Genomic DNA, 69513 nt, shown 5'->3' on the forward strand with positions numbered 1-69513 from the left:
TACTCCAAGACGTCTGCCGCAGTGCCGCTGAGCCCCAGTGCTGCTGCACCCAATACCACCGAAGAAGAAGGAGCCTTCATGCCTTGTAAGAGTCCACATTAGATCAGTTTCATTAGAAACTGGTTCTGATGATCCAGTTTGAACAATAAAAACCATCTTCAGTCTGTTTGGTTTCAGGAACTTTAGCAGAGTGAGACCTCTCTGTGCTTCTCTCCTCTCAGGTGAAGATCTTTGTGGGCGTGTGTCCGAGCGCCTGTCCAGCCTCAGAGCGCGCTCAGAGGAGCCGCCGCCCCCCAGCGAGAGCAGCGCCTCCCGCAGGGCGGAGCTGGAGGGCCTGGGAGGCTCCGCCCAGGTGGCCCGGGCCCGGCTGGCTGAGGAGCGTCAGGTGCACTTTCACTTCCTGTTTCACGTGTTCTGACTGGCTGATGATGATCATGTGACCTGAAGGTGTCGCCGTGTCCAGCAGAACCGGTTCCTCCGGCAGCAGAGCAGCATCGACGTGGAGACGCAGGCTCGCCGCCTGGAGAAGATCCCGATGACCCCGCTGGGCGCCGGGGGCGCCGCCGACGCCTGGGACCAGCTGCAGCCGAGCGCCGCCGCGCTGCGGATCAAAGACCTGGACTTCTCCGACCTGCTGGACGAGGAGGACATCGACGTCTTGGACATGGACGCCTTCGACTCCACCTCCTCCTCCCGCCTCTCTGGCCTCCCTCCTCCTCCTCCTCCCCCCCCAGGCATGTCTGTACCGCCTCCTCCTCCCCCACCTCCTCCCCTGGGAGGTGTAGCTCCTCCCCCTCCCCCACCTCCTCCCCTGGGAGGTGTAGCTCCGCCCCCTCCCCCCCTCCCCCCCCCATCCTCGGCGTCGCCGCAGAAGAGGAAGAAGAAGACGGTGAAGCTGTTCTGGAAGGAGCTGAAGCAGGCCGACGGGCCTCAGAAGTGTCGCTTCGGTCGGGGGACGGTGTGGGCGTCGCTGGACAAGGTTTCCGTGGACACCAGCCGCCTCGAACACCTGTTTGAGTCCAAAGCCAAGGAGCTGCCTGTTGCTAAGGTAACCAGCCCCCCCCTTCCCCTCTGGAGCCCAAAGTCTCGTCTGTCAGGCTGCAAACAAAAACCTTCAAATCAGCGATCTGCAGCTGTCAGTCAACATTAGTCACATTAAGGGGCGGGGCTTAGGTTTGGATTGATCAGAGGCGTCCTGCAGACACATTAAGGGGCGGGGCTTAGGTTTGGATTGATCAGAGGCGTCCTGCAGACACATTAAGGGGCGGGGCTTAGGTTTGGATTGATCAGAGGCGCCCTGCAGACACATTAAGGGGCGGGGCCTGGTTCTGTTGGATCGGAGCGAACTCTAACTTCACTTGTTTTGGTTCTGTGCAGAAAGGACCTGAGATTAAAAAGTCTGAGATTCTGGTTCTGGACCCCAAGAGGAGCAACGCCATCAACATCGGTATGACCGTCCTGCCAGCCGTCCATGTCATCAAGACCGCCATCCTCAACTTTGACGAGTTCGCCATCAGCAAGGAGGGCATCGAGGTACGGGCCACTTCCTGTCTGAGCAGTGAGTCTCATCAGTGCAGATGACCCCCCCATAACCCCCCTGTGTCCCGAGCAGAAGATCCTGACCATGACCCCCACTGAGGAGGAGAAGCAGAAGATCCAGGAGGCCCAGCTGGCCAATCCTGACGTCCCCCTGGGCACAGCGGAGCAGTTCCTGTTCAGCCTGGCCTCCATCAACGCCCTGACCCCCCGCCTGCAGCTGTGGGCCTTCAAACTGAACTACGAGGCTCTGGAGAAGGTAAACACGCCGACCGCAGTCCGGCCTGTAGGTGCATCAGTGTTCCTGCAGCTGGGACGTCCAGGGGATCGTCTCCGGTCAGATGAAACGGGTCTGAACCAGAACCTGTTGGCTGATCCGATCAGACAGACGTAGTTTAATAGAAAAGTACCAGCTGGAATAAGATGTCAAATCTGTTCTTTTTTACACTTTAACGTCACAAATACAAAAAGTGAAAACAGAACAAAGTTTCAGCAGCTGATAGAATAAAGACCCGGTCAGTCGGGTGGTCAACCTCTGAGTACACCAGCTGACCTTTACAGTTCTGTGGCACTGACCTTTACAGCCGTGGCACTGACCTTTACAGCCGTGGCACTGACCTTTACAGCCGTGGCGCTGACCTTTACAGCCGTGGACCTGACCTTTACAGCCGTGGAACTGACCTTTACAGCCGTGGAACTGACCTTTACAGCCGTGGCACTGACCTTTACAGCCGTGGCACTGACCTTTACAGCCGTGGAACTGACCTTTACAGCCGTGGAACTGACCTTTACAGCCGTGGCACTGACCTTTACAGCCGTGGCACTGACCTTTACAGCCGTGGAACTGACCTTTACAGCCGTGGCGCTGACCTTTACAGCCGTGGCACTGACCTTTACAGCCGTGGAACTGACCTTTACAGCCGTGGAACTGACCTTTACAGCCGTGGCACTGACCTTTACAGCCGTGGCACTGACCTTTACAGCCGTGGCGCTGACCTTTACAGCTCTGTGGCGCTGACCTTTACAGCCGTGGAACTGACCTTTACAGCCGTGGCGCTGACCTTTACAGCTCTGTGGCGCTGACCTTTACAGCCGTGGCGCTGACCTTTACAGCCGTGGAACTGACCTTTACAGCCGTGGAACTGACCTTTACAGCCGTGGCACTGACCTTTACAGCCGTGGAACTGACCTTTACAGCCGTGGAACTGACCTTTACAGCCGTGGAACTGACTTTACAGCCGTGGCACTGACCTTTACAGCCGTGGAACTGACCTTTACAGCCGTGGCACTGACCTTTACAGCCGTGGAACTGACCTTTACAGCCGTGGAACTGACCTTTACAGCCGTGGAACTGACCTTTACAGCCGTGGAACTGACCTTTACAGCCGTGGAACTGACCTTTACAGCCGTGGCACTGACCTTTACAGCCGTGGAACTGACCTTTACAGCCGTGGCACTGACCTTTACAGCCGTGGAACTGACCTTTACAGCCGTGGAACTGACCTTTACAGCCGTGGAGCTGACCTTTACAGCCGTGGCGCTGACCTTTACAGCCGTGGAACTGACCTTTACAGCCGTGGAACTGACCTTTACAGCCGTGGCACTGACCTTTACAGCCGTGGCCCTGACCTTTACAGCTTTGTTTAACGCCATGTGTCGCCCCCTGCAGGAGATCGCAGAGCCGCTGTTTGACCTGAAGCTGGGCATGGAGCAGCTGGCATCCAATCAGACATTCAGGAGGATCCTGGCAATGCTGCTCGCCATCGGAAACTTCCTCAACAGCTCCAACGTGAGAACGCACACACAAACACGAACAGGTGAACTTAGGAGGTGACGTGATGATCATCTGAAACATGTTCTGTGAGGTTTCAACCAGCCGCCAGAACCTGGGTCACACTAAACTGGACCGAAGGTTCCTGAACAGCCACAGAAGTGTTTATGAGGCAGATTCTGGGTCCAATGTGTCTCTCTGCTCAGGTTCCTTCAGCTTCTGGAAGCTTCGGGCTGGAAAATAACGTCCTGATTTATTTCATCAAATTTTATTTCAGCACCGAGACTTCTTTGATTATTACTCCTGAAAGCCACTTCCTGTTCTAGTGAAAGTCACTTCCTGTTCTCGTGAAAGTCACTTCCTGTTCTCGTGAAAGCCACTTCCTGTTCTCGTGAAAGCCACTTCCTGTTCTAGTGAAAGCCACTTCCTGTTCTCGTGACAGTCACTTCCTGTTCTAGTGAAAGCCACTTCCTGTTCTAGTGAAAGCCACTTCCTGTTCTAGTGAAAGCCACTTCCTGTTCTAGTGAAAGCCACTTCCTGTTCTAGTGAAAGTCACTTCCTGTTCTCGTGAAAGTCACTTCCTGTTCTCCTGAAAGCCACTTCCTGTTCTAGTGAATGTCACTTCCTGTTCTCGTGCACACACCTGCTCGGTTCTGTTCTGGCAACATTCACAGAAAACCTTCTAAAATAAGAATAAAGAAGTAAAGAAAAGTTGAATCCACAGAACAGAGGTCAGTGTCAGAGTGACTCCAGCATGGCGGCGAGTCACTCTGAAGGTCACCTGGCGTGTTGTTCTGCGCTGATGGCGCTTTGATGGCGCTTCTGTGGGATCTCATGTGGAACAGCTGCAGCAGGACGGAGCTCAGTTCATGGGTCGTTTCTGAGGTAAAGCCACAGAAGGACCAATCAGACGCCTCCCTGACGGCTGTGGCGCTGGATAAGAATCTCAGGCGTGCACAGCTCAGTTTGTTGCTGCTTCAAACAGATTAGAGATGGCGCTCCGGCTGTAATCTGTAATCTGTCTCCAGGCCAAAGGCTTCGAGCTGAGCTACCTGGAGAAGGTGGTGGAGGTGAAGGACACGGTGCACCGCCAGTCGCTGCTGCACCACACCTGCAGCCTGGTGGTGGAGAACTCGTCCGACTCCTCCGACGTGTACTCGGAGATCCCCGCCATCACGCGCTCCGCCAAAGTACGTCTCCACGCACGCCGCTGTGAGCGCCGCTGTGGGGCGAGGAGGTGCTAACCGGCCGAGCTTTCTGGGTTTTCCATCAGGTGGACTTTGAGCTGCTGTCGGAGAACCTGGTCCAGCTGGAGAGGCGCTGCAAAGCATCATGGGACAACCTGAAAGAGGTGGCCAAACATGAGACCAAAGCGGTGCTGAAGAACAAGATGACGGAGTTCCTGAAGGACTGCACGCAGCGGATCATCATCCTGAAGGTGGTCCACAGGAGGGTCATCAACAGGTGACACGTGCACACACACACACACACACGTGCACTGAGGACCGGACGCTCACGCCGCCTCCTCCTGCAGGTTCCACTCCTTCCTGCTGTTCCTGGGTCAGCCGTCCTCCTCGGTCCGGGACATGAAGGTCACCAGCTTCTGCCGGATCATCAGCGAGTTCGCTCTGGAGTACCGAACCACCCGGGAGCGGGTCCTCACCCTCAAACGCAAACGGGCCGCTCACCGCGAGCGCACCAAGACCCGAGGAAAGATGATCACCGAGGTAACGTCTGCTCGGAGGGGTCAGAGGTCACGGCTCAGGGGCTCCTGCCTGGTTCTGCTCACTGGGCCCGACCCACCGGGGGTCCGGGGGGCGGGGCTTTACCTGATGTTTCCCTTGGTGCTGAACCCAGTTCTCTTCTCTCCTCCCTGCAGACGGAGAGGTTTTCAGGCGCCGTGCCTCGCCAGGACAGCCCCTCCCCCGTTTCCACGGCAGCAGAGGCGGGGTCGGACCAGGAGGAGGAGCATGAGAACATGAAGAACCTTCTGATCAGCAGCAGCCTGAGCGTGGAGCCGAGGGGCCTCAGGCGCTCCAGAGCCGTCCGCAGTAAGAACCCCAGAACAGCGAGCCGGGCCGCACGGTTCTGCTCAGTCCAAACTGAGACATGACAGCGTCCAAAGTGGGTTTAGTGAGACTCGGATCGTCTGACCACAGGTTATGGGCCGAGCCTCAGATCCAGAACAGGGAAAACTGATCAGAACACAGGGAAACTGATCAGAACACAGAGAAAACTGATCAGAACACAGAGAAAACTGATCAGAACAGAGAGAAAACTGATCAGAACACAGGGAAAACTGATCAGAACACAGAGAAAACTGATCAGAACACAGGGAAAACTGATCAGAACACAGAAAACTGATCAGAAAACTGATCAGAACACAGGGAAAACTGATCAGAACACAGAGAAAACTGATCAGAACACAGAGAAAACTGATCAGAACACAGAGAAAACTGATCAGAACACAGGAAAAACTGATCAGAACACAGAAAACTGATCAGAAAACTGATCAGAACACAGAGAAAACTGATCAGAACACAGGGAAAACTGATCAGAACACAGAGAAAACTGATCAGAACACAGGGAAAACTGATCAGAACACAGGAAAAACTGATCAGAACACAGAGAAAACTGATCAGAACACAGGGAAAACTGATCAGAACACAGGAAAAACTGATCAGAACACAGGAAAAACTGATCAGAACACAGAGAAAACTGATCAGAACACAGGGAAAACTGATCAGAACACAGGGAAAACTGATCAGAACAGAGAGAAAACTGATCAGAACACAGGGAAAACTGATCAGAACACAGGGAAAACTGACCAGAACACAGGGAAAACTGATCAGAACACAGGGAAAACTGATCAGAACACAGGGAAAACTGATCAGAACACAGGGAAAACTGATCAGAACACAGGGAAAACTGATCAGAACACAGAGAAAACTGATCAGAACACAGAGAAAACTGATCAGAACACAGAGGAAACTGATCAGAACACAGGGAAAACTGATCAGAACACAGAAAAAACTGATCAGAACACAGGAAAAACTGATCAGAACACAGGGAAAACTGATCAGAACACAGAGAAAACTGACCAGAACACAGAGAAAACTGATCAGAACAGAGAGAAAACTGATCAGAACACAGGGAAAACTGATCAGAACACAGAGAAAACTGATCAGAACACAGAGAAAACTGATCAGAACACACTGCTTCAGAGTCATTTTTAGGTTCTGCTTCAGAGTTCTGGCCCAGAGTTCTGACCCAGAGTTCTGACCCAGAGTTCTGGCCCACAGTTCTGACCCAGACTCCTGGCCCAGAGTTCTGACCCAGAGTTCTGACCCAGAGTTCTGGGTCAGCCTCATATCAGCAGCTGGTCACACAAACCTCCTCAGACTAAGACTTTGTTTGAAGTCCAAGTTCAGGTTCCCTTTCAGTAGATACTGGACCTGGTCCCAGCTGATGCTCTGGTCCTTTGTGGTTCTGATGTTCTGCTTCTGGTTTTCAGGTCTCGGCAGGGTGAGTCCATCTCAGCTGTCTGTGGCCAGAGAGGACGGAACCAGCCCTCAGGACGACCCCACAGACGAGATCATGGACCGCCTGGTGAAGTCCGTCACCCAGAACCCATCCGACAGACCGTCCAGTCCCAAGACCCGCAAGCGGTCCCGCCTCAACAGGAAGTCGTGTGAGTAGAGTTCTGGTCGGGTTCTTCATCAGGAGACCAACACGCTGCTTCATCCAATCACGGAGCTGAAAATGCAGTCGGGTGGATCCTGACCCAGCTGGGATGTGGGTCTGAAACTCCAGATGTTCAGTAAATCTGCTCCAGAAACAGCTGCAGATGGATCTGATCCAGTTGAAGGTTCTGTCAGATATCAGAGATAATATAGAATATTATCAGAGTTTGGAAGTGAAAAATAAAGATAAAGATCCTTTCCTGAGTCTTTGGAGGATCCAGATCCAGCCAGGATCTGTCGGACCGGGCCCTGAAGGTTCTGACCTTTTCTGAACTGAAGCCCGTGTGTCTCGCTGAGAGGTTCCTGAGGTTCTGACCTTGGTGGTTCCGCTGCGTTGAAGCTCTCGGACTCTGAATGGAGACATAACAGCAGCTCTGTGTCCAAAACAGTCTGATATCAGCTTCATCTCTGCTGATAACCGTCTGTTTGGAGCCGGGCCGGGCCTCACAGAACAGCCAGCAGACCCACAAGGTCAGACAGAACCTCTGAGGTCAGACAGAACCTCTGAGGTCAGGCAGAACCTCTGAGGTCAGACAGAACCTCTGAGGTCAGAGAGAACCTGTGAGGTCAGACAGAACCTCTGAGGTCAGGCAGAACCTCTGAGGTCAGGCAGAACCTCTGAGGTCAGACAGAACCTCTGAGGTCAGACAGAACCTGTGAGGTCAGGCAGAACCTGTGAGGTCAGGCAGAACCTCTGAGCTCAGAGAGAACCTCTGAGGTCAGACAGAACCAGATTAACCAAAGACCTCTAAGGTCACCTCTGAGTGGACCTTCCATGTGGGAGATCTGGGTTTCCAGTAGGGTCCTTAGGCAAGACCCCCTTTACCCTACCTGCCTACCTGTAAGTCTTTGGATAAAAGCGTCTGATAAATGCAGAAACATAAACAGGCAGAACCTCTGAGCTCAGACAGAACCGGACTGACAGAACCGGCAGTCCAGCTGTGAGATTCTGTGCCCATGAAGTTGGACTCTGCTGAAAGCTGCAGACTCGGGTCCACGACCCACTTTCTGGTCAGTTGAAGGTGAATTAAAGGCGTTGTTCTGCCGCCTGATTCCAGGCAGAAGTTCTGCTTCAGTTAAACCCGGTTTTAAAACCGAGCCACGAGACATTTAAAGACTTTTATAGACTCTGAAACAGATGTTTGATTTGTTCTGACTCTGAACATCTGGACTCTGTTAAATAAAGGTTCTAACTGATTACCAGAACTTTCTCACATTATGTTATTAATCCTTTATTAATCCTTTATTAATCCTTTATTAATGCTTTATTAATGCTTTATTAATACTTTTCTTAATACTTTCTTAATAATTTATTAATCCTTTATTAATGCTTTATTAATACTTTATTAATACTTTATTAATACTTTATTAATGCTTTATTAATGCTTTATTAATCCTTTATTAATGCTTTATTAATACTTTATTAATGCTTTATTAATACTTTATTAATCCTTTATTATGCTTTATTAATGCTTTATTAATACTTTATTAATCCTTTATTAATGCTTTATTAATGCTTTATTAATGCTTTATTAATGCTTTATTAATGCTTTATTAATGCTTTATTAATACTTTATTAATCCTTTATTAATCCTTTATTAATCCTTTATTAATCATTTATTAATCCTTTATTAATGCTTTATTAATGCTTTATTAATGCTTTATTAATGCTTTATTAATGCTTTATTAACGGTAATAACGTGAAGCCTGACCTGTCCTCTGATGTGTTGCAGTGAGGCGGACTCTGAAGAGCGGCCTCAGTCTGGACGTGGTTCAGGCTCTCGGACTCAACAGCAACAAGTCGGGAGACAAAGTCTGAGCAGGACCAGAACTGACGGATCCTTCTCAGAACTATTGATCCAGAGCAGCTGGGAGGCTGCAGCACTCGGTGGGATCCGGTTTCCTGCTTCCTGCACCTTGTACTGATCTGAGAGCTGCTGGTGGAGGACGCTGAAGCATTAACCAGCAGCTCCAACCCGGCGTGTTCCCGGGACCAGAACCGGGACCAGAACCAGGACCTTTAAACACGCTGCAGCGGGTCTCAGAGGCTTCAAGCTTTTTATCATCAGCCGCTAACTTCAGACTCATTTGGGACAGTTTAAACATCTGATTTTAACAGCAAACGCACAGTTCAGGATGTAAAAGGACGACGGCCTCAGACTCAAACCTGCATGTTGCTGCCTTCTCCAGATTTATTCATTAAGCCTTTATTTGGTTCCTGAAGATCAGAACCTTAGAAACAAGCTCCTGTGGAAACCAACCTGTTCTGTTACTGCCATTCTGATTGGTCACAGCTCCTCTTTCTCACTTTGGTTCATTTGTTTTTCCTTTTTCTCACTTTGGTTCATTTGTTTTTCCCTTTTCTCACTTTGGTTCATTTGTTTTTCCTTTTTCTCACTTTGGTTCATTTGTTTTTCCTTTTTCTCACTTTGGTTCATTTGTTTTTCCTTTTTCTCACTTTGGTTCATTTGTTTTTCCTTTTTCTCACTTTGGTTCATTTGTTTTTCCTTTTTCTCACTTTGGTTCATTTGTTTTTCCCTTTTCTCACTTTGGTTCATTTGTTTTTCCTTTTTCTCACTTTGGTTCATTTGTTTTTCCTTTTTCTCACTTTGGTTCATTTGTTTTTCCTTTTTCTCACTTTGGTTCATTTGTTTTTCCTTTTTCTCACTTTGGTTCATTTGTTTTTCCTTTTTCTCTCTTTGGTTAATTTGTTTTTCCCTTTTCTCACTTTGGTTCATTTGTTTTTCCCTTTTCTCACTTTGGTTCATTTGTTTTTCCCTTTTCTCACTTTGGTTCATTTGTTTTTCCTTTTTCTCACTTTGGTTAATTTGTTTTTCCTTTTTCTCACTTTGGTTCATTTCAAGCAGCAGTTTCCTGGTTATGTTTAGGAAAAAGGTTGAAGTTTGTTTTTAAAATACCAACTTATAACTCTGCATTAAATATAGTGACACAGGAAGGTGTGCAGATGTGTTTAAAAACGGGCTGAAAACTCCCAGAAAACTTTTTATTTCTCACAAAATACCCAGCACCCACCTCACAGCACGTTTTTAGGGATAAATATTCAGAAAAAGCACGGTGGATGAGCAGGAGGAGGAGGTGCAGGAGCAGGAGGAGGAGCCACATGGCGTATAAAACAGTTTGGACATCCAAAAACAAATTAAAGTTCCTGTCATGAAGAAACAGTTTGACAGTCGACATAATCCTGTAAAACCAAGCAGACATAATGCGTTCATGTTAGCTTAGCACCGAGCCAGGCTAACTGTTTCCCCCGTTTTCAGTCTTTATGCTAAGCTAAGCTAAGCTAACTGGCTGAGGCTTTCCTGAACAGACGAGCGTTTCACTGCATCTCGTATTCATTTTTTCTTTTTCTTGCTGTTGAACAAACGAGTCTGAAGTTAAAAGTAAGATTAAAAAGTTTCATAAATTCAGATTGTTGCAGAACTAAAGCTCAGAATAATGTTTATTCAGGTTTATCTTTAAGTTAATTAGTTCAGCTGGAGGTGGTTTACCTGTTTGCACCAGAAGAATTTATTAATATCAGATCATTAGTTATGGTTTGGTGGTGAAGGTTCAGTGTCCCGCAGGCTTCATTTAGTCGGTGTTGATCCAGAGGTGAAAGGTCATGTGATCTGAGGCTCCGGCTCTGCTCTCAGGCGTGTTTTCTGACCCACAGACGAGCTCACAGGTGAAGCAGCTGAAGCACACCTGGTGGCAGCTGAAGCACACCTGGTGGCAGGTGAAGCACACCTGGTGGCAGCTGAAGCACACCTGGTGGCAGCTGAAGCACACCTGGTGTCAGCTGAAGCACACCTGGTGGCAGCTGAAGCACACCTGGTGTCAGCTGAAGCACACCTGGTGGCAGCTGAAGCACACCTGGTGGCAGCTGAAGCACACCTGGTGGCAGCTGAAGCACACCTGGTGGCAGCTGAAGCACACCTGGTGGCAGCTGAAGCACACCTGGTGGCAGCTGAAGCACACCTGGTGGCAGGTGAAGCACACCTGGTGGCAGGTGAAGCACACCTGGTGGCAGCTGAAGCACACCTGGTGGCAGCTGAAGCACACCTGGTGGCAGCTGAAGCAGCTGTCGCACCGAGCGGCTGCTCTGAGCCTCTGATCTGAGCCTCTGATCGCATCCTGGAGCAGTTTGGAGGCCCGTGTTAATATAGCTGCACGGTACCAAATCAGACCCATCGCCTGCCACCAGGTGTTGTTTCTCCCTCCTGCCGGTCGCAGGTCCGTTTGAGGTCCTCAGCTTTCAGATTCTGCTTTAACTTGAAGAGCAACACAAACATTTAATGGAAGATTGAAAGTGTGTTTCTGATATTATTAATAAAGGGTTTGAATAAAAGAGAAATTGATCCATTTTTCCTTCATGTAAAATGAATAAAATTTCTCATTCAGATGTTCTGAATCTCGTTCCTTTGCTGAAGCTGGATAGTAGTGGTATGAATGCCACCTTCCATGTGGGAGACCTGATGAAAGGTATTACCTCCAGTAGGGTCCTTAGGTAAGACCCCCTTACCCTACCTGTACGTCTTTGGATAAAAGTGTCTGCTAAATGCATAAACATGAACAAGCTGTGGCAGAATGTTCTGGATGTTCCTGCTCCCACCGACAGCTTTCAGGAACAGAGGAGATGTGAGACCCGGTGAATTCTGGGTCCCTGCTCACAGAACCAGACGCTCCGAACACCTGAACCGCCGTGTTTCTGAGGAGCAGCGGCTCCACCACGAGCTCCGAGTGTCCGGGTCCAGCCGCCCTGCAGAGGAAGCTGATGTCAGACGTCTCATCTTCTCAGTCTGATTAAATAGAAAGTGCTTCATAGATCTGAGGGCCCTGCGGCACCTCGGCTGGTTTCAGAGGCCCTGCTGAGCACCAGTGACTGAGCCAACCTCAGAAACATGTAGCCCGGAGACAGAACCTCCGCCTGCAGGCCCGTCCGGGCTTCATGATGTTCCATCAGAGCCCAGAGAAGAAGAAACATTCACAAGAACACAAACGGTCCATAAAGAGTCAGACATCCGAGTTAAAAAGCACCAAACTCCATGTCCTGGATCTCTTTGGACAAGCAAAGCGAAATAACACATTTATTTAGGCCTGGTGTGGGCAGCAGGCCCATCCAGGCCCGTCCAGGCGTCCCAGCCTCAGCCTCTGAACGATGCTCTGCAGCTGAGCCTCAGGTGGAGAGCTCAGCTGTTCTGTTCTGGAGGCTGAAGACTAAAGCAGACCAAGACTCTGCAGTCGGGCTGGAAGTTCTGATCTGAATGAATGTTCAAACTTCCTGCTGCTGGGAAGCACTTTGGAACCTCGTTTCATGAGGATGAAGAACAGAAAGGAGGTTCTGATGATGAGGTGGAGCAGAACTTTACTGATTCTCTGATGACGGATCAGATGTAAAAGCTGAACAGTTTGACTCTGATTCTGTGGGACGAAAGCTTCAGTTTCCTTTTAATCATTAAAGAAAAGCAGCTAAAAGTCAAACGCTTGAAATGTAAATTGAAGCTATTTTTTGGTCTGTTTACAGCAGATTATCAGCTCATATCTGTAAAAATACAAAGTCTGAAATAAGTAGAAGCAATAAAAACAGCTTCTAAAAGAAGAAGATGGCCACTTCCTAAAGCTTCCTGAAAGTTGAGTAGATCTCCTCAGTGGAGGTGAAACAGCAGCAGAGCGGGACTGGATCAGATCCTCTGGATCAGATCCTCTGGATCAGATCCTCTGGATCAGATCCTCTGGATCAGCCTGAAAGAGGCTCAGAGGCATCATCCATCACCTTAACTCTTTTACTACCTGAGGCACATCTTACTGATTCTATCCTCCCAGAACCTGGCGGGCCAGGATCAGCTGCTGCTGCAGGAATTAGACCCCACCATTAAGCCTGACTGGAATCTGACGTCAGGCGGTGTGGCGTTGATGTGTGACGTCACATCTGATCAGCGGCTCCTTCACCTGCAGCAGCTCCGTCTCTTTAAAGGCGGACTGGGCGGGTCACGTGCGGCTCCGGTGTCTCCTCCTCCGCGTCGTACCGGAACCTGTGTGAGTGCGTGCGTGCGTGTGTGAGTGCGTGTGTTGATGGTGTCGGCTGCTCGCGCTGCTCCGCGTCCTCCCCGTGTCTCGGTGTGTATATAAAGGCCGGCGGGATGTCAGAGCGCTGAGCTCCGCGGACATGATGCTGCCGCTCGGTCTGCTGCTGCTGCTGCTGCCGGCCGCCGCCGCCGACCTGCCGGGGACCCGCGCTCCGCCGCTCCGGGGGTCGCGGCTCAGTTTCTCCTTGCCGGTCCCCGCCTCTCCCTCCGCCCCGCCGCTCCTCCTCCCGCAGAAACCCGGCGTGGAACACGGGGCGCCCGGTGTGGCCTTGGCCCAGTCCGCAGCGGAGGAACCGGCCGGTCCCGGAGAAGAGGAAGAAGGAGGGGAGCATCATCACGGCGGCGGGTACCGGGTGGTCCAGTGGGAGTGGAGCTACGTCCAGACCCCCTACATCATCGCCATCTGGCTCCTGGTGGCCAGCGTGGCCAAGATCTGTAAGTGTGCCTCCGTGCGTGTGCGTGTGCGTGTGCGTGTGAGGGCCCCCGGCCGGTCTGGGTGCTGGAAAGTTTGAGCTGTCAGGGCCAGAGGAGCCCCGGGTGGAAGGCTGCTGTTGGATGATGATAATAAGGAAGAAGCGCAGGTTTGAACTCGTTTTTCTGCTCAGACTCAGATTCATTTATGTCGGGAAAAGATAAATAATTTATTTCTGTAACAACTGAAGCATAAAAACAAGTTTTAAAAGTAAGTTGCACCTGAGCAGGTTTTAATTTGAGTTTGATACAGATTCTCCAGAGCATGTCTCCTTCTTCTCCTCCTGAGAAGCAGTCAGGAAGTCATTTAAACTGATTGTTACAGTAACTGATGCAGTCTGTATGAAGGGTTCAGTGTTGGAGGATGTCTCAGTGATGAGTAGAGGGCAGTGAAAGTTAGTCATGAAAATCCCTTCATTCAATTCAACCAATCAGATGCAGACCTGCAGTTATCTGAGAGTTTATTCCACATAAAAAACAAAACTTCTCCAGGTTTGGTTCTAACTCTGAGAGCAGAAAGCAAACCTGTTCCTGCAGGTTCAGAAACCAGCAGAAGGTCTGAGATGGAACCAGTTAAAGCTTCAGAAACCAGTTAAAGCTTCAGAAACCAGTTAAAGCTTCAGAAACCAGTTAAAGCTTCAGAAACCAGTTAAAGCTGCAGAAACCAGTTAAAGCTTCAGGAACCAGTTAAAGCTTCAGGAACCAGTTAAAGCTTCAGAAACCAGTTAAAGCTTCAGAAACCAGTTAAAGCTTCAGAAACCAGTTAAAGCTTCAGAAACCAGCAGAAGGTCTGAGATGAAACCAGTTAAAGCTTCAGAAACCAGTTAAAGCTTCAGAAACCAGTTAAAGCTTCAGAAACCAGTTAAAGCTTCAGAAACCAGTTAAAGCTTCAGAAACCAGTTAAAGCTTTAAAGACCAGCAGCAGGGTTTAAACCAGCAGGAAGCAGAGGCCTCAGGATGGAGGATCTGATCCACTTCTCTGCTCTCAGAGGACTGAATCAGCTGATCATCTTTTAGACACTCCAGGAAATAGTCTGTTCCAGGTCTGCTGCAGATTAATGCCTGGAGCTGACACATCAGTCCTTTAATCCTGGAAATATTCTCCAGGTGGCAGTCGGCTGACTTCAGAACTGAGCCGATCTGGCTGCTGGAGTCCAGCTCTGAGTCCATAGTAACAGATTTCTGGCCTGGTTTGTGGTTTGAAACGTTCTTCTTTGGCTCAGAGGACAACGAGCAGCATTCTGATCTCTGGGTGATGAAATGTGTGCACGTGTGCGCTGTTTGTGTCACTGTGGAACTATATTTTGTTGCTTTGCACAATCTGAGCAGGTTGAGATGTTCAGATTAGTTTAAAACCATCCATAAAAGCTGCTGGAACTGAAGTTCTGAACTAAATTTGCATGTTTTCATGAGCATCTTTAATGGTTATCTGTCAGAGGTGATAAAACCCAAACACTGCAGCTGAGACACCTTTAATAGATTTAAACTGACCTGACTTTAAACTCTGAAGCGTTCAGTTGAAGCTGGACTCCTTGTGTCTCCTCCACGCTCAACAGAAAACTCCTGAGTTAAATCACTTGTTCCAACTTCTACCGAAGCCCATCTGGACACAGATGTGTGAGAATCAGTTTTTCTGTTGCACAGGAAGGTTTATCAGGAAATACAGACAGCAGAAGGATGCAGTGATGAGCCGTTATTACAGGGAACGTCACATGATGCTGGTCTGTCCAATGAAAGTGAACGTACAGACCTTTGATGTTATAGGTGCCCCCCCCCCCCCCCCCCCCACACACACACACACACACAGACAGACAGACATCATCTGTCTCATAAATCATGAGGAAGGAAACCATCAAAGACAAACAGCCGTCTGTTTCCATCATGATTCATTTACACCGATCACACAGCTCTGCTACATAAGCCAGGCACAGCGACTCCAGGCCCCAGGGGCCCCCCAGGCTCCCAGGGGCCCAGACCCTCAGACCCCAGACCCTCAGGCCCCAGACCCCCCCAGGCCTGAGGGCCCAGGCCCCCAGCTCCCAGGGGCCCCGATCTTCCGTATATCATTCATGTGGTCACACAGTCTGAGGCAGTATATTAAAAACCTCCTTCAGCTTGAATCTGTCAGAAGGAACAACGAGACAAACCGAAACAGTCTTTTCAGTTTAATCGCTCAACATGTTCCTGTTATTGATTATTTAAAAGACACACGTGCACACACACGTGCACTCACACACGTGCACTCACACGTGCACTCACACGTGCACACACACTGCTGCACGCCTGTAATCACAGTGACTTTGCTAACATTCATGCTCGAACTCTGTCACGGTGACAAGAAGCTGCGCACGTACGAAGCGTTTGTATGCACGTGCACACGCTGCTTCATACGTGCACACGCTGCTTCATACGTGCACAGGCTGCTTCATACGTGCGCACGCTGCTTCATACGTGCACAGGCTGCTTCATACGTGCACAGGCTGCTTCATACGTGCGCACGCTGCTTCATACGTGCGCACGCTGCTTCATACGTGCGCACGCTGCTTCATACGTGCGCACGCTGCTTCATACGTGCACAGGCTGCTTCATACGTGCGCACGCTGCTTCATACGTGCACAGGCTGCTTCATACGTGCGCACGCTGCTTCATACGTGCACAGTCTGCACGAAACGGCGCACGCACAACAAAATAATCACACGTGCACACGTTGCTGCGTATCTCTCTGGTTGTTTTCACAGCGATATCACCTCATACACACGTGCACACACGTGCACACGCACACGTGCACGCACACACGCAGCTGAACCTCCCACACACCAGACGGACGTCAGGGACAGAAACACTGAGAACGTTCAGCTGCTCAACATGAAGCTCAACATGAGTCCAGATGGTTCTGAGAGAATCTCCTGAGCTGCAGAACTCTGAAACCCAGAAAACTCAGCGCCCAGTTTATCTGGATTCACACGTGCACACACACACACACTCACACACACAGACACAAACGCTCACACAGCAGATTCATCCACAGCTGAAAATAGTTCCTCACAAACACTGTGAAGCCACAGAAGAAGTTGAGTTTTAAAGTGTTCTGACCTCCTTTTCATTTCGCTTTGAGGTGTTTTTACGCTTTCTGCAGGAACCAAAAGGCTCAGAGCTGAGTGGAGGCAGGACTCAGAAGCTCTAACACCATGTTTTCCAGCCCAGCTCCATTAGCTTTAAGCCATGGATCCATCAGTCTGCGTTTCACCTTCATTCACGTGCACATTTCCTCTAACTGCTTCAGTATTGAACCATTTCGTGCTCGGTACAAGGAAAGCTGATGTGAGCTAAGAACTCCTCTTCATCACAGAACCTGATCTCGCAGCAGAACACGGAGCCTCACTGGTCCAAAGATGAACTTTCACAGTAAAAACAGTCGGTTTACGCCTCAGTGTGGAAGTAAATGTAAGTTTACTCAGTCTGTAACAGCGCAGAACTTCAGCTTTCTCCCACATGGTGATAGTTTGGAGTCAGGAGGAATGAGGAAGCAGACTGGAGCGCTAATTAACCTGAATCCATTTCATAGACCCGTCCCACAGTCCCTTCTCTGTAATCTATATGTTCATTAAGACTAATGTCACATGGTGGATCCTGCTCATTTATGACTGGCTCTCATATATCAGAGATAATACAGAATATAACTTTATTATCAGAGTTTGGAAGTGAAAATAAAGATAAAAAGGTTCTGTCACAGGCTGCTCATCCTGTCCTCATATTTATGAATCAGTTAGAACGACTGGAGGAAAACGATGGAGCGTCGTTTCCTAAAGGAGATCATTAAGGAAGCGTAGGAACCCAAAACATCAGGAGTTCAGTTCATGCTCCAGTCCAACCTTAACAGGTCCTGGTTAGTTTTTATATGTGTTTATTTCACATTCTGAGAATCTGGCAGCTGTGTACAGTCTGTGTTCGGCCCCCTGGTGGAAGCCTCTGGTTTATTATCAGTTCAGCAGCCTCCAGGATAAACATCACAAAGAGTTTCAAACAAAAAGCTGGAACATAAAAACCAAAGTTCAAAAGCTGAGTTTTTAGCTGCTTTTTAGTCCACAGAAATGATGTCATGACCTCGGGCCCTGATCTCATGACCTCGGGCCCTGATCTCATGACCTCAGGCCTGATCTCATGACCTCGGGCCCTGATCTCATGACCTCAGGCCTGATCTCATGACCTCGGGCCCTGATCTCATGACCTCAGGCCTGATCTCATGACCTCGGGCCCTGATCTCATGACCTCGGGCTCTGATCTCATGACCTCGGGCCCTGATCTCATGACCTCAGGCCTGATCTCATGACCTCAGGCCTGATCTCATGACCTCAGGCCTGATCTCATGACCTCAGGCCTGATCTCATGACCTCTGGCCCTGATCTCATGACCTCAGGCCTGATCTCATGACCTCGGGCCCTGATCACATGACCTCGGGCCCTGATCACATGACCTCGGGCTCTGATCTCATGACCTCAGGCCTGATCTCATGACCTCGGGCCCTGATCACATGACCTCGGGCCCTGATCTCATGACCCTGATCTCATGACCTCGGGCCCTGATCTCATGACCTCGGGCCCTGATCTCATGACCTCGGGCTCTGATCTCATGACCTCGGGCCCTGATCTCATGACCTCGGGCCCTGATCTCATGACCTCAGGCCTGATCACATGACCTCGGGCCCTGATCACATGACCTCGGGCCCTGATCACATGACCTCAGGCCTGATCTCATGACCTCGGGCCCTGATCACATGACCTCGGGCCCTGATCACATGACCTCGGGCCCTGATCTCATGACCTCGGGCCCTGATCTCATGACCTCGGGCCCTGATCTCATGACCTCGGGCCCTGATCTCATGTACAGTCGGATAGTGAAGCTCCAGTTTACAACAGAAAGCCATCTGAGGGCAGCCAGTGAGAAAGCCAACATTTCCCTTAGACCGGGGACCCTATCAGGAGATGGTCTGAACCAGACAGAGCGTCAGCAGCGCTCAGCTCAGCTTTAAAACACAAAAACACAGTTAATATGAGAAAAGATGTGATGCTTGACGTTGAATTCTGCAGATTATTCCACATTAAACCCATCACAGAGATAAACATGTTGAGCTTAGTTTTTACCCGTATCTGAGGATTTAACTTCACATGATACATGTTACTAACTATGTGTTTCATCCCCTGAAGGGATGCAGAGACTCTCCAGAACACCTGCATCACCTGCTGGGTGGATGCAGCACTTTGCTGACTGAGGCCAGAAAGAGACGCTTTATTTAGGCCTGTTTAGAATTTATTTTTAAAGTTCTAATTCTTTACAGTAGTTGCAACGCACTGTTTTTCTTCTTCTTCTTCTTCTTTAAACTAAAAAAGCTATTTATCTCAGATTGAGGCAGGTAGAGCAGACATACAACACAAGACATTCAACGTCTAATAAAATAAGAATAATAAGATGAAATAAGTAGTAAATTAATATAAGATATTATAATATTCTTCTGCTTGTAGAAAGATCCGGATATTCGTACAGTTCTGTTGTTTTTCTCATTTTTATTTCTGATTTGTTTTTATCTGAATCTATCAGATGTTCTGGAAGAAACCCAAACTGTATCTGATGAGTGTTGCTGTTCATTCTCTTTTTAACAGAATTTGACTTATTTTTGCTGCTCTTTTAGTCTCTAATTCAGTTTTATTCATTTTCTTTCACTGTTTTACAGACTAACTGTTTCTCTCCAGCATAGATGAAACGTTTTCTTCATTTTATCCTTTTGTTTTTCGGCCTCTTTTTCTTCTCGGTTATGAATCACAAACAGCAGTTTGTTAGAGGAAAATGTGAAGAAGATTTCTGCAGAATTGTCTGTAAAAAGGCAGGATGCTACGATGTTATTGTCCAGCAGCAGAATGACTCATCAGCAGCTCCGTCTGCCTGTGACTCGTCTTCTTATGACTCATAAATGATGGCTTCCCAGCCGTGTGTGTGAGGCCAGACACACAAAAACACATTCAGAGTGACTACAATGGAAGACCTGATTAGAAAAAATGTGACATGTACCTGAAAGACGTATCGGCCAATCACAGAGGAGCTGCTGTTTCTGTGCTCATGGTCATTTGAAACCGCAGAGGTCAGATGTTTCCAGAAAGGACCAATCAGAGACAGGCAGGCGGCAGCCAATCAGATGAACCTGAGTATCAGAGAAGAAAAGATGGAGGCAGTGAGAGAAAGATGAATAAAGATAAAAAGGCTGTGGAAGATGAAAAGAAAGACTCAGGTTTCCGTCCTAACTGTGTTTCTGCAGTGTTCCACTTCTCCAAGCGGTTCACCACCGTGGTTCCAGAGAGCTGCATGCTGATCCTATTGGGTCTGGTTCTGGGCGGGGTCGTCCTCATAGCCAATAAGAAGCAGCTGTACCAGCTGGAGCCCGCCCTCTTCTTCCTCTTCCTGTTGCCGACTATCGTGGGCGACGCCGGCTACTTCATGCCGGCTCGCCTCTTCTTCGACAACCTGGGAGCGATCCTGACCTACGCTGTGGTGGGAACGCTGTGGAACGCCTTCTGCACCGGGTTCTGCCTGTACGCCGCCAAACTTCTGGGTGTCATAGGTCAGTGACGGGGGTCAGGGGTCGGTGACGGGGGTCAGGGGTCAGTGATGGGGGTCAGAGGTCAGTGATGGGGGTCAGAGGTCAGTGAGAGGGGTCAAAGGTCAGTGATGGGGGCCAGAGGTCAGTGACGGGGGTCAGGGGTCAGTGGTGGGGTCAGAGGTCAGTGATGTCAGACAGAGGTCAGTGAGAGGGGTCAAAGGTCAGTGATGGGGGTCAGAGGTCAGTGATAGGGGCCAGAGGTCAGTGACGGGGGTCAGGGGTCGGTGATGGGGGTCAGAGGTCAGTGATGGGGGTCAGAGGTCAGTGATGGCGGTCAGAGGTCAGTGATGGGGGGTCATGGGTCGGTGACGGGGGTCAGAGGTCAGTGATGTCAGACAGAGGTCAGTGGTGGGGGTCAGAGGTCAGTACTTACTCTACTTAACTCCACACCATCTTCCTCGGACCTGAGTCAGTTCCAGATGTTCTCTCTCCTGAATGTTGAGGGGAGATTCTCTTTCGTGTAGCTGGGTCAGAGGTCAGTGAGAGGGACCAGAGGTCAGTGATGGGGGTCAGAGGTCAGTGATGGGGGTCAGAGGTTAGTGATGGGGTCAGAGGTCAGTGATGTTACTGAGGTTAGTGATGGGGGTCAGAGGTTAGTGATGGGGTCAGAGGTCAGTGATGTTACAGAGGTTAGTGATGGGGGTCAGAGGTCAGTGATGTTACAGAGGTTAGTGATGGGGTCAGAGGTCAGTGATGTTACAGAGGTTAGTGATGGGGGTCAGAGGTCAGTGATGTTACAGAGGTTAGTGATGGGGGTCAGAGGTCAGTGATGTTACAGAGGTTAGTGATGGGGGTCAGAGGTCAGTGATGTTACAGAGGTTAGTGATGGGGGTCAGAGGTCAGTGATGTTACTGAGGTTAGTGATGGGGGTCAGAGGTCAGTGATGGGGTCAGAGGTCAGTGATGGGGGTCAGAGGTCAGTGAGAGGGGTCAGAGGTCAGTGATGTCAGACAGAGGTCAGTGATGGGGGTCAGAGGTTAGTGATGGGGTCAGAGGTCAGTGATGGGGGTCAGAGGTCAGTGATGTTACTGAGGTTAGTGATGGGGGTCAGAGGTTAGTGATGGGGTCAGAGGTCAGTGATGTTACAGAGGTTAGTGATGGGGGTCAGAGGTCAGTGATGTTACAGAGGTTAGTGATGGGGTCAGAGGTCAGTGATGTTACAGAGGTTAGTGATGGGGGTCAGAGGTCAGTGATGTTACAGAGGTTAGTGATGGGGGTCAGAGGTCAGTGATGTTACAGAGGTTAGTGATGGGGGTCAGAGGTCAGTGATGTTACAGAGGTTAGTGATGGGGGTCAGAGGTCAGTGATGTTACTGAGGTTAGTGATGGGGGTCAGAGGTCAGTGATGTTACTGAGGTTAGTGATGGGGGTCAGAGGTCAGTGATGGGGTCAGAGGTCAGTGATGGGGGTCAGAGGTCAGTGATGGGGGTCAGAGGTCAGTGATGTTACAGAGGTTAGTGATGGGGGTCAGAGGTCAGTGATGTTACAGAGGTTAGTGATGGGGGTCAGAGGTCAGTGATGTTACAGAGGTTAGTGATGGGGTCAGAGGTCAGTGATGGGGGTCAGAGGTCAGTGATGGGGGTCAGAGGTCAGTGATGTTACAGAGGTTAGTGATGGGGGTCAGAGGTCAGTGATGTTACTGAGGTTAGTGATGGGGGTCAGAGGTCAGTGATGTTACAGAGGTTAGTGATGGGGTCAGAGGTCAGTGATGGGGGTCAGAGGTCAGTGATGTTACAGAGGTTACTGCTCAGAGGTCAGTTAGTTGTTTAGGAAGGAGCCCAGTCCTGTGGGGACCTGTCAGGGATCCTGGACTGAGCTCAGTCACATGTGGACAGTACTGGCTTCAGATCCCGTCTCTGTGTGTTTCTGTTTGTGCAGATGAGCGGGTGCAGGCCGACCTGATGGACTTCCTGCTGTTCGGCGCCCTGATCTCGGCCGTCGACCCTGTGGCGGTGCTGGCTGTGTTTGAGGAGGTCCACGTGAATGAGATGCTCTTCATCATCGTGTTTGGGGAGTCTCTGCTCAATGATGCCGTCACTGTGGTGAGCGCCTGGAGGCAGCTTCATCTGTGGAGCTGCCCTCTGATTCCTTCATTTAGCAGAAACTCTGGTGTCAGCATTAAGAATCTGTTTAAAGGACAGAGTAGAACCGGGCCAGAGGTCCAGAGTCGGAGTGTCGGAGGGGTTCTCTGATCTTAGAGAGCAGGCAGTGGAGTGAGCTGCTGAAAGCTGCTGATTCAGCATGATTAGACCTGAGCTGCATTCAGGCTTCGGTCTCACACTCCAGAACTGCTCCGAGTCCAGCTGACCTTCAGGATGTGGGGTCGTGTCGGAGGTTTCCACAGCAGCTGGTCCTCACTTTACTGCCAGTCCCTCAGATTTCAGACCACTTCTCAGAGAAATTCAGAGCTTTACTTACTTTATGTACTGGAAGAACATAACATTCAGTCAAAGTTTTATACTTCTGAGGCCTCATCTCAATCCGTACAAACAGCACGCCGCTTAAGGCACTTTTAAGGCTCATTTATACGTATTTTAAGCTTTTGGTGTGTCATTTTACGCCGTTCAAAGCACACGTTGAAGGGCTCGGTGTGGTGGAGGGTCTCATCGCACCGTCTGAGCGACTCGGCGAGCAGAAACTACGCCTTTTCGCCTTTTCATGGGACCCGGCCGCTGTTTCAGCTGAGAAATTTGAATGAAAGTGAGCAGGAAGCGTCTTTGTTTGAGTGGCGGGACGCTTCCTGGACGAGCCGCTGCAGACTTCGAGGAGCTTTCAGTGACTCAGCAAAAACTGGAGGCCTCGTGCACGCTCACCTGCACACACACACACACACACACACACACACACACACACACACACACACACACACACACACACACACACACACACACACACACACACACACACAGCAGAGCAGGAACACACTTCATGGAAAGACACACGCCTTGTCATGTTGGGTATAGTGTTGTGTTGCTATAGCAACAGAGAGGCTTACAACGTCAATAATGTCCACAGCTCAGCGTGGGCTGAGTGTGAACTTTGATTGCACTTGTTATGTTTGTAGTATTATGTGACAGCAGCAGTAAGAGGTTTAGTATCAGTCGTAGAAAGTGTAGTGGGGGCGTCTGTGGTGCTGGGTCAGCGGTTTGGACTCTGGTTCTGAAGAGGTTCTGCTGACTGATCACACAGCAGCAGAATACAGAGCTGGATGTGCCGAGCGGCGAAGCTGCAGAACGCGTCGCAGTGACTGAGAGGGAAGAAGACGGACAGTAGAACCGGCGCAACGTGTTGAGTTTGAGAAAGCTGACATTAATCAGCTGAGAGCAGATTAACTGCTGCTGAGTAATCCTCCGCAGCACTCGGAATATGAGCTAATCCCACCGAGAAGTGGAAAAAACCAAAGTGTGGGAATACCGAAGGCGTGACCTCGGATCCGCGGCCCGAGACCTAAATAACTTCCTCTGAGCTGCATGCTAATGTTTCCAGTCGGTTTCCTTAAAGGTTTCCAGAAAAAGTCTCAACGTCTGAAACCTGACGGCACGTTTAAGGCAAAAGGACTTTATCTGAGCCAGGAAGAATGAAAACTGAGAAATATTAGCTTTTAATCTGCTGAAAGTGAGCAAGGAGCAGCCAGAAACTGCCTCTTACAGTCCTGAGAGTCTCACTGAAAGTGCAGCTCAAACTGGGCGTCTTTTTCAGCTTCTTTGTTTTTGTGCTGCTCGTTTCAGCCACAGGAGGGTGGAGCTGGCCATCAGACCCCAGAGAACCAATCTGAGGCGTTCAGAGCGTTTAACATTATCTATCTCTGCACTTTATCTTTCTGCTCTTCCTTCTATGCCTGCACCCTATCTCTACTCTGTCCCCTCTGACAGAGTCGGACTCCTGGGTTCCTTCTATGGAGCTTATTGTTAGCTTATTGTTAGCTTTTTATTAGCTTATTGTTAGCTTTTTATAAAGCTGTTATATCTTCATTTGTAAGTCGCTTTGGATAAAAACAGCTGATAAATACAGAAACAGAAACAGACATAAATTAAACCATTTAAAAACTGATGGGACCACATCCTACGTTATTCAAGTCCTGATGTGTGTCTTTTATAAGACTTATAATGTTCTCATGGATCATCTGATGGATGCTTGGATAGTTCTTTATTTTTTCAGGACAATCAAAGCAAAAACACACAAATCTGTGAGCTTGGCAGCTTTAAATTAGTCTTTAAATTCATTAAAAAGCTGTTCCTCTTCAGGTTACATCCACCATCAGTCCGTAGAGCTGTTTAAACCTGCAGATTACCACCTGTTCCCAGGTGGGAGTTCACTTCATCAGAACCACATGACTGCAACAGTTGCAGGAACAAGTCCACATCTGTCTGGGCCCGAGCCCGATCCTTCGGTTCCAGATGTTTCTCTGCTGTGTTCAGAGTGATTTTCTCTGTGTTTCTCCACTGGACGCAGGTTTTTCTGAGCTCTCTGCCTGTCTGCCTGCTGCAGGTTCTGTATAAAGTCCACATCTGTCTGGGCCTAAAACCCGATCCTTCGGTTCCAGATGTTTCTCTGCTGTGTTCAGAGTGATTTTCACTGTGTTTCTCCACTGGACGCAGGTTTTTCTGAGCTCTCTGCCTGTCTGCCTGCTGCAGGTTCTGTATAAAGTCCACATCTGTCTGGGCCTAAAACCCGATCCTTCGGTTCCAGATGTTTCTCTGCTGTGTTCAGAGTGATTTTCACTGTGTTTCTCCACTGGACGCAGGTTTTTCTGAGCTCTCTGCCTGTCTGCCTGCTGCAGGTTCTGTATAAAGTCCACATCTGTCTGGGCCTAAAACCCGATCCTTCGGTTCCAGATGTTTCTCTGCTGTGTTCAGAGTGATTTTCACTGTGTTTCTCCACTGGACGCAGGTTTTTCTGAGCTCTCTGCCTGTCTGCCTGCTGCAGGTTCTGTATAAAGTCCACATCTGTCTGGGCCTAAAACCCGATCCTTCGGTTCCAGATGTTTCTCTGCTGTGTTCAGAGTGATTTTCACTGTGTTTCTCCACTGGACGCAGGTTTTTCTGAGCTCTCTGCCTGTCTGCCTGCTGCAGGTTCTGTATAAAGTCCACATCTGTCTGGGCCCGAGCCCGATCCTTCGGTTCCAGATGTTTCTCTGCTGTGTTCAGAGTGATTTTCTCTGTGTTTCTCCACTGGACGCAGGTTTTTCTGAGCTCTCTGCCTGTCTGCCTGCTGCAGGTTCTGTATAAAGTCCACATCTGTCTGGGCCTGAAACCCGATCCTTCGGTTCCAGATGTTTCTCTGCTGTGTTCAGAGTGATTTTCTCTGTGTTTCTCCACTGGACGCAGGTTTTTCTGAGCTCTCTGCCTGTCTGCCTGCTGCAGGTTCTGTATAAAGTCCACATCTGTCTGGGCCTAAAACCCCATCCTTCGGTTCCAGATGTTTCTCTGTTGCGTTCAGAGTGATTTTCTCTGTGTTTCTCCACTGAATTTTAAACAGGACGCAGGTTTTTCTGAGCTCTCTGCCTGTCTGCCTGCTGCAGGTTCTGTATAAAGTCCACATCTGTCTGGGCCCGAGCCCGATCCTTCGGTTCCAGATGTTTCTCTGCTGTGTTCAGAGTGATTTTCACTGTGTTTCTCCACTGGACGCAGGTTTTTCTGAGCTCTCTGCCTGTCTGCCTGCTGCAGGTTCTGTATAAAGTCCACATCTGTCTGGGCCCGAGCCCGGTCCTTCGGTTCCAGATGTTTCTCTGTTGTGTTCAGAGTGATTTTCACTGTGTTTCTCCACTGGACGCAGGTTTTTCTGAGCTCTCTGCCTGTCTGCCTGCTGCAGGTTCTGTATAAAGTCCACATCTGTCTGGGCCTAAAACCCCATCCTTCGGTTCCAGATGTTTCTCTGCTGTGTTCAGAGTGATTTTCTCTGTGTTTCTCCACTGGACGCAGGTTTTTCTGAGCTCTCTGCCTCTCTGCCTGCTGCAGGTTCTGTATAAAGTCCACATCTGTCTGGGCCCGAGCCCGATCCTTCGGTTCCAGATGTTTCTCTGTTGTGTTCAGAGTGATTTTCTCTGTGTTTCTCCACTGGACGCAGGTTTTTCTGAGCTCTCTGCCTGTCTGCCTGCTGCAGGTTCTGTATAAAGTCTACATCTCCTTCGTGGAGGTGGGACCAGAGAACGTCCAGACAGCCGATTACTTCAAAGGCGTGGGTGAGTCCACACCCACAGCACACCTGAGGCGAAGGTGAGCTCAGCCACTCACTGCTCTCCCTCCCCCTCTGCAGCCTCCTTCCTTATCGTCAGCATCGGCGGGACTCTGGTGGGTCTGATCTTCGCCGTCATCCTCGGCTTCATCACTCGTTTCACCAAGAAGGTCCGCATCATCGAGCCGCTCTTCGTCTTCCTGCTGGTCTACCTGGCCTACCTGACCGCCGAGCTCTTCTCGCTGTCGGCCATCCTGTCGTAAGTCCGTCCGCTTTGAGCCGGCTGCATCCATGTTTACCGTGTCTGTCTGAAGCTCCTCCTCCTTTCTTTACTCTCAGAATGACCTTCTGTGGCATCGGAGCCAATAAATATGTGGAGGCCAACATCTCCCAGAAGTCTCGGACCACCGTCAAGTACACCATGAAGACGCTGGCCAGCATCGCCGAGACCATCATCTTCATCTTCCTCGGGATCTCAGCCGTGGACAAGTCCAAGTGGGCCTGGGACACGGGCCTGGTGTCCTGCACCCTCGTCTTCATCTTCGTCTTCAGAGCGATGGGTCAGTGGCTCCTCCTCCTTCTGCGGTGAACTTCACCCAGAAGCTCTGAGCTGAGGGCAGGGAGGCAGACGGTGGCATTTCAGCTGCTGAAAAGGTCACAGACTGAGAAATCAGACGTTTAACCTTCCAGCGGCTGCCTGCTCCTCGCTGCTCACGGCAGATCTGATTGGCTGTCAGCCTCAGCAGCATAAAACGTGTCCAGAATTCAGATTTTAGAGCTTTGTGAGAAGCGAGACAGATTTTGTGTGTCAGTAGAACCTCTGTTACCTGTTCTCAGGTGTGGTTGGTCAGACCTGGGTTCTGAACCGCTTCCGCCTCGTCCCATTGGACAAGATCGACCAGGTGGTGATGTCGTACGGCGGCCTGCGGGGGGCGGTGGCGTTTGCTCTGGTGGTGCTGCTGGACGGCGAGAAGGTCAAAGCCAAGGATTACTTTGTGGCCACGACCATCGTGGTCGTCTTCTTCACCGTCATGTTCCAGGTAGAAGTGTCGCCGCCTCCTTCTGTCTCTGTGGAACAAACAGAACATCTGGCTGCCACGTGCACTCAGAGCAGAGTGCACGTGGCCAGATGTTACGCTGTGTGGACGGCTGGCTGCAGCATGAAGCTAACTGTGGGAACACGCAGCTGAAGCTGTTCTTCTTCTTCTTCTCCTTCCAGGGTCTGACCATCAAACCGCTGGTGAACTGGCTCAAAGTTCCTCGCTCCACCAACAGGAAGCCGACCATCAACGAGGAGATCCACGAAAGGGTGACCCTTCTTCTTCTTCTTCTCTTATCTGTTATCGGACACACTTCACCCCCCCACACCTTCCTGCGAGGTGGGAGGAGCTTAACACAATGAGAACATTTTAAGCTGCAGCACGCTCATTATTTCTGTCAGAAGAGCTTTGAATGTGCTGCAGCTTAACGTTAATAAGCAGAAGCAAAGCTTTTTCACAGCTGATTGTTTTTGGTGTCACTTTAAGGTCCTCCTGTGATGTCATAACTCCTCCTTCATGTGTTCTTTAGGCAGGTTCAGGTCGACTAATCTTAGATGAGAGAAATGTCCTCTGAGCAGGTTGTTGAGGGTCGAACTTCTCGTCTCGTGCATTTTAAGCAGAGATCGGATCAAATCCGACACATTAAACCAGCCTCTTCCTCTCCAGGCCTTCGACCACATCCTGACCGCAGTGGAGGACATCGCAGGACTGCAGGGGTATCACCACTGGAGAGACAAGTGAGTGCCACAGCGCCACCACAAGGTTACGGCGGCACCAGAACCCATCAGGGACGCTGCTGTCTGTGTCTGAGTGCAGGTGGGAGCAGTTCGATAAGAACTACCTGAGCAAGCTGCTGCTGAGGAAGTCCGTGTACAGGAAGAGCGAGCTGTGGGAGGCCTACCAGAAGATCAACATCCGGGACGCCATCAGTGTCATCGACCAGGTAGGAGCAGCCGCCGACTGGAACCAGATGTGGAGCAGATGTGGACCGCCGGTACCGTTTATCACAGTTAGGACGCAACCAGGCGGGCTTCAGAGGTTAAATGGTTTTCAAAGAGAAGGTCGAACAGTACGGCAGGTTCAGAGAAACTTTATTCAACCAGAACACTGACAAATTAACTTTATTCAACCAGAACACTGACAAATTAACTTTATTCAACCAGAACACTGACAAATTAACTTTATTCAACCAGAACGCTGACAAATTAACTTTATTCAACCAGAACGCTGACAAATTAACTTTATTCAACCAGAACGCTGACAAATTAACTTTATTCAACCAGAACGCTGACAAATTAACTTTATTCAAACAGAACACTGACAAATTAACTTTATTCAACCAGAACGCTGACAAATAAACTTTATTCAACCAGAACGCTGACAAATTAACTTTATTCAACCAGAACGCTGACAAATTAACTTTATTCAACCAGAACGCTGACAAATTAACTTTATTCAACCAGAACACTGACAAATAAACTTTATTCAACCAGAACACTGACAAATTAACTTTATTCAACCAGAACGCTGACAAATTAACTTTATTCAACCAGAACGCTGACAAATTAACTTTATTCAACCAGAACGCTGACAAATTAACTTTATTCAACCAGAACACTGACAAATAAACTTTATTCAACCAGAACACTGACAAATTAACTTTATTCAACCAGAACGCTGACAAATAAACTTTATTCAACCATAACACTGACAAATAAACTTTATTCAACCAGAACACTGACAAATTAACTTTATTCAACTAGAACACTGACACAGAACCTCTCTCTGAATGACCTGAAGCAGAACCAGCACAGAACAGGAAGTCTTTGCTCCAAAATACTTCTGTGAGATCTTTATAACCTTCAAAATCACCTGAATCTGAAGAGGCTGCTTTCACCAAACTCATTTAATTATTTTAAACATATTAAGCCTCCTCCAGCTCCTCTCACATCCGAAGCCAAAGTCTCTGAGATGCCACATTTTACAGGGTCACTGTCTGTAAGGCCACGGCTGGATTTCTCTGAGATTTCCCATCATGCACCTGGTGAGCAGCTTTTAGCCACAGCTGCACGTTTCAGTGCCGGTGAAACATCGAAGGAACACTCGAGCTGTTTCCATAGAGCAGTTAGCTGCTCCTCCTCCTGTTCGGTCCAACTGAACCGTACGTTTCTCTGCCTCATCGCCTCATCGCCATGGTTACCGTCAGCCTCAGCTTCACGTCACAGGAGCGCGCCGCAACTCTCTGAGAGTCTTTAAACTTTAAAATCACTTGAAACATCGGTTAGTGTGTGGCCGAATATCAAGACTGTTTATTTTGAGGTTAAAGGAACAGATAATATGATTAACATTTATACAGAAAGGCAGTTTAGGGCGTCAACATGTAAGGGAACAGCTTAAAACGTCATTTATGGGAACAGAAATCAGTTCAGAGGTGCTGGATAAACGTGGAAAACAGAAATGATTGGAGGAGCTTTATTAACTCCCAGCAGAGTCCAGCAGAGGGCAGCATCATGACTTCAGAGACTTTAAAGCAGAAAACTTTCCTCCTTCAGACCCCCTGCAGCTGTCTGTGGACACCATGAAAAGCTGCTGAGCTCAGCCGGTTAAAACAATAAAATGCTGTTCGGCAGCAGAGAAGAAGAAGCTAACGGCTCCATCAATCTGTGAGGCTTCATCTGATCAAAAGCTGCAGAAAAGTCAGTAAATAAAAGGATCTTTTAGGTGTTTACACACTCAGGTCCAGCCTGACTTCAGTTAAGATCTTTAAGACGTTTTGGATCAGGTTTGACCCTCTGACCTTTAACCTTTTGTGCAGGGCGGGAACGTCCTGACCTCAGCCAGACTGTCTCTGCCCTCCATGGCGAGCCGAGCCTCCTTCCCTGAAGTCACCAACGTCACCAACTACCTGTGAGTCACACGGCTGCACAAACTGTTCCAGATGAGTTGTTTCTGATTGAACTGATCAGAAACCGATCAGCACCTGTCAGTGTGTTAAATGCCTGCTGATGCAGGAACTGAAACTCTGTGGAAGCAGAAGTCTTCACAGCAGCTGTCGGTGTTTTTAGGCGTGAGAACGGCAGCGGCGTGTGCCTGGACCTCCAGGTGATCGATAACGTCCCCGGAGCCAAAGTGGAGGAGGACACCGAGACGCACCACGTCCTCGCTGGAAACCTGTACAAGCCCAGGAGACGGGTAATTCTGCGCCATGCAGGGGGGGCGGGGTCCTAAAGAAGGTTTAGGGGGGTTACAGAGTCTGTAGGAGACCTCAGGGACACTTTGGAGCTGAAGAAGCTGTAATGTAAGAAGTCGGGATGGAGGTTCCAGGAGTTTAGTGGACACCTGGGGACACCTGGGGCTTCTGGGGACACCTGGGGACAGAGGACTGATTGTTTTTGGGGACTGATTGTTAACACCTGGGGCTTCTGGGGACACCTGGGGACACTTAGGGACACCTGGGGCTTCTGGGGACACCTGGGGACACTTGGGGACACCTGGGATGAGACGTGTTTGAGCTGTCTTCTCCTGCTCTGATCTCCTGTGTTCGTGTTCAGTATCAGTCGCAGTACAGCCGTCACTTCATGCCTCTGGGAGAGAAGGAGCGGCAGGACCGGGAGGTGTTTCAGAGGAACATGAGGAGCCGCATGGAGACGTTCAAATCCACCCGATACAAGCGACACAAGAAGGAGCGCAGCCTGAAGAAGGCAAGAGGCATTCGCAGCATTCGCAGCACGCACACACCTGTGCACCTTTCAGCTCGTTTCAGCCTCTGAGCGAAGCATCGACTTTTACAGAGTCGTGGCCGGATGTGGTTTTAGTGAATGTGGGAAAATCAGATGAAGGTTCTGAACATGCAGCTTACCTGTAGCTCTACCTGTTAGTTTCATGTCCACATTAGAGACGTACGGAAGCTGTGAAGGGCCAAACACAGACTCCAGATTTACTGTTTGTTCCTCTAAGGGCCACATTTAGAAAAGAAGAGTTAATGTTCAACACCCCCTCTTTTTTCATGTTTCACTGCGATGTCGGTCAAAGGTCACATCATCTCTCTCACACGTTTAGCTCAAAGGCGACAGGTTAGACAGTCGCACAGCTCTGAGCTTACAGCAGGAACTCTGTCAGGGAGGATTGAGCTGCTAACCTTATTCTGTCCGTCATCCAACAGCGCCGAGGGTCCGACGTCAAGGAGGACGGCGGTGACAAACCCAGGCGCAACGTCAGCTGGCAGGACAAAGGTAACGCAAACAAATGTAGCTGCAGGTCAGGGCCTAAATCCATCAGTGCTGCACCAGCTGGGGCCCCGAGCAGCTTCAGGGGCCCCCAACAAACACTGGTCCCCAAAGCTCTGATCTGATCAGCTGGAGAACATGAATGTTAATGAAGCTGCCGTCGGTTAGCTTAGCTTAAAGAGCTGTAACACCTTCTGTGTGTCAGATCCGGTGGTCGTTCCTGTGGAGCCCGACGGGGACAAAGCTGACCATTCGGACCCAGAGAAGGAGGAAGACGTTGGGATCACCTTCACCGCTCGCAAGGTGGAGCCACCAAAGGAACGACCGAAATCAGGTAAAGACAGAAGCTGGGCATCTCCGATGAATGAGACGAGCAGGTCAGAACCAAACTGTGAGATGGTCAGAGCTGTGTGGTTCCCTGACTGTGACGTAACACCAGGCCAGAGATACCTGCTGAGAGAGAGAAACACAAGTTAATGACAGCAATGATGTCATCTGTACATGGAGGGAGGAGAGGTGCATCATGGGAGCTCCCCCAGCAGGCTGGGCCTGTAGCAGCAGAACTATGGGATGTTTCAGGCTCACCTGAGCCATCCCTAACTATAAGCTTTATCAGAAAGGAAAGTTTCAGCCTGATCTTAAAGGTAGAGAGGGTGTCTGCTTCCTGAAGCCAAACTGGCAGCTGGTTCCACAGAGAGGGGCCTGATAACTGAAGGCTCTGCCTCCCATTCTGCTTTTAGGGGCCTGATAACTGAAGGCTCTGCCTCCCATTCTGCTTTTAGGGGCCTGATAACTGAAGGCTCTGCCTCCCATTCTGCTTTTAGGGGCCTGATAACCGAAGGCTCTGCCTCCCATTCTGCTTTTAGGGGCCTGATAACTGAAGGCTCTGCCTCCCATTCTGCTTTTAGGGGCCTGATAACTGAAGGCTCTGCCTCCCAGTCTGCTTTTAGGGGCCTGATAACTGAAGGCTCTGCCTCCCATTCTGCTTTTAGGGGCCTGATAACTGAAGGCTCTGTCTCCCATTCTGCTTTTAGGGGCCTGATAACTGAAGGCTCTGCCTCCCATTCTGCTTTTAGGGGCCTGATAACTGAAGGCTCTGCCTCCCATTCTGCTTTTAGGGGCCTGATAACTGAAGGCTCTGCCTCCCATTCTGCTTTTAGGGGCCTGATAACTGAAGGCTCTGCCTCCCATTCTGCTTTTAGGGGCCTGATAACTGAAGGCTCTGCCTCCCATTCTGCTTTTAGGGGCCTGATAACTGAAGGCTCTGCCTCCCATTCTGCTTTTAGGGGCCTGATAACTGAAGGCTCTGCCTCCCATTCTGCTTTTAGGGGCCTGATAACCGAAGGCTCTGCCTCCCATTCTGCTTTTAGGGGCCTGATAACTGAAGGCTCTGCCTCCCATTCTGCTTTTAGGGGCCTGATAACTGAAGGCTCTGCCTCCCAGTCTGATTTTAGGGGCCTGATAACTGAAGGCTCTGCCTCCCATTCTGCTTTTAGAAACTCTGGGAACCACAAGGAAACCTGCAGCCTGAGAGCAAAGTGCTCTGTTGGGGAAATATCCAACTGTGAGATCTTTAAGATGTGATGGAGCTCGGTCATTAAGAGCTTTATATGTGAGGAGAAGAATCTTAAATTCTATCCTGAATCTAACAGGGAGCCAATGAAGAGAAGCTAAAACTGGAGAAACATGATCTCTGCTGTTAGATCTCATCAGAACTCTGGCTGCAGGGTTTTGGATCAGCTGGAGGCTTTTCAGAGAATCTGTGGGACAGAACAATAATAAGGAATTACAGTAGTTCAGTCCTGAAGGAACAGATGCATGGAGCAGGTTTTTACTGTTTTACTGTGTTTGCTCGTGCACTTTCCACTCCAAGGCTCCACAAATAGATGCACAGGCTCCTTTTTCAGATTAGATGTACTCTGCTGGGGTGAGGTAGCCACGACACAGCGTCTCCACCCCCAGAGGTTCTGCTCCTGCTTCCTTATCAGCTCTGACAGGCAGAGACAGTTTCCAGTGGTCAGAACCAGCCTACTTCAGGGAGCTGGATGCTCAGATTTAAGGTGAAACACTGCAGCCTAAACTAGAGTTTGCAAAAAAAAAAGAATCCTCAGATACTAATGACTGCAAACTGCTGATTAGGATTTAATCTGCAGCAGTATCGATGCCAACGTCTTTGCCTCCTCCAGTCGATAGACAGATCCTCCCCTCACAGCTGTTCTCTGAGCTGCTGCCAATCAGCTGTTTCTGTCCATGACCTTCACACCATGTAGTCACAGTCTGAGATCGTTTTATCTTTTAAAACACCAGAAGGGAGCAAGAATCTGGCTGTGAGAGACCGGAGAGTCTAACTGATTATACCTGCTGGGGTCTTCATCCACCTGGCTGTCAGGTAGCAGCTTGAGCTCCTTATTCTCACCGTAGCTGGGATGGATGAGCAGGCAGCTATTTCCTCCTCCAACAGGAAGCAGTCAAACAGAACAAAGATCTCACAGAGAGAGGAGACTGTTTCAGTTCCAGTGTCACTGCGACTCAGTCATACACCTGATCTGCAGCAGGAGTCACCTGGAGTCACCTGATCTGCAGCAGGAGTCACCTGGAGTCACCTGAACTGCAGCAGGAGTCACCTGATCTGCAGCAGGAGTCACCTGGAGTCACTTGAACTGCAGCAGGAGTCACCTGGAGTCACCTGAACTGCAGCAGGAGTCACCTGATCTGCAGCAGGAGTCACCTGGAGTCACCTGAACTGCAGCAGGAGTCACCTGGAGTCACCTGAACTGCAGCAGGAGTCACCTGATCTGCAGCAGGAGTCACCTGGAGTCACTTGAACTGCAGCAGGAGTCACCTGGAGTCACCTGAACTGCAGCAGGAGTCACCTGGAGTCACCTGAACTGCAGCAGGAGTCACCTGGAGTCACCTGATCTGCAGCAGGAGTCACCTGGAGTCACCTGAACTGCAGCAGGAGTCACCTGGAGTCACCTGATCTGCAGCAGGAGTCACCTGGAGTCACCTGAACTGCAGCAGGAGTCACCTGATCTGCAGCAGGAGTCACCTGGAGTCACCTGATATGCAGCAGGAGTCACCTGAACTGCAGCAGGAGTCACCTGAACTGCAGCAGGAGTCACCTGGAGTCACCTGAACTGCAGCAGGAGTCACCTGGAGTCACCTGAACTGCAGCAGGAGTCACCTGAACAGCAGCAGGAGTCACCTGATCTGCAGCAGGAGTCACCTGGAGTCACCTGATCTGCAGCAGGAGTCACCTGATCTGCAGCAGGAGTCACCTGAACTGCAGCAGGAGTCACCTGGAGTCACCTGATCTGCAGCAGGAGTCACCTGATCTGCAGCAGGAGTCACCTGGAGTCACTTGAACTGCAGCAGGAGTCACCTGAACTGCAGCAGGAGTCACCTGATCTGCAGCAGGAGTCACCTGGAGTCACCTGATCTGCAGCAGGAGTCACCTGATCTGCAGCAGGAGTCACCTGGAGTCACTTGAACTGCAGCAGGAGTCACCTGAACTGCAGCAGGAGTCACCTGATCTGCAGCAGGAGTCACCTGAACTGCAGCAGGAGTCACCTGGAGTCACCTGATCTGCAGCAGGAGTCACCTGATCAGTCAGCAGGAGGGACTGAAAGGAAGAAAACTCCCTACATTTTATTCTAATTATTGATGAAACCAGAGTCTGACCCTGAGCAGCGGCTCGGAGACTCTGAGCTGTTTATTCCACCTTCATTAGATATGATAAATGTTTGGTTAGGGACAGATTTAATGACCCAACCTACCACCGTATGTCAGGAATTAGACGGCCCCCACGGTGATAATTACACATATAAAGGAGCGTATGATCTGACTGTCCTGATGTCTCCTCTTTCAGTCCCAGCAGCTCTGGAAGGCTGCCACAGTCCACCGGCCGCCCCCACCTCGCCCCCCAGTGAGGACAGCCACCTGCCGTGGAAGGGCAGCGTGGGCTCCCCCCCGCCCTGCGTGTCTGTGGAGGCCACAAAGATCATCCCAGTGGACCTGCAGCAGGCCTGGAACCAGAGCATCTCCTCCCTGGAGAGCATCTCCTCCCCCCCCGCCCCCTCAGAGGCCGTCCACCCCCGCGTCAGCGCCCTCTGCAGGCTGGGAGGACCCCGCCCCGCCTCCTACACCCCACCGGGCAGCGCGCTGGGCAGCACCACCTCCATTGGCCCCCCGGTGCTGCAGGGCTCGTTCTGCTTTCCGGAGAAGAAGAAGACTGTGGAGGAGGAGCAGGAGGAGGACGGCGGGCTGGCGCAGGAGCTGCAGCCCCTCATGTCGTCCCTGAGGCCCCCCGGGTCGCTGCCACCGCCACCGCCGCCCCCGCCCGGCTCTGGAAGGAGGAGGAACCCCTGCGTGTACCTGAGGAGCCTGGTGACGGCGCCGCCTCCTGGCAGCGGTGAGCCGCACAGCCGGGGCCCCACCCAGCTGTAACCACTGGTCCCAGAGCAGCGTCGCGCAGGCAGAGCGGACTGCGCCGGAAACACGGATCACACACACCGACCAATAGGAAACCAGCTCGCCCTCTCACTGCTCCGCCTCCTCATCAGAGCGCCGCTCTGCTGCATCATGTGACCAGACGTCCAATCACTGCCACTCGTTACATCACCAGCTTTCAGATAAAGGTACAGACGCCTGATGTCCACAGGCCGCCATGATGTCATCACCACCTCGTGTAGCGTTAGACTGAACGTCAAACCTTCGGGCTCAGACCAGCAGCATGGCGGCGCCGCTCTACGCCGTCTGACTTCCTGTCTGCTCGCCACACAAACTTCCTGCCTTTAAAGGCAGTTTCAGTCACATTTTACAGCGAATGAACGGAATCGACCATAAATCCACACGAGATTTCCTTATTTCATGTAAAACCTGTGGCTCAGATCTGCAGACGGGACCGAGCAGGAGATCAATAACTCTGATCGATTACTTCAGCCTGAAACGTTTCTCTGGGAGTTAAAATCTGTCCTGATCGGTTCCTGCTGTAGTCGGCTGGTTTCATCAGCAGCAGGACGTAAGGGGACTACTTTCAGCCGCGGATTGATCCGGAAGCAGGTGGGCGGAGGCCTGCACACCTTTACCTGCTGGTCTGAGTCCGAATGACAGAAGTTTAAAGTGAATCTGGGAAAAAAAGGCCTCAAACAGCCAGAATTACAAGTAAAACTATGTAAATGGCTAAATAAATCCATTTATGTGATGATAAATTCTACTAAAACTAAAGAGAAATTCATTTATCCTCAAATAAAATGTGAAATAAATGATTTTTCTGCTTTAATTTTAAACTTTATTGCTTATTTTTGTGTTAATGCTTTTTTAATTGGAATTTCTTTCTTTTTTGTTGATTCGTTATTTCTGTATTTCATATTAATACTTTTATTTACTCCAGATGATTTATTTTATTCATAGTATTTCCTTCCTTAAAACACTCTAAAATGAATGTTCTTTCATTTACAGCAGAAAATATTATTTATTTCACTATCTGTTGACTTGTTTTTTAATTAAAGTAGCATTTATCATCATATAAACCTTTTAATTGAGCTATTTCTGTCTTTATTTCTGAGCTGTGACCTTCAGCTGAGCATCTCTGGGCTGCTTCACTTCGTCTTTACAGTCAAATCCGTGTCAAACGGGCAATAAAACTCGAATCATTCAAATCATTTCTCACAATAATCCTCCAGTAGGAGTTCTGTTTCATTACAACAGAACACAACCAAAACTACTGGCTAAAGCATTAAAGTTAGCAGGGGGCCCAGCAGTACTCCAGCCAGCAGGGGGCGGCCTCCAGCCTGCAGAGGCGGCCTCCAGCCTGCAGTGGCTGGTCTCCAGCCAGCAGGGGGCGGCCTCCAGCCAGCAGGGGGCGGCCTCCAGCCTGCAGAGGCGGCCTCCAGCCAGCAGAGGCGGCCTCCAGCCTGCAGTGGCTGGTCTCCAGCCAGCAGAGGCGGCCTCCAGCCTGCAGTGGCTGGTCTCCAGCCAGCAGGGGGCGGCCTCCAGCCAGCAGGGGGCGGCCTCCAGCCTGCAGAGGCGGCCTCCAGCCAGCAGGGGGCGGCCTCCAGCCTGCAGTGGCAGCCTCCACCCAGCAGGGGGCGGCCTCCAGCCTGCAGAGGCGGCCTCCAGCCAGCAGGGGGCGACATCCAGGCTGCAGAGGTGGCCTCCAGCCAGCAGGGGGCGGCCTCCAGCCTGGGTGGAGGCTCTCACCTGTAGCCTCATGTCTGCTTTTTCTCTGCCGTGTGTATTTATTCTGACAAAGCTGCTCATTTAAAATCCGAACATGTACTTCAGAGTAGTTTATTTTAAATGACCAAAGTGTGTTCAGACAGATTTCTACAGAGTGTCAGACTATAGCTGCCTTACTGACCCTGTTGTGTCTGTGAGTGTTGATGAAGACCGTCCACCAGTTTTAGTCGTCAGTGTTTTTGTTTTGCCAAAGAATGTGTTTGCCTTAAGCTGCTTTCACTCCCTCAGCTGTCAGTGTGATCACAGCTGCTGCAGCTTCAGAAAACTCAAGTTCAACCGGCTCTGCATCATTTACTGAGGAAAGCACTCTGTTCATGTCACATGGGAAAGGAAAGGTTGTTGTTCCTGGAGAGCTTTCAGGCTCTTTATTTCCAACGTCAAACTGAAGCAGAGAATCAGAGTCAGGGAGGCTTCAGGAATAGTTCTCCAGGCTTCTTGAAGGACATCCCAAAGCTCTTCTTTGGATGTGGGCTGCCTTTTGTTCCGTTCTCTGTCAGATGATCCCACACTGCTTCAATAATGTTGAGGTCCGGGCTCTGGGGAGGATTCATCCCTCCATAAGACCTGTTGCCACTGATTTTCAGTCCACTTCTTGTGTCATTTGGCACAGCTCAGCCTTTTCTCCCTGTTTCCCTTCCTTAAGAACGGCTTCTTGACAGCCACCCTTCCATGGAGACCATTTCTGATGAGGCTTGGGCCAACAGTAGATGGATCAGCTGAAGGTCCAGATGCATCTCTCAGGTCCTGTCAGGTCACAGCTGGATTTTTTCCTCTTTCTTAAGGACATCACTTTCAGATCCTGTTCATCTGCTGCAGATAGTTTTTTAGGCCTGACACTTCTTCTTTTGTCCTCCACTTGTCCAGTTTCCTCAAATGTTTTAAGGACACACTGCACACCATGCTGAGATATGCCAAGTTTTCAGCTAACAGCTCTTTGGGAATCACCTTGTTGCTGCAGAAATCCTATTTTCTGTCTGTCAAACTGTGTTTTCTTTGCTGTTTTTCATAGATGCAGCTAAAGAAATGGGAACAAATCATGTGTCTATTGATCAGGACACTTTGAAGGTTACAGGAAAGGCAGATAGAAATGAAGACTTTGGATCCAGGAAATTATCTGGAAAACTTTAAAAAAAAGAATAAAATCTGTTAAACTGGAGCTTCATCCATCAGCTGAAGTCAGATTCTGCCCTTCAGCAGAAGCTTTTATAGCTTTTAAGGCGGGGATCAGACGACCTTCTCAGCCCCAGAACTCAAACCTCACACACGTTTTATTAAACTCGATTCCAGATTAGCTTTTTGTTTCTCTTGAAAAGGATCCTTTCAGATTCTCCCGTGTGACATGAACGCAGCCCAAAGCCGGCAGTGCGACTCGGTCAGGAGAAGCAGGCCGTTGGTTCTCAGCTGTGATCAGGCTGCAGCAACAGAAACATGCTGCTGCTTGTAGCCTTCATTCAGCCTCATGTGAACAGACGCAGGAATGTGCTGCGCAGCATCGAGTTACCTGTGATTCAGGCCGTTGTGTGGAAAATCAAACATATCTATCTTTGTGCCAAATGTCTGTTAGCGTCTGACTCAGAGACTTAATAAATGTTTGGAGTGTTTTCTGAATGAAGCAGCCGCCTCTGTGCCTCTTTACTTTGCCTTTTCTCTCTAAGGGAGAAACCTTCTTCTTTTAGCTTCACTGCATTAATCTGGAAGCTGTAGTTAGAGTTAGAGTTAATAATAATAATCTACATTACATTTAGAGTTAATAATCTCATCCAGAACCAAGCAGGTGGAAGATGAAACCAGTGTTTTGGAGCCTTTTCCGGCTTTTTTTTCATCTTTAATCAGATGATAGTTTCACATTAAGGAAAGTGATTCATCCTCCAGTTTCACCAGGAGATAACTTTCATGGAGCTGTTTAATGAGCACATTGCACAATGTTTTCCTTCAGGCTGACTGCTCATATTTCTTCTTTTTAGATTATTCTGTTCTGTGATGAACAAAAGAAATCATTCATGAATGGAAGATCTCTCACTGATGAAGTGTTGCAGCCTGATGCTACAATCATTTAAGTGCTTCTGTAATAATCTGCACTCAGTATCCCATCATGACAAAGTGTCGTTGCAAAGTGTTTGAATACTTATGTGAAGTTTCAGGTTTATTTGAATAAATTCACAAAAATTATGATGAAAAATGTAAACAAAAAGCGAATCCTGTGGGTCTGAATCCTTTCTGGAGCGACTGTATGAAGTTCATCTTAAAAGAATGAAACTGCAGCAAAACAGGTTCTTTAATTTTTACATTTCAAGAATAAAGTAAAACAACTCATTTTTCATTGCCTTTTTTATGCACAGTCTCTGTAAATGAGTTATAATCAAACTGTGTTTATGAGCTTCTGGAGAGTTCTGACCAGTTTCACATCTCTTTGACTTCATCTAGTTACTCCACTTTAATTTGAAAGTATTAAACTTTATTCTTCACTTCACACTTTAACAGCTGATGTCTCTGTTCTTGAACTCTTGGTTCAGTTCATATTATTCTACCTTTTCACATCCTCAGTGATGAACAGCTTCAGCTTTGATCCGGATGCTCAGTCAGACTGTACCGCCGCAGGGTGCCTGCAGGGGGCGCTGAGCGGCGCTTTCACCAAGGCCGTGACTCTGCCGTTATCCAGAGTAAAAGCAGAACTTTGGACAGACGCGTGCGCGCAGGTGAAGGGTGTGCGTGTGGTTACACATGTGGAGATAAAGGTGAGGCGAAAGTGAATAAAAGACGTCTTAAACATTGAGGTGAACGTCAGAGAGGTCAAAGTGCGCGGCTGAGGATAAGCTACACATGTTAGCATCATGCTAACGGGAAAGAGCAGGTAGTCTCAGAGCCGACAGGTGGGACACGACCAGCTAACGTCTGTTTCAGGTGAGTTTGTGTTTGAATGCGCATATTATCAGTTAGCTTAACCGGTGCTGACCTTTCAGCTAGCTGAACTGCCGTTTCTGTGTCACGTGATATTTTGGCGGTTTTGATGGCGGTTCCTGTGTGTAGCCTGATGCTAACGGTTGTTGACAAGCTAGCAGTTTATAGCCGGTTTGGATCATTCTGACCTGCTGTGGTTAGCTTCAGACAGCTGTTGGTGAAAGGTTTCACTGGTACCGCCGAGCGTGTTCGGGACCATCTGAACTTATTTTATTGGTCCTGAAGTGGTCTGAACCAACATAACCAGGAAATGTTCTGGGGCCTCGTGTACAAAGGGCGCGTGCGCACCTTTTCAGTCAACCAACAGGTGTATGAAAGGTGTATAAATGACTGGAAATGTGCGGTGCCTCGCGCCAGCTTCAGGGCTGGAGTAGCACTTTTCTACAGCCGACGATACTTCGACCTGATGTTGGGAAACTGTTATGATAAATAAATGTGAACACAATTTGTCCACAGACTGAGTGATGTGCACGTCTGAGACACGTGAACAATTAACACTGATGAACAATTACACAACAAGTAGTTCCGACCAAGCAATCTGATTGGTCAAGAAGAAATTTAGAAGTTCACAAATGACAGCGGGCCTGACTCATGACCTAAAATATCGCTCCCCAAGTCTGTATCCATCTCCATGGCAACACTGTGTCCATCTCCATGGCAACATTGTATCCATCTCCATGGCGACATTGTAGCCATCTCCATGGTGACATTGTATCTATCTCCATGGCAACATTGTATCCATTTCCATGGCGACATTGTGTTCATCTCCATGGCGACATTGTATCCATCTCCATGGCGACATTGTAGCCATCTCCATGGCGACATTGTAGCCATCTCCATGGCGACATTGTAGCCATCTCCATGGCGACATTGTAGCCATCTCCATGGTGACATTGTATCTATCTCCATGGCAACATTGTATCCATTTCCATGGCGACATTGTGTTCATCTCCATGGCAACATTGTATCCATCTCCATGGCGACATTGTAGCCATCTCCATGGTGACATTGTATCTATCTCCATGGCAACATTGTATCCATTTCCATGGCAACATTGTATCCATCTCCATGGCGACATTGTGTCCATCTCCATGGCGACATTGTATCCATCTCTATGGCGACATTGTATCCATCTCCATGGCGACATTGTGTCCATCTCCATGGCGACATTGTGTCCATCTCCATGGCGACATTGTATCCATCTCCATGGCGACATTGTATCCATCTGTCAGAGCTGGAGCAGGAAAAAACAGGCTACAAAATGGATCTGTTTGTTATTAATTTTGATTTATTTGGCGATCTCAGTTTGGATGAATGGTTGGAGGAGGAGGAGAAGAACCGAACTACCAAAACAGAAAGATTTGTGCCGGTGACACATGAAGAGTTCAATCAGCTGGAAATGTCCAGGAATGAACAGACTCCGTCCCGCTCAGCGTCTCGTGCTGTCAGACGTTTTTATTAATTCATTTTTAGAAACGTTATTTATTACAGATGGAAATAAATCCCAGCACCTGTCAGCTGCCAAGGTCACATTTATAGAATTTATAACAAAGTTGCACCGTTTGGACCTTAAATATTCTGGAGAATCGAAACGTTTGGTTTTCTCCATCAGCTCCAAACATCTGCCGACCTCGATAAAACAATTCAAATCTTTTTTGTTGTGACTGCGGTGAAAATGTTTTTATGAGATATAAAAGAGAAAAATCAGCATCTTTGTTTCTATAACTCGGCGATTAGAAAAGAAGCCCATTGATCGGTTTATTGATTTAGTTCTGAACAGTAACGTCAGCTCTGAGTTCGCTCATCTGGGACCAGAAAATGCTTCCTGTTGCTGGGCCGTTACTAAGGGTCGGATCATTTGCTGCAGTAAACGACGGTCCATTACACAGGAGTCTACTGGCGTGACTGATTTCACTCATTAGTCAGACCCCATGTGTTTCCATGGCAACGTGACGCGCACTCGCAAAAACTTTGAGAGCAAACTGTGGATCAACATGGACATATTTTGATTGTACGGCAGCACCGAGGTCCACAAGCATCACTGAAGTAATATTGCTTAATAGCTGCCTCACTCATATGCCTGCAATTAACCCTTCGCTAAGCCCCGCCCCCCTTAGTTACTGTTGCTACGCCAGTCAAGCTTTCCCTCCTGCAGCGAGAAACATGTTTTTAAGTAATTTGTTAGGAATTATCTGAAATTTGTGGGGTCTTCAGCCACTCCTATCGGAGGCCAAAGAGCACATTTCTGCGCCTCCACTTCAGAAAGTAGCTCCTCCATCTCGCTTTCCGTTAAGTTCTTCTTTTTCCCGTCTTCATTCTTTTTTCTTTATTTTCTGGTCGTGCAGAGAGACGAATCGCAGGTGCAGAGCTCATTTAAATATAATTTGCATATTTAAGTAGGGCGTGGACAGGGAGGAGTCGGGTCCTCCGACATGCGCTCAGTTCCACGCTGATTGGAAGGATTGATGCGTGCACACATTCGTACATCCGGATATTTTTGTGCGTAGACGTATGGGTTTGAGCCATGTTTCAGTTCGAGGCCCCTGATTATTCGGTTTAACCGTCAGATCACATTAAACAGCATCATGTTGGGTCAGAGGCCTTCACCTGAAATGGGGCAGAGCTTGGACCAGGTGACCAATCACATGAGGGGACCCTCTCTCTCGAATTTAGATTTGTTCGTTAATTTTAATCTCTTTTTTTCTGATATTTCTTTCTTTAAAACAAAACTACAAATATGATTAATTGTATTTTATTTTAGTAATAAGTTGACAAAGTGACTTTCTGCTCAGGGATAAATAGATTTTACTCCAGCCAAAGCGTTCAATCCGTTGTAGGAAATCTCTCCTTCCTGCAGCAACATCCAGTCTCCCTTCAGGACGTAAATCTGTGAAAGTATTCTGTTTGCTTCTTCATCAGGTGCTGACTGACACGGTAATTCTGTCCCGCAGCTGTAAACTTCTGCTTCAGTCCTTCCTCCCACAGTCAGCCCTGCAGCTACATGTGTTGTGTAACTCTTCCAGTTGTGTATCAGCATGTCCTGAACTGTGCTCGTACTGTAGGATGAAGGACGGGCTGTAATTACCCCCTGAAGCTGGGAGGAGCAGGGTGCTGAACTCTGGGATGTCTGTGAGCCGTCGCTGTAAATCTGTGGTTATTTCTGAGGACTTATTAATGAATCTGACTCACAGCATCCCTGTGTGCGCTGAAACTTCAGCGGGTGACTCATGGTGAGAGGTGAGGAAGTGCTGAAAGTACCAGCATGTATCAGTCTCAGCTCCTGTTTAGCGGTGCAGATATTCAGCCGTAGACCCGGATGTTACAGCGAGCCACAGAGATTAACCCCTGACCGGCGCTAACAGTAGAATAGTTGGTGTACAGCATCTTTGTGGGCTTCAGTCAGATATTTTTCCACTTATTCTTGCTCTTAACCTCAGTTAGCTTGTATTAGCCACACCTGGTCTTTAACCTTTTGAATGACATGGTTCCAGTAGATGAGTCTGATTCTGCTGGGGCTCAATAATCAGTCACTGATGCATCTAAAGTATCTGCACCTCTTCTTATGTGAGAGCCTCGAACCGGTTGCTGCGGATTTTACTTTGGAGGGAAGCATCGAACTGAAATTCTGAGAACAACAGTGTGGTTTTCAGGGTTTTCTCTTCTTCCATATGTGGCGAATATAAGCGTCACAGAGAAATGGTTTAAAAAGCTTTATGATAGCTTCTTGAATTGCAAACTGCGCATGGTCGTGCATAATTTCAGATTCTGCAGTTTGTTGGTTTATTTTTCTACAACACGGCTGAAAACCGCAGCGTCGGGTTTGTTTACGACGGGACGGCGACGCTTCTGAGGTCAGAGGTCGGCGGTGACTGGACGAAGCATCTGGAGACGCTGCTCTCAAGTATTATTTATATTTGATTGTTATCTTACTTAGTATTATTATAATTATAGATAGATGGATACTTTATACTGGAGCGATTCGCAGCCGAGTGTGAAGCGGCTGGGATGAGAATCAGCTCCTCCAAATCCGAGACTATGGTTCTCAGCCGGAAGAGGGTGGAACGCTCTCTCCGGGTCGGGAATAAGATCCTTCCCCAAGTGGAGGAGTTCAAGTATCTCGGGTCTTGTTCACAGTGAGGGACGAATGGAGCGTGAGATTGACGGCGGATCGGTGCAGCGTCTGCAGTGTTGCTCTGCACCGACCCGTCGTTAAGAAGGAGCTGAGCCAGAAGGTGAAGCTCTCTATTTACTGGTCAGTCTACGTTCCCATCCTCAACGATGGTCACGAGCTGTGGGGAGAGACCGAAAGAACGAGATCGCGAATACAAGCGGCTGAAATGGGTTTCCTCCGCAGGGTGTCTGGGCCTCCCTTAGAGATAGGGTGAGAGGCTCAGTCATCCGGGAGGGGCTCGGAGTAGAACCGCTGCTCCTCTGCATTGAGAGGAATCAGATGAGGTGGCATCTGGTTAGGATGCCTCCTGGACGCCTCCCTGGGGAGGGGTTCTGGGCCCGTCCCACTGGGAGGAGACCCGGGGAAGACCCAGGACACGATGGAGAGACTATGGCCTGGGAACGCCTCACCATCACATCAGTCTGTGGCCTTAGAGTGCGACCCGTCTGCTCGGGTCCAGCTGAAGGAGGTCGTTCTCGGTGTGGAACGTTTAAGGAGGCGTGGTCACAGAAGAGATCCTGTGATTACCGCTCTGTGCTGCTCTCCTCCTGCAGCCTGTGATCTGGACCCGGTTTGAGCTGCAGGTCCGGACCTGAACCTGACCACAGATGGATGTCGATGTGCTGCGGGTCAGCAGGGTCTGTTTGTGCAGCCTCACCTGCTGTGGTGGGTGTAATTCTGAGGCTAATTGTTGGTTCTGTCAGACATAAACATCAGACTGAGGGAACAGGGCGTATAATGAGGAGGACAAACCCGCTCAGACTCTGATTCAGCTGCTTTCCTCTGAGCTGCAGCTCCCTGTCATCACTCCACAGGTCACCTGTCCTACCGTATATCAGCCATCTGCCCTCCCCTAAACCTTTATTCCTCCGTTTAATGACCTATTTTCCCTTGAAGGAAGAATCTCCTGTGATCTCAGCTGGTTTAAGGTGGTAATAACACTCAGTCCAGGCTGTTTTAAGGCGGTATTTATGAGTATGTTCAACATCATCAGAAGTCTTTCGTCTTGTTTCATCTGAATTGTGTCGTTCAGGGACTCGTTCTGCGTTTTCAGCCAACACGTGCGCTGCTGTCGCTTCCAAACAGAAGGAAGCTGCGGCTGACGGTAACCATGGCGATGAGGCAGAGAAACGTACGGTTCTGTTGGACCGAACAAACGGAGGAGGAACAGCTAACTGCTCTATGGAAACAGCACGAATGTTCCTTAATGCAGCTGTGGCTAAAAGCTGCTCATTGGTCGGCTTCACTGTTGTTAAGAGTTTCCACCAGGTGCATGATGGGAAATACTCTCAGAAAGACCCGGCTGTGGTCTTACAGCCCTGTAAGATCGATGTTAGTCAGGAGTTGGTCAGACTGGGACATGCAGGTGTTTTCTGTCACTTTCAGTCCGTTCTAAGGACTGTAAACGTGTGGAAAACGAACAACATGGACGATGGATTTGAGGCCTGCTGATGGTTGGACTAACCGTGATTATTCATTAATCAGTAATCAGCCACGGGGGAATGTGGCTGCCTGGTTGGGAGGTCTGTGTGTCTCTGTGGAAATGAGGCGGCAGACCTCGGATCAGCCAGCTAAGAATGAAGCTATTCTGTGGAGCTTAGCTGCAGGCCGGGCCTGCTCCTCATTGGCCGCCTGCACATTGTTCCCTGAGCTGGAAAACCTGCTCACATTCCTCTGCGATGAGCTGCCTGTCAGTCCGAGCTCAGAGCAGTAATTTTCCACCACAGCAGAGATGCAGTGTTTTGTAGTTGTTGTCATTTCCCCCTTTGCTCGCACAGCTCCAGTAATTATACAGAACAAGGCCGAAACGGGCCCAGCGAGGCCCAACAAGCTGGATAATCAGCACCGGGACTCTGGGCTGGACACACAAAAGAGCTCAGAAGCTGTTGTTTGGTCACACGAAGGAAACACAATGTGGTTCCAGGAAGTTCCATGAATTGATCTGAACCATTGAAAGATCACAATGAGCTGTTTGTTAAACACTTTATAGTTTAAGCTCCTCCCTTTCCCTGAAGGATGGACTCCTGGTAACTCACCTGGTGCCTGAAGCTTGAAATGCTGCCGGACCTTCAGCTTTATTACAGTTTAAATGGATCGGTTCTATTAAGAAAGTCCAACTTTCTAAAGTTGTTCTGAAGAACCAACCTGGGCTCAGGCACCTGGGCTCTGGCACCTGGGCTCTGGCACCTGGGCTCAGGCACCTGGGCTCAGGCACCTGGGCTCCAGGCACCTGGGCTCCAGGCACCTGGGCTCCAGGCACCTGGGCTCTGGCACCTGGGCTCTGGCACCTGGGCTCCAGGCACCTGGGCTCCAGGCACCTGGGCTCCAGGCACCTGGGCTCTGGCACCTGGGCTCTGGCACCTGGGCTCCAGGCACCTGGGCTCCAGGCACCTGGGCTCCAGGCACCTGGGCTCTGGCACCTGGGCTCTGGCACCTGGGCTCTGACACCTGGGCTCTGGCACCTGGGGCTCTGGCACCTGGGGCTCTGGCGCCTGGGCTCTGGCACCTGGGGCTCTGGCACCTGGGCTCCAGGCACCTGGGCTCCAGACTGTCCGGACCGTTGCTTGCGGTTAGCATTAAGTTTGACGTTAGCATCCAGTTTGGCAGAACATGGGATGAGGCATCATAACCTTCGCTGTCCACAGGCCTAAACACACCTGGACCACCTGTGATAGACCAGGTGGGCGGCTTCTCTGATCAGCTGTGGTCCAGCTTCACGTGGACTTGGTCGTTGAGCACCTCGATGCTGCTTTAAACAGCTGGAGGCGTAGAGTCAGAGAGCGCCACGGCTCACAGGAGGCGGCGCCGCGGAGAGAGCGAGCGCAGAAAGGGTTAAACTCCACATTCAGACTGATCACCTCACTGGGAGGAAAGTTCCCGCCTTCAAAACCCTGGCTGCAGCGGTGCTAATGACTGTTTACGGCGTGGCGGCAGAGCGAGGGTTCAGACGTCAGAGCCTGAGTAAAACCAAAGGCTGCCGCAGCAGCTGAAGCGTTGCAGGTGAGCCCGTCTGAACCAGGAGGAAAGGTCGAATTCAGCCAACGGTACAGCAGCTCAGCCCAGTCATTTGGTTAGTTTGTGTCTGGAAAAGCCACAAAAGCTGCGTTTGGTGTTAACATCTGTTCATGCCTTGGTTCATTTCTCCTATGGTGTTTCCTAAATGCTTCCCCTTTAAAATGATGCCTGTGACTAACTCTGATGTTAATTGTTCTGATCGTACAGCAGATACCTGCAGGGACCAAGCTTCACCAGAAACTAAACGTTTCTGCTGCTAACTTTTAGACTTTTTTTGGTTGATTTTTCTCAGTATTTTTTCAAAACTTGTCGAACATCTGGAGGAACATCTGGAGGAACATCTGGAGGAACATCTGGAGGAACATCTGGAACATCTCAGTCAGCTTCTGCCCTACTCAGAGTTGGGAGGCCGTGGAGTGAAGATGTTTGTAACTTTAACCTTTTCTCTGGGACCCGATCGAACACAAATACAGCAGAAATAAGCTGTTTAATGATCATTTAACATGATCAGAGCAGCAGAAACAGGAAGATATTCACAGATGTGAAGAGTTCTGTTAGAAGATCTTTCAGGAACCACAGCAGAAAGGAGTAAATTAGATTAAAGCAGGCTGTAATGTAACGGTGAATATTTTGTCTTCTCAGGACATTTGTGGGTTTTTCCAACAGAAAACAGAACAGATTGAGTCAGTCTGACCAGAACAGAGGCAGCAGCAGAACCAGAACCTCCGACAGAGGAGGTCAGAGGCAGCAGAACCAGAACCTCCCACAGAGGAGGTCAGAGGCAGCAGCAGAACCAGAACCTCCCACAGAGGAGGTCAGAGGCAGCAGAACCAGAACCTCCCACAGAGGAGGCCAGAGGCAGCAGCAGAACCAGAACCTCCCACAGAGGAGGTCAGAGGCAGCAGCAGAACCAGAACCTCCCACAGAGGAGGTCAGAGGCAGCAGAACCAGAACCTGCCACAGAGGAGGCCAGAGGCAGCAGAACCAGAACCTCCCACAGAGGAGGCCAGAGGCAGCAGAACCAGAACCTCCCACAGAGGAGGTCAGAGGCAGCAGAACCAGAACCTCCCACAGAGGAGGCCAGAGGCAGCAGCAGAACCAGAACCTCCCACAGAGGAGGTCAGAGGCAGCAGCAGAACCAGAACCTCCCACAGAGGAGGTCAGAGGCAGCAGAACCAGAACCTGCCACAGAGGAGGCCAGAGGCAGCAGAACCAGAACCTCCCACAGAGGAGGCCAGAGGCAGCAGAACCAGAACCTCCCACAGAGGAGGTCAGAGGCAGCAGAACCAGAACCTCCCACAGAGGAGGCCAGAGGCAGCAGCAGCTTTTCTCTCTCAGCCTCAGACAGACTTCAGTCGGGCCAACACTGAATATTGATGACTCTTCTTACCATCATGGACCTTTATAAATAAATCATAACTGGGATGCTTTGTAAGTCCTGATGTGAGGCCTGGAGCTGACCTGTCCAGCTGCTCCGTTTCTCTCCATATTCATTGATCACCTGCTGCCTCCGACCGAAGCCTTTAAGGAGTCCTCTGGGAAGCTGGCAGGAGCATAAAAGCTGCTTTCAAAGCAGCCCCTTAGAGTCCAGAACCATGAGTGGTCCAGAACCATGAGTGGTCCAGAACCATGAGTGGTCCTGAACCGTGAGTGGTCCAGAACCGTGAGTGGTCCTGAACCATGAGTGGTCCTGAACCGTGAGTGGTCCAGAACCATGAGTGGTCCTGAACCGTGAGTGGTCCAGAACCGTGAGTGGTCCAGAACCGTGAGTGGTCCAGAACCGTGAGTGGTCCTGAACCACGAGTGGTCCTGAACCACGAGTGGTCCAGAACCGTGAGTGGTCCAGAACCGTGAGTGGTCCAGAACCGTGAGTGGTCCTGAACCGTGAGTGGTCCAGAACCGTGAGTGGTCCTGAACCGTGAGTGGTCCAGAACCGTGAGTGGTCCAGAACCGTGAGTGGTCCTGAACCACGAGTGGTCCTGAACCACGAGTGGTCCAGAACCGTGAGTGGTCCTGAACCATGAGTGGTCCTGAACCATGTGTGGTCCAGCACAACAGAACCAGGACAGAATACACTGAACACTGGGTCACAGCAGGCCGTGCTCCACACTGATCGATCTGCTGCTTTTCAGCTTCCATGGATCAGTCTCTGGTTTATCAAGCTTTATGAAGCTCGCCTGATGGTCCAGGAGCTGGTCCACACATGCTTTCACATGTTTTAGATGTTAAAAGAACACAAAGTCAGTTTAATCCTGTGTTGTTCTTTGCCTTTAAAAGACGAGCGCTTACCTCCATCTTCATAGGCCCACACCTCCGAAATCTCTAACCCGCTGATTAGAGTACATCATGGGACTTTTCAGTTTGAGTTGAATTCTTTTGGTGAAATTCTGTTTTGATTTGTTTAATTATCACTTATAATCTGCTGGTGACTGCAGGTACGTTTCATCACCTCAATGATGACCGCTTCTGTTTGCTTGCAGGTTGTGGTTTTGTCAGTAAATAAGAAGCGGCGTCCAAGCTGGAGGACAAACGACAGGAAGCAGCTGAGCAGGTATGGATGAGGCCTCCCCGAGATTATCGTTACTTTGGTTCTGACCAGTCCAGAACCGATACCAGTCTACAACAACTAGGGCTGCAGAAAACAATTTAGGTACTCGAGTATTCCATCGATTAATCAAGTAATCAAAAATGTCAGTTCTCTGCTAGCTTCCTTCTGTTCTCTGCTAGCTTCCTTCTGTTCTCTGCCAGCTTCACTCTGTTCTCTGCCAGCTTCCTTCTGTTCTCTGCTAGCTTCCTTCTGTTCTCTGTTAGCTTCCTTCTGTTCTTTGCTATTATCCTTCTGTTCTCTGCTAGCTTCCTTCTGTTCTCTGCTAGCTTCCTTCTGTTCTTTGCTATTATCCTTCTGTTCTCTGCTAGCTTCCTTCTGTTCTCTGCTAGCTTCCTTCTGTTCTCTGCTAGCTTCCTTCTGTTCTCTGCTAGCTTCCTTCTGTTCTCTGTTAGCATCCTTCTGTTCTCTGCTAGCTTCCTTCTGTTCTCTGTTAGCTTCCTTCTGTTCTCTGCTAGCTTCCTTCTGTTCTCTGCTAGCTTCCTTCTGTTCTCTGCTAGCTTCCTTCTTTTCTGTGCTAGCTTCCTTCTGTTCTCTGTTAGCATCCTTCTGTTCTCTGCTAGCTTCCTTCTGTTCTCTGCTAGCTTCCTTCTGTTCTCTGCTAGCTTCCTTCTGTTCTCTGCTAGCTTCCTTCTGTTCTCTGCGAGCTTCCTTTTGTTCTCTGCCAGCTTCCTTCTGTTCTTTGCTATTATCCTTCTGTTCTCTGCTAGCTTCCTTCTGTTCTCTGCTAGCTTCCTTCTGTTCTCTGCTAGCTTCCTTCTGTTCTCTGCCAGCTTCCTTTTGTTCTCTGCCAGCTTCCTTCTGTTCTTTGCTATTATCCTTCTGTTCTCTGCTAGCTTCCTTCTGTTCTCTGCTAGCTTCCTTCTGTTCTCTGCTAGCTTCCTTCTGTTCTCTGCCAGCTTCCTTTTGTTCTCTGCCAGCTTCCTTCTGTTCTTTGCTATTATCCTTCTGTTCTCTGCTAGCTTCCTTCTGTTCTCTGCTAGCTTCCTTCTGTTCTTTGCTATTATCCTTCTGTTCTCTGCTAGCTTCCTTCTGTTCTCTGTTAGCTTCCTTCTGTTCTTTGCTATTATCCTTCTGTTCTCTGCTAACTTCCTTCTGTACTCTGCTAGCTTCCTTCTGTTTTCTGCTAGCTTCCTTCTGTTCTCTGCTAGCTTCCTTCTCAGCTACCAAGCCGACTGATTTCCATTAAAATGCTAACATGAAATGTTTCCTTGTGTTTGTTCCGCTCAGTGGACTCGATGTGTGAACTAACTAGCTCTGCCGAGATGCTGTAGCATTGACGTTGGGCTATCGTGCTAAGCTAACTGGCTTTTACAATGGACACACTGTTCAGTATTTTCTCTTTTCTTTTCTGTGACATGTTTCCAAACTTTAGCCATTTTTCCTCTTTTTCCCTGATTTTCCCCTTGTTGTTTTCTCCGGTTTCCTCCATCAGATCAAGCTGCTACAAACGTGCGCACGTTGTGTGACAGTAAGAACTTTTAGAATCGAGTTGTTCGAGGAGTCATTTCAGCCGTAGTTCAGTTCGAACTCGGTGTCACATCATTTCACTTCCATTTAATGACCGTCTTCCAATGAAAACCCTTCCATGTTTCCATAAAACAGCTGAGCAGTGAAATCACTGATTTCACAAACACAACCTCATCTCATACAATCAGTCTATTTCATTCTATTTATAGATTATTATGTGATTTTCCTCACGTCAGAGGTGGAAGGGAACATTTCCAACAATGCATTTGACATATTAGTGCACGTGTGACCGTGAGCACACCCATACACTGCTGTCCACAGGGGGTGGAGCCAAACTGTTCATTTTGTGGCATTTAAAACACACAAAGGAGACATGCTGCTGAGTTCATACAGGAAACACACGTGCACCTCACACACACACGTGCACATACCTTAAAATAACCCACTTTCACGGAAGTTTAATTCCGTAGATTTGAATGTTTACACACACAGTTGTGTGTAATTTGATCAGTTCATCCCTGATCTTCTACAGGTTTGTTGCTCTGAGAGGCTGCGGGGGGGTGGGGGGTGCTGCACACACTCATTAGCAGAGCTGCTTATTATTCATTTGTTCTGATTTGCCCTCATGTCTTTCCCCCAGAGACTCTGGGGGTCCTTCTGTCAGACTGAGGGCCCTCTGAGGTCAGGGGCCACTAATGTTAAAAGGCTGCCAGCTGCCACATAGCATTAAGAGGGACACCAAAGACACGCTTCAGTCTGTGAAGAATTGAGCTTCATTTAATGATCAATATCCAGCCTCAGGAGAGGCCAGAAGATAGAAGCTGATCCAGAGTCAGCTGAACATCAGCAGGTGAACAGGTTTAGTCTTTTTGGACCCTTTAAGATGTTCTGGAGAGTTCTTCTCAGGTCAGTCTGGATTACAGCTACAGTTGGGTTCTGCTCCTTATCTGAGGGTAATTATCCTTGGATATATGGCGCTGAATGAATGGAATCACTGGCACAAAGCGTGTCATACCCCGGTACCATAGGTGGCGCTGTCCCCATTTCAGCTGTCGCTAATAGAGCCACTTCCTGTTGGCGTCTTCACCGCCAACAGCAACAAACTCAGGCATTCAGAAAGATGGAGAACGCAGAGCGAGATGAAGCTGCGTCCCTCTCCATCTGTGATGAGCTGGTTATGGAACAGACGATGCACAACGTTCTCCATCGCCTTGTTTCTTTCTTTCTGACGACAGGAATATCGTCTCCTTCCACTTCCGGGTGACGATCGCGGGAAAAAACCTCAGCTCCATCTCAGCTCCATCTGAGCTCCATCTGAGCTCCACCTCAGCTCCATCTCAGCTCCACCTCAGCTCCACCTCGGCTCCACCTCAGCTCCACCTCAGCTCCATCTCAGCTCCATCTCAGCTCCATCTCAGCTCCACCTCAGCTCCATCTCAGCTCCACCTCAGCTCCACCTCAGCTCCACCTCAGCTGCATCTGTGTATCTTTGTCCTCTTTTTCTACAGGGTGTGAACAGCTGCTTAGTTTTGTTCAGCAGCAGGTTGACTTCCTCAGTTCCAGATGTGGTAAACTGTCCACATCCTCCCTGCTGAACTTCCATCAGAATGATGCTCAGGTGTGTGTTGGATGTTGTGCTGACGCCCAGTTTTATGTTCTGAGACCAGAGGGATAAATAAAATAAAACAACCGATGTTTCACGTTGTACAACATGAAGGACGTTGGTTGGTTGCAGCTGGTACCTAACCCTGAAACCGACCCGTTTCTGTCTGTGTTAGCCTCTGATTGGCTACAAACACATACCCTGGAACTGGCTCTGACCTCATCCAGCTGCTTTCTCAGGTGAGTTGGTCCGAACAGATCCGATGAACACGGCAGGAACATCTTTAGGAACATCTTTAGGAATGTTTGACATGTTGATTTGTCCTCGCTGCACACAGCAGACTGGATTTAGGTCCATATCCCTCCCAGCTGCTGCCTGATGAAACAAAAACACCTCCAAGCAGCTCCGTGTTTGTCTTTCTGTTCTCCTCAGACGGGCTGAGCGGATTTCTTCACCCTTGGGTGCTTTAAAAGCTTTTGAAACCACTCTGTGAACTTTCTAAAATAGCTGAGCACAGATTTAAAAATAATCACTTTTCATTCCCCAAAAATGTGCCGGCCTGCAGAACTCCTGCAGCCGTCCTTTTCTGCAGGTGTCGGTTTTCTCTTTGCCTTGACGTTTTATTCAAACTAAACCTCCTTGCATTGAAATCAGTGTTCACATCCTCACGGTGGACACTTTGTGTGCTGAAGCTTAAGTCCTAATAATAATGGAACGGCCTGAATGCTCTTGCAAAGGCTTATATGACCACTCGGTCCCTGCAGTCGTCACGTCCAGCAGCTCCTACACCACGCCTAAGACAATCCAAACTCTGTTCATGTGTCGTCCCACAATGGTGGAATGACCTGCCGAGCGCTACCAGAACAGGGGCGTCCCTGTCTATGTTCAGGAAACTGTTGAAGCCCCAGCTCTGAGAGAGCGTCTCCTGGCCTGTTCCCTCTATGCTGGGGGGGTTAGGGTCACCAGAGCCTGACTGGTGGCTTCCTTCTACGTAGCTTATTGATAGCTGTGATGTTAGCTGTGATGTTAGCTGTGATGCTAGCGGTGATGCTCGCTGTGATGTTAGCTGTGATGTTAGCTGTGATGCTAGCTGTGATGTCAGCTGTGATGTTAGCTGTGATGCTAGCAGGGATGTTAGCTGTGATGCTAGCTGTGATGTCAGCTGTGATGTTAGCTGTGATGCTAGCAGGGATGTTAGCTGTGATGCTAGCTGTGATGTCAGCTGTGATGTTAGCTGTGATGCTAGCAGGGATGTCAGCTGTGATGCTAGCTGTGATGTCAGCTCTGATGCTAGCTGTGATGCTAGCAGGGATGTTAGCTGTGATGCTAGCTGTGATGTCAGCTGTGATGTCAGCTGTGATGCTAGCTGTGACGCTAGCTGTGATGCTGGCTGTGATGCTAGCTGTGATGCTGGCTGTGATGCTAGGTGTGATGCTAGCGGTGATGTTAGCTGTGATGCTAGCTGTGATGTCAGCTGTGATGTCAGCTGTGATGCTAGCTGTGACGCTAGCTGTGATGCTGGCTGTGACGCTAGCTGTGATGCTGGCTGTGATGCTAGCTGTGATGCTAGCTGTGATGCTAGCTGTGATGCTAGCTGTGATGTCAGCTGTGATGCTAGCTGTGACGCTAGCTGTGATGCTGGCTGTGACGCTAGCTGTGATGCTGGCTGTGATGCTAGCTGTGATGCTGGCTGTGATGCTAGCTGTGATGTTATCTGTGATGCTAGCTGTGATGCTTGCTGTGACGCTAGCTGTGATGCTGGCGGTGATGTTAGCTGTGATGCTAGCTGTGACGTTACATCCTCACCTGTATCACTTTGGATAAAAGCATCTGAATGCAGAAACATAAGCTACGTAAAATCATTCATTCATTATTCCGACAGTTTTATGACAAATTCCTTCAGGGTCATCCTCAACCAGCACCAGACCACGCCACCGACCATCAGCAGCAGCAGAACTTTTCCTGTTTCACAGCAAAGTCACACGTTGAGGCGAACATGTGACGGACATGTTGGGTTTTTATGAGTTCTGTGTGCAGCTGTCAGAACAGCTTTGTGTTCTGCTGCTCTATTTAAAGATTCGATCTACTGTCCAGAGAATGTCCTCTCAACTGCTGCCAGCACCTTCGGGCTGGGCGCTGTGTGTTAGCAGCTGTTTGGTGAATTCAGGGAATCTGATGCTGCCCCAGCAGACGGAGATCAGGGGGTGGAGCTGTCTGCGCCTGCAGGCTGAGGGTCGGTCCTCTCTGTGAACACATGCTGCTGCTTTCTGACTCAGTCGCAGCTCAACGACTTCACTGTCCACACATTTGGAGCTTTTGTCACCGTGGGATTAAGTTTGGATTACTTTGTTCTGAGGGAAGCGGCGACGGTCTGCAGGGTGAGTGTCTGCTGAGGAGCTGCTGCATTGTTTTCAGTCTCAGAGTCAAGTTTCCAGTCTGATTGTGGAGTTTGCAGGAATCTGATTGACCCTGAAACTCTTTGGCTCTGCCAGAGTTGCTGATAAAACTTGATGTTTTGTGTTTGACATCCTTCTGAACTGTGAGTAAAGCTGTTTGTGTTTGAACACTTCAGGACTCCTTTGACCGAAGCTCAGTCATCCTGGAATGTCTGGGAGTGTCTTAGAGGTGTGTTCGACAGGAAAATGTGTGAATGAGTGTGAGGATGACACGCTGTGTGTTCCAACTCCCCCTGAACGCAGCATCAGGTTTTCTTACGGCTGATTTCACACTCTGTGGTTTTCTGCTCAGCTGCAGCACAACACCTAAAACCAACTGAACCAGTGTGGAGATCAGCAGGGCTGAAGGACCCAGAGAACAGACTTTGATATTCATCCCTCAGTCTGATGACCAGTTTGGACTTCAGTCGTTCAGCTCTGTGAATATTAAAGTGTGTTCAGGAAGTGTTTGTGCTGGAGGTGATGTAGTTGGTGTCTGTACAGCCTGCAGGGGGACAACATGGAGGCTGGCTTACACCATCCTCCAGAGTCCTGATCAGCCTCATTTCTTTCCTGTAGCCTTTAAAGTGTCCTGATCAACAGTTCTGCAGCTTTCTGAAGCCTTTAAAGTGTCCTGATCAACAGTTCTGCAGCTTTCAGAAACCTTTAAAGTGTCCTGATCAACAGTTCTGCAGCTTTCTGAAACCTTTAAAGTGTCCTGATCAATAGTTCTGCAGCTTTCTGTAACCTTTAAAGTGTCCTGATCAACAGTTCTGCAGCTTTCTGAAACCTTTAAAGTGTCCTGATCAACAGTTCTGCAGCTTTCTGTAACCTTTAAAGTGTCCTGATCAACAGTTCTGCAGCTTTCTGAAACCTTTAAAGTGTCCTGATCAACAGTTCTGCAGCTTTCTGAAACCTTTAAAGTGTCCTGATCAACAGTTCTGCAGCTTTCTGTAACCTTTAAAGTGTCCTGATCAACAGTTCTGCAGCTTTCTGAAACTTTAAAGTGTCCTGATCAACAGTTCTGCAGCTTTCTGAAACCTTTAAAGTGTCCTGATCAATAGTTCTGCAGCTTTCTGAAGCTCTTTCATAGTTTTTCTTTGGACATTTTCTGCTTTTTCCCTCATCTTCAGTCCTTGTTCCTGAGCATTTTCAGTGTTTTTTCTTTATTCAGCCACTTAACTCTGACCTTTGAACCCTTCAGGCAGAAAAAAGGCTCCTAACTCAAGGGATGAACCAGTGTTGTGTCGACACAGAACAGACAACTTAGCAAAGAAGCCGTTTTAAACTGGATCTTTAGGCACTTTGTTACCAGCAGCCTGTCACAAAGACACATGATTTGTTCCCATTTCTTTAGCTGCATCTATGAAAAACAGCAAAGAAAACACAGTTTGACAGACAGAAAATAGGATTTCTGCAGCAACAAGGTGATTCCCAAAGAGCTATTAGCTGAAAACTTGGCATATCTCAGCATGGTGTGCAGTGTGTCCTTAAAACATTTGAGGAAACTGGACAAGTGGAGGACAAAAGAAGAAGTGTCAGGCCTAAAAAACTATCTCCAGCAGATGAACAGGATCTGAAAGTGATGTCCTTAAGAAAGAGGAAAAAATCCAGCTGTGACCTGACAGGACCTGAGAGATGCATCTGGACCTTCAGCTGATCCATCTACTGTTGGCCCAAGCCTCATCAGAAATGGTCTCCATGGAAGGGTGGCTGTCAAGAAGCCGTTCTTAAGGAAGGGAAACAGGGAGAAAAGGCTGAGCTGTGCCAAATGACACAAGAAGTGGACTGAAAATCAGTGGCAACAGGTCTTATGGAGGGATGAATCCTCCCCAGAGCCCGGACCTCAACATTATTGAAGCAGTGTGGGATCATCTGACAGAGAACGGAACAAAAGGCAGCCCACATCCAAAGAAGAGCTTTGGGATGTCCTTCAAGAAGCCTGGAGAACTATTCCTGAAGACTCCTTAAAGAAATGACAGAAAGCTGGTCTCAGAGGGTTCAGGCTGTGTTGGAGAATAAAGGAGCTCAGACCAGAGATTCACTTTAAAGCTGCTTAGAACTGAGAAAAACTCTGGTTCTACCTCAGATTCTGGGTTTATGTTCATGTTTGATCATGTTTCAGTGAATCTCTGCAGCTGCTTCCTGTTTTTATGTAAAATATAAAGAAATGAGGTCCAGACTGGCTGCTGCTGGTTCTGTTTCCACGTTAATTCCTCAGTATCTGATTGATCAGACTCACCTGCTGACTTATGTCAGCACCTCTGTGGCAAGAAACATTTGTTTATTAATGACAGAAACATTTAATTCATTTGTCTTCTGATTGATATAAAGTTTTAATCAGGTTCTGATTCTGGAAACATTCAGGCTGCTGTGATCTGGAAATGATCTGAAACATCATTTAAAAAGAAGAAAAGGAAATTAATCTCCAAGTTACTTTCATTATGGATCAGTTGATCCAGCTTGTATCAATAGTTACTGTGTGTGCGTGCACGTGTGTGTGCACGTGTGTGTGTGTTTAGATATTTTTAGTGTTTCTGGGGAACTTTTGTGGGTCTTTGCTCGAGGAAGAACCTCCTGAGTCTGGTTCTGTGGCGCTGACAGATGTTCCCCCGCTGTGTGAAGTGCTCTGGGGTGTTTGCTGTGTTCTGTGCAGATAAACGGAGGCGATATGGGTCAGAACCGGCTGCAGAACCTCAGCAAACTGACTGGAGGAGATCCACGAGGCTCAGAATGATAAATGAGCTGCAACATTTAGTTTCCTCCTGACTGAGTGACGTGCACGTTAATGTCTCTAAACTGTGCACGTTAATGTCTCTAAACTGTGCACGTTATTGTCTCTAAACTGTGCACGTTAATGTCTCTAAACTGTGCACGTTAATGTCTCTAAACTGTGCACGTTAATGTCTCTAAACTGTGCACGTGAACACCAGGCACGTGATGGAGCACTCTGAACAGTATCTACAAATAGAAATGTGTCCTTGTGAGGGAGCATTCCTCCTCTGAGATGCACAGCGCTGTGACGTGCACACTCTTGACCTCCCACATGCTTTGAATGCGGTCGTGTTTGTTTTGTTCTTTGTGGGCTTCCGTAGTTACGTGTTGGAGGAAGAGGAGGGTGACCTGCTGTCTTCTGAAGATGCAGGCAGCCATCAGTTCTACATCCTCCCCATCCTCCGCCGCTTCTGTCTGACTTTGACCGCTGCTCTGGTGGATCATGTGACCGCTGCTCTGGTGGATCATGTGACTGCTGCTCTGGTGGATCATGTGACTGCTGCTCTGGTGGATCATGTGACTGCTGCTCTGGTGGATCATGTGACCGCTGCTCTGGTGGATCATGTGACTGCTGCTCTGGTGGATCATGTGACTGCTGCTCTGGTGGATCATGTGACCGCCGCTCTGGTGGATCATGTGACCTCTGCTCTGGTGGATCATGTGACCTCTGCTCTGGTGGATCATGTGACCGCCGCTCTGGTGGATCATGTGACTGCCGCTCTGGTGGATCATGTGACCCCTGCTCTGGTGGATCATGTGACCTCTGCTCTGGTGGATCATGTGACCTCTGCTCTGGTGGATCATGTGACCTCTGCTCTTGTGGATCATGTGACTGCTGCTCTGATGGATCATGTGACCGCCGCTCTGGTGGATCATGTGACCCCGCTCTGGTGGATCATGTGACCGCCGCTCTGGTGGATCATGTGACCCTGCTCTGGTGGATCATGTGACCCCTGCTCTGTCAGATGGTGGAAGTTGATCCATAAATCAGACAGTAGTTGCTGTGATGACCTTTGACCTCTCTGAGTTGTTGTGCTAGCTGCGTTAGCATCCAGGATTCAGCATGGCGTGTCAGCAGGTGGGTGTTCACACCTGTGCTGCTGACTTTGGTCCAATGTTCCTCCCTCTCAGAAAAGCCAGATGTTTTCCAGATGTTAGGTTTGGTCATGTTCTGTTTGTTTTTACCTCAAAGGCTCCCACCGTGCACTGCTGCCGTGCACTGCTGCCGTGCACTGCTGCCGTGCACTGCTGCCGTGCACTGCTGCCGTGCACTGCTGTCGGGGTTATGGTGTGACCCACAGCTCACATTCAGCACACCTGTTGCACTTTCTTTAGGAAACACCTGGAGGTCTGGTTTTAGAAAGTTGATTTAATTTCGCTTGTGTGAAACTAAGAATCATCTGTTTTATTGTTGATGAAGAACCAGCTGACAACAACTTACCGAACCTTAAAGTGTTCATAGCAAGGACTCCTGCAACTGATCGCTTCATAACCAAAGCTGTTTGATGTTTCTGCAGCCAGGAGTCTGTCTCACACAGTTCACCTGAGCTGCTCAGTAACCGGATATTAACTCCGGTCTGGATCCTTCCTTTAATTTCCTCCTCAGAAGCCTCTGTGTACCCAGAATGCACTGCGTTCTGCTTCAGCTGCTGCGCTCAGAGCTCCTGTGGATGGTAAATACAGCGCGTATACGGCGGCTCCATCACCAGCCCTCACTCTGGCTGCTGAAGCCTTTAATGTTGTGGATCTGAACAGATCCTCTGTTCTGCCCCCCACCTTTGACACAACACTGAGGGTCAGAGGTCAGCTCAGCTTTAGGAGCGTCTGGAACCAAAGTGTTGAATGTATCACCCAGGTGTGAAGCATCAAACTGACCTCAGTGCTTAGAGGAGCTGTTCTTCCTGCAGACGGTCAGACAATCGTGTGCATAAATGTCTCTGAGAGTATCTCAGATGGATGGAAGTACATGTGGAGGGCAGCTAGGTGCATGTTTTATTGATCTCTGAGGGGAAACGGCAGCTTAAAAGAAGCCAGAGTTGGACCACGACATCCAGACTGCTGGGTTCTGGGAACAGGCAGTTCCAGGTGTGTTGAGGTAGATGTTGAAGTGATGAGAAGCTCAGGTGGCGCTGGGAGGGGCCTCCCCCTCAGGGAGAGTATTGGAGGAGTTGAACAGGCGACCTTAGCCTCTTAGTGTCCGACAGCAGGGCTAAAAACTAACGTTTTTATATCCAACCAGAACACGCCTCTCTGCTCCTCTGCCTGGTCAGACATGGCGTTGGGACGTCAGTGCTGTGGAACGTGTTGAACTCAGTCTGGTGGTAAACGCCATCAGCTCGAGTCTAATCCTCCTCGTGCGTTCCTGCTGCGAAAAGCTGTCGTTCGTGCTGTCGGTGTGAACACCAGCAGGGTTCCCGCAGGGTCTTAAAAGGTCTTACAAGCATTGAATTTATGAATTTGGAAATAATACCTAAATAATACCAGCTACCAGCTAGCTGCTAATGTGCCTGAAGCAGCAAACGTTAGCCAGCTAGCTGCTAATGTGCCTGAAGCAGCTAACGTTAGCCAGCTAGCTGCTAATGTGCCTGAAGCAGCTAACGTTAGCCAGCTAGCTGCTAATGTGCCTGAAGCAGCTAACGTAAACCAGCTAGCTGCTAATGTGCCTGAAGCGGCTAATGTTAGCCAGCTAGCTGCTAATGTGCCTGAAGCAGCTAACGTAAACCAGCTAGCTGCTAGCGCTACAGACCCCCCCAGCTACAACCGCAACTAGAGTGGGTCTGCGCGCAGCTTTTGGGTCCAGACCAACGATGAAAATTAAACTTTCATCGTTGGTCTGGATTCAGTTGTTCAGGACTCTACTCCCCTTATTCCCAGCATGGAATAAGTAGCTCGCTGATGTAACCAATGTTAAAGAGAACTGATCTGTGTTAGTCAAACTTTAGTGTGGCCTGCTGAAACTTTTTTATTTTTGGTCCACATTTTCACATTTGTTTGAGAAATAAATGAACAAATTAAAAAAGGAATTCTTTGCCGGTGGGTCTGTGAAATTGGTATTAAGTCTATATATAAAAGGTCTTAAAAAGACTTGAATTTGACTTGAAGAACCCTGACCAGGTTATTATGAGGGCTAATGTGAAGTAAAGCTTCAGGGATCAGGCGGTAACATCTGGGGCTGAACCCGTCTTTAAAGACCAGCTGTGACCTCAGATAATCAGGCTGAAGCAGAGGTCCCGCCCCCACCTGTCCTCTAACTGAGCTGCTCTTACTTCCAGCGTCTCCTCATCGTTCCCACTTTCTGACTTTGTTTTTTCAAACCAGTCTTACATGCAGTGACACGTTGAACGAACTGAGGCTAAATTCTTTGGGGGTTTAATCAGAGCCCACACATGCTTTCCCTCCCTCAGCTTCATATGCTGAGAGGAAACAGCGGTTTGGTCCTTACAATGAAACTTTATTGTTCCCTTCCACCTCTGACGTGAGGAAAATCACATAATAATATATAAATAGAATGAAATAGACTGATTGTATGAGATGAGGTTTTGTTTGTGAAATCAGTGATTTCACTGCTCAGCTGTTTTATGGAAACATGGAAGGGTTTTCATTGGAAGACGGTCATTAAATGGAAGTGAAATCATCAGAAATTAACTGAACTATGGCTGAAATGACTCCTCGAACAACTCGATTCTAAAAGTTCTTACTGTCACACAACGTGCGCACGTTTGTAGCAGCTTGATCTGATGGAGGAAACCGGAGAAAACAACAAGGGGAAAATCAGGGAAAAAGAGGAAAATGTCTAAAGTTTGGGAGCATTTTAAAGAAAAGAGAAAATACTGAACAGTGTGTCCATTGTAAAAGCCAGTTAGCTTAGCACGATAGCACAATGGCAATGCTACAGCATCTCAGCAGAAAGCAGCCAGTTCACATATTGAGTCCACTGAGCGGAACAAACACAAGGGAACATTTCGTGTTAGCATTTTAATGGAAATCAGTCGGCTTGTTAGCTGAGAAGGAAGCTAGCAAAGAACAGAAGGAAGCTAGCAGAGAACAGAGGGAAGCTAGCAGAGAACAGAAGGAAGCTAGCAGAGAACAGAAGGATGCTAGCAGAGTACAGAAGAAAAGTAGCAGAGAACAGAAGGATGCTAGCAGAGTACAGAAGGAAGCTAGCAGAGAACAGAGGGAAGCTAGCAGAGAACAGAAGGAAGCTAGCAGAGAACAGAAGGATGCTAGCAGAGAACAGAGTGAAGCTAGCAGAGAACAGAGGGAAGCTAGCAGAGAACAGAAGAAAAGTAGCAGAGAACAGAAGGATGCTAGCAGAGTACAGAAGGAAGCTAGCAGAGAACAGAGGGAAGCTAGCAAAGAACAGAAGGAAGCTAGCAGAGTACAGAAGGAAGCTAGCAGAGAACAGAGGGAAGCTAGCAGAGAACAGAAGAAAAGTAGCAGAGAACAGAAGGATGCTAGCAGAGTACAGAAGGAAGCTAGCAAAGAACAGAGGGAAGTTAGCAGAGAACAGGAAGCTAGCAAAGAACAGAAGGAAGCTAGCAGAGTACAGAAGGAAGCTAGCAGAGAACAGAGTGAAGCTAGCAGAGAACAGAGGGAAGCTAGCAGAGAACAGAAGAAAAGTAGCAGAGTACAGAAGGAAGCTAGCAGAGAACAGAGGGAAGCTAGCAAAGAACAGAAGGAAGCTAGCAGAGTACAGAAGGAAGCTAGCAGAGAACAGAGTGAAGCTAGCAGAGAACAGAGGGAAGCTAGCAGAGAACAGAAGAAAAGTAGCAGAGAACAGAAGGATGCTAGCAGAGTACAGAAGGAAGCTAGCAAAGAACAGAGGGAAGTTAGCAGAGAACAGGAAGCTAGCAAAGAACAGAAGGAAGCTAGCAGAGTACAGAAGGAAGCTAGCAGAGAACAGAGTGAAGCTAGCAGAGAACAGAGGGAAGCTAGCAGAGAACAGAAGAAAAGTACCAGAGAACAGAAGGATGCTAGCAGAGTACAGAAGGAAGCTAGCAGAGAACAGAGGGAAGCTAGCAAAGAACAGAAGGAAGCTAGCAGAGTACAGAAGGAAGCTAGCAGAGAACAGAGTGAAGCTAGCAGAGAACAGAGGGAAGCTAGCAGAGAACAGAAGAAAAGTAGCAGAGAACAGAAGGAAGCTAGCAGAGTACAGAAGGAAGCTAGCAGAGAACAGAGGGAAGTTAGCAGAGAACAGGAAGCTAGCAAAGAACAGAAGGAAGCTAGCAGAGTACAGAAGGAAGCTAGCAGAGAACAGAAGGATGCTAGCAGAGAATAGTAGGATTCTGGGATTTATAAACCATCAGCAGGCTTTAAAATCTATTCTGTGACTGACTGGAAGCCAGAGTAAAGACTTTAAAGCTGGTGGGATGTGTTCAGATCTCTGAGTCCTGGTTAAAACTCCAGCAGCAGCATTCTGGATGAGCTGCAGATGTTTGATGCTCTTTCTGGGAAGTCCAGTTAAAAGACCGTTACAGTAATGGAGTCTCCTGGAGATGAATGCATGGATGAGTTTCTCCTGGTCTTTTTGGGAGAGAAAACCTTTAATTCTGTTGATGTTTCTGAGTTGGTAAAAAGCTTCCTTGGTGACAGCTTTGATGTGGTGCTGAAAGGAGGGAAGCTAACAGATGTTTCACAGCTGGATGTTAGCTAATAGCTGCTGTTCTGTGGTCCTGTTATCAGCATCAGGAGGAGGAATGAAAGGAAAGATATAACTGAGGTTTAAAGCTGGTTCATGATGTTTCTCCTTTTAAAAAGTTTTTCTTATCTGAATAATCAATAAAATAATCGATCACCTAAACAATCGTTGGCTGCAGCCCGAAACTGAACATTTGGCCCGGTTCCTATAAAATATCGGTAGAATATCAGTATCTGGGTTTGGGTCCTCTGGTCCAGTTCTAGTTGAAATAAAGCAGAGTGGTTCGGTCCAGTTCTAGTTGAAATAAAGCAGAGTGGTTCGGTCCAGTTTTAGTTGAAATGAAGCAGAGTGGTTCGGTCCAGTTCTAGTTGAAATAAAGCAGAGTGGTTCGGTCCAGTTCTAGTTGAAATAAAGCAGAGTGGTTCGGTCCAGTTTTAGTTGAAATGAAGCAGAGTGGTTCGGTCCAGTTTTAGTTGAAATGAAGCAGAGTGGTTCGGTCCAGTTTTAGTTGAAATGAAGCAGAGTGGTTCGGTCCAGTTCTAGTTGAAATGAAGCAGAGTGGTTCGGTCCAGTTCTAGTTGAAATAAAGCAGTGGTTCGGTCCAGTTCTAGTTGAAATGAAGCAGAGTGGTTCGGTCCAGTTCTAGTTGAAATAAAGCAGTGGTCCGGTCCAGTTCTAGTTCATAAATATGGAACTGTGCCTTTAAATCCGTCCACGCTGTGCTTCTGAGGGTCAGTTTTTCTCGTCTCTTGGCTGGGTGCTCGTCCATGTTGCCATGGTTTCCTCTGGTCTGTCACTGTTACCAGAGCAGGGTTCCCCTGTGCTGGGGTCCCCGGAGTCCCAGTGCTCCCATTAAACCTCTGACGGGGGGGGGGGGGGGGGGGCGTGTCACCTTTTCAGGCCTGGGTCTTTGTGACTCTGCCAGTTAGTTTCACGCTCTGCTCGCTGTTCCCTGAAAGCAGTTTTCCTGCAGCTCCTGGAAACCACAGACTGACTCCCAGCAGCCCTGGAAACCAGCACAAAGCCCCCCCCCCCCTGCACTGGGTTCACTGGTTCAGCCCAGCCTGCAGCTCGGGACCCAAAGTGTTTCCTTTAAAGTGTCTCACCAGAACTCCCACTCACTGTGGAGGCCTGAGGCCGGACCGGGCCTCGGTTCCTGCCCTGAACCGGCTGGTTTCCAGTCTGCACAGAGATAAGAGGTGGGGGGGATCCAGGTGGCGAATACCAGCAGGATCCAGTTTCCAGGCAGTTTCCAGGCAGCAGGATCCAGTTTCCAGGCAGTTTCCAGGCAGCAGGATCCAGTTTCCAGGCAGCAGGATCCAGTTTCCAGGCATCAGGATCCAGTTTCCAGGCAGCAGGATCCAGTTTCCAGGCAGTTTCCAGGCAGCAGGATCCAGTTTCCAGGCATCAGGATCCAGTTTCCAGGCAGTTTCCAGGCAGCAGGATCCAGTTTCCAGGCAGCAGGATCCAGTTTCCAGGCAGCAGGATCCAGTTTCCAGGCAGCAGGGTCCAGTTTCCAGGCAGCAGGATCCAGTTTCCAGGCAGCAGGATCCAGTTTCCAGGCAGCAGGATCCAGTTTCCAGGCAGTTTCCAGGCAGCAGGATCCAGTTTCCAGGCAGTTTCCAGGCAGCAGGATCCAGTTTCCAGGCAGCAGGGTCCAGTTTCCAGGCAGCAGGATCCAGTTTCCAGGCAGTTTCCAGGCAGCAGGATCCAGTTTCCAGGCAGTTTCCAGGCAGCAGGATCCAGTTTCCAGGCAGCAGGATCCAGTTTCCAGGCAGCAGGATCCAGTTTCCAGGCAGCAGGATCCAGTTTCCAGGCAGCAGGATCCAGTTTCCAGGCAGTTTCCAGGCAGCAGGATCCAGTTTCCAGGCAGCAGGATCCAGTTTCCAGGCAGCAGGATCCAGTTTCCAGGCAGCAGGATCCAGTTTCCAGGCAGTTTCCAGGCAGCAGGATCCAGTTTCCAGGCAGCAGGATCCAGTTTCCAGGCAGCAGGATCCAGTTTCCAGGCAGCAGGATCCAGTTTCCAGGCAGTTTCCAGGCAGCAGGATCCAGTTTCCAGGCAGTTCTCAGCAGCCGGCAGCAGCTGGCAGCAGCCGGCCGTGTCCAGCTGTGACGCTCGTCCTCTTCTCTGCTCTTGGTTCCCAGTCAGTAAGCCTTGGTGCTGCCTGAGCACATGTGGGACGGGTTACGGCTCTGATGGATTCAGCAGAAGGCTCTTCGGTCATGTGACACTTATTTACAACCGGAGTCTTCAGGCTCTGCAGCAACAGGAGCTTAAATCATCCGGTTCCAGGTCTGAGTCCAAACTAATCTGCAACTTTAGCAAAATGAAGGATTTCACTGCGAGTGGAGCAGCTCTGAGAAACAGGAAGGATCTCATTTAACACGTTTCTTTATTCACTGAATGTTAATGTGACCCCTAAAGGACATTTAACAAGAAAAAGTGTTTTATTACCATCAGAGAAGCGAAGTAACACTGAAGCCATGTAACAGTTTATCAGAGGTCCGTGAAGAAATGATACCAAGTTTTATCATTTATTTATCAATACTTTATCATTTCTTCCCTCTCAAACTGCTCCCAGCAGCACAGGCCACAGCTATGCTAGCTCAGATATGAGTGATCTGAGCTCATAGAATCAGGCTGAGGAGATATGAGGGTGTTTGTCCGGAAGCACTTCAGAGACATGAGGCCACGGTGGAGCTGTGCACGGCCTGCATGTTGTGCACGTGTCTTTGGTCTTTTGCTTTAGCTCAGGATGATTTAAAGCTTATTGTTCTCTGGGTTTATGCTCCTCTACCTTCCACATGATACAAATATCGGGCTGTAGTCCAAATACAAACAGGTTAATCGGCTGTAAAAGTTTTTACATGAAGCGTTACCATGGTCACAAAACCTGTCATGAGGGTTTCCACATCTTTAAAAGTCAGAAAATGAAGTAAAATAGTAAAATTTTCATCAGGATTTAACTGAGCTGTACATGGAAACCAAACACAATGAATAAAACCGTTACCTACTGCCTCAGTAAGACACCGCTGTTGGTGTGCTGGTGCTGAAAAGTCATGGGATTTATGTCCCTGAACCTTAAAGTCAGGGAAAGTTTGGGAAAGTGGGAGATGATGAAGGTGAAGGTCCAGCAGAGAGCAGCAGAGAGGGGAGGTGAGGAAGAAGAGGGAGGATCCAGAGAGGAATGACTGGTGGGCGGGGCTTCACTGGTGGGCGGGGCTTCACATGTGAGCGCAGAGTCAGGGCTGACGGGCCGAGAGACGCTCACACAGACGGGGACGGGAACATGGTGTCAGACCGGATTATAAAAACACTGAGAACACACAGCAGAGAGCATGGTAAGACCAGCACTCCCACTGTAACACACACACTGTAACACACACACTGTAACACACACACTGTAACACACACACTGTAACACACAGAGTCTCACACTGTAACACACACACAGCATGTGCTGCAGTCCTGCAGGACGGTGTGTGTGTTACAGTGTGTGTGTGTGTGCACCTGGTTTGTTGTGTTGGGGGAGGGTCCATCAGGGGTGTCTGGTTACCACCAAGGTGTGTTTTTGTTGTTTGGAGCTGCAGCAGAAACTAAAAACTGAGAATTTGATACAAACAACGTGGTTCAGAGGTGTTCGGTGGAGTTCGGAGGTGTTCGGTGGTGTTCGGAGGTGTTCGGTGGTGTTCGGAGGTGTTCGAAGGTGTTCGAAGGTGTTCGAAGGTGTTCGGTGGTGTTCGGTGGTGTTCAGTGGAGTTCGGAGGAGTTCGAAGGTGTTCGGAGGTGTTCGAAGGTGTTCGAAGGTGTTCGGAGGTGTTCGAAGGTGTTCGAAGGTGTTCGGTGGTGTTCGGAGGTGTTCGGTGGTGTTCGAAGGTGTTCGGAGGTGTTCGGAGGAGTTCGAAGGTGTTCGGTGGTGTTCGAAGGTGTTCGGAGGTGTTCGGAGGAGTTCGGAGGTGTTCGGAGGAGTTCGAAGGTGTTCGGAGGTGTTCGGAGGAGTTCGAAGGTGTTCGAAGGTGTTCGGTGGTGTTCGAAGGTGTTCGGAGGTGTTCGGAGGTGTTCGGAGCAGTTCGGAGGAGTTCGGTGGTGTTCGGAGGTGTTCGAAGGTGTTCGGTGGTGTTCGAAGGTGTTCGAAGGTGTTCGGAGCAGTTCGGAGGAGTTCGGTGGTGTTCGGAGGTGTTCGGAGGAGTTCGGAGGTGTTCGGAGCAGTTCGGAGCAGTTCGAAGGTGTTCGGTGGTGTTCGAAGGTGTTCGGAGGTGTTCGAAGGTGTTCGAAGGTGTTCGGAGGTGTTCGAAGGTGTTCGAAGGTGTTCGGTGGTGTTCGGAGGTGTTCGGTGGTGTTCGAAGGTGTTCGGAGGTGTTCGGAGGAGTTCGAAGGTGTTCGAAGGTGTTCGGTGGTGTTCGGAGGTGTTCGGTGGTGTTCGGAGGTGTTCGAAGGTGTTCGAAGGTGTTCGGTGGTGTTCGGAGGTGTTCGGTGGTGTTCGGAGGTGTTCGGTGGTGTTCGAAGGTGTTCGAAGGTGTTCGAAGGTGTTCGAAGGTGTTCGGTGGTGTTCGGAGGTGTTCGGTGGTGTTCGGAGGTGTTCGGAGGTGTTCGAAGGTGTTCGGAGGTGTTCGGAGGTGTTCGAAGGTGTTCGGAGGTGTTCGAAGGTGTTCGAAGGTGTTCGGTGGTGTTCGGAGGTGTTCGGTGGTGTTCGGAGGTGTTCGGAGGTGTTCGAAGGTGTTCGAAGGTGTTCGGTGGTGTTCGGAGGTGTTCGGTGGTGTTCGGAGGTGTTCGAAGGTGTTCGGAGGTGTTCGGAGGTGTTCGGTGGTGTTCGGTGGTGTTCGAAGGTGTTCGGAGGTGTTCGGTGGTGTTCGAAGGTGTTCGGTGGTGTTCGGAGGTGTTCGGAGGAGTTCGGAGGTGTTCGAAGGT

General features: G+C 49.1%; 3 protein-coding genes across 4 annotated transcripts in view; all 3 read left to right on the forward strand.

Annotated features, from left to right (window-relative positions):
* Positions 1-9485, forward strand: part of fhod1 (formin homology 2 domain containing 1) — a 57082-nt gene extending 47597 nt beyond the window's left edge. The window contains exons 17-28 of the mRNA XM_072379796.1: positions 1-85; positions 222-385; positions 467-1048; positions 1378-1533; positions 1613-1795; positions 3206-3325; positions 4336-4497; positions 4581-4771; positions 4842-5034; positions 5187-5358; positions 6822-6998; positions 8784-9485. The exon at positions 1-85 is cut by the window's left edge and continues 59 nt beyond it. Coding sequence (XP_072235897.1) covers positions 1-85; positions 222-385; positions 467-1048; positions 1378-1533; positions 1613-1795; positions 3206-3325; positions 4336-4497; positions 4581-4771; positions 4842-5034; positions 5187-5358; positions 6822-6998; positions 8784-8869 — 2271 coding nt within the window. The 3' untranslated portion in view covers positions 8870-9485. The remainder of the gene's footprint in view (positions 86-221; positions 386-466; positions 1049-1377; positions 1534-1612; positions 1796-3205; positions 3326-4335; positions 4498-4580; positions 4772-4841; positions 5035-5186; positions 5359-6821; positions 6999-8783) is intronic.
* Positions 9486-13085: 3600 nt separating this feature from the next.
* On the forward strand, positions 13086-37603 carry slc9a5 (solute carrier family 9 member A5). 2 transcript variants are annotated; one of them, XR_011914910.1, is made up of 17 exons: positions 13086-13571; positions 19915-20217; positions 22133-22296; positions 26357-26435; positions 26510-26687; positions 26768-26988; positions 27266-27468; positions 27648-27737; positions 28135-28205; positions 28285-28411; positions 30284-30375; positions 30534-30660; positions 31020-31169; positions 31631-31700; positions 31900-32028; positions 35563-37455; positions 37534-37603. XR_011914910.1 is itself a non-coding variant. In XM_072379797.1 (16 exons), the coding sequence occupies exons 1-16, from the start codon at positions 13217-13219 to the stop codon at positions 36138-36140; spliced, it is 2937 nt and encodes a 978-aa protein (XP_072235898.1). In that variant the 5' UTR covers positions 13086-13216; the 3' UTR covers positions 36141-37500. The 2 variants fall into 2 exon arrangements, 1 of the variants encoding a protein (XP_072235898.1); XM_072379797.1 differs by lacking the exon at positions 37534-37603 and having other exon boundaries at positions 35563-37500.
* Positions 37604-67840: 30237 nt separating this feature from the next.
* Positions 67841-69513, forward strand: part of plekhg4 (pleckstrin homology domain containing, family G (with RhoGef domain) member 4) — a 63220-nt gene continuing 61547 nt past the window's right edge. Inside the window, exon 1 of the mRNA XM_072381139.1 lies at positions 67841-67946. Coding sequence (XP_072237240.1) covers positions 67944-67946 — 3 coding nt within the window. The 5' untranslated portion in view covers positions 67841-67943. The remainder of the gene's footprint in view (positions 67947-69513) is intronic.

Source organism: Leuresthes tenuis, unplaced genomic scaffold, assembly GCF_036924035.1.
Source record: "Leuresthes tenuis unplaced genomic scaffold, fLeuTen1.0.hap1 SCAF_2, whole genome shotgun sequence".
Lineage (NCBI taxonomy): Eukaryota > Metazoa > Chordata > Actinopteri > Atheriniformes > Atherinopsidae > Leuresthes > Leuresthes tenuis.

What these genes read in the sequence shown, in the direction of transcription:
- slc9a5 (XM_072379797.1), top strand. Translation starts at nt 13,217, where the DNA reads ATGATGCTGCCGCTCGGTCTGCTGCTGCTGCTGCTGCCGGCCGCCGCC. An exon ending in ACCAACGTCACCAACTACCT is followed by an intron (nt 30,376 to 30,533) that starts GTGAGTCACACG and finishes CGGTGTTTTTAG; the next exon opens with GCGTGAGAACGGCAGCGGCG. An exon ending in CGTCAGCTGGCAGGACAAAG is followed by an intron (nt 31,701 to 31,899) that starts GTAACGCAAACA and finishes TCTGTGTGTCAG; the next exon opens with ATCCGGTGGTCGTTCCTGTG.